A 72,089-nucleotide genomic window follows, 5' to 3' on the forward strand; every position below is an offset into this window, starting at 1 on the left:
TGAATTTGCAATTGCGCTCCCTTTAAAAGCTCCCGTTGTCAATGTGTCTTAATAACACTGGGTCAAAATGACTTTGTGTGATGTAAATGATATTGCCCGAACGGAAATTTGGAACCAGATACTATAATTTCTCTCAGATGTCAAGACTGATAGGAAAAGATCAGTTTGGGAAAAACATTATTGAGAAGGTGGGATGTGAACGTTGTGTTTATAGCTTGTTTCCACATTAAATATGTTATTATAAGGATTTAAAAATATATAATTGAACATTGTGGGCTTAATAAGCATTGTCAAAAATAGAAACAGAAAAGTTAACACCCAAGAAATCAGTTAATCTTCTTAATCCGGAGTGTATGGGTGTTTGTTGCTCAGATTTGATGGACAGTTACCACACAACCCACCAACTGTCAACTGCCACCTCAAACCAGGGAAACGAGCACAGAGGAAAAACAAGAAATACAAAAATCTTGGAGGTAAAAACAACCAAAGATGTTTCAAACTTGGTCGCAAATTGTGTATTCAAGGTAGGAAATCATCTCTTATCGTCCCAAAAAAACGTTTGAGATCACACAAGTGTTCCAGGCCTTCAATTATCCGAAAAATAAAACTGGCTCGGCTGAGACAGCTCATTTATCTGTATCTTTTTAATCTTTTAGTGCAAGGTTAGTAGGCTGCTACAAGAAAGTGCATCTCAACCAATAAAAGTCAAACAGGAAATTTCAGAACCACACAAGTGCCAAGCGCACTTTGTCAGTGATAATGATGTCTGTGATGGGGCTTGAAGCCGAGTCTTTGTAGTTGAAGGATGACCTCTCTACCATTCATAACACCACTCTATTGCCTCTTGTGCAGTTTCACGAGACGGGGTGAATTGCAATCTGTACTCGTCATAGGAATTGGCAGGACATGCTTTTTTTAATGTTCATTTTATGCTGCAGTGAAAATGATGATTGCTGATTAGCAACAGGCTCACTAACTCCACAAGCACAGACGCAAAGTCTGTTCTGCTTGTCTCTAATTTCAGGAATAAGTCACACTATACGGGCTGGTGCTTGCAAAATGTCTGCTTCCTAAATTAACACCGTGAGGAGTATTATATTTTAAAGCTGGTAATGGCTAACCTTAAGCGTATGTGGCATTGCGGTGTATTAAATTAAGCCTAACAAGGTCAGGGTAGTAATTCAAACAGTATTTGGATATTCACATTTAGTTTAGATCATCTGAGGGTCTTGGTGATAACTACAGACATAACTTCTAAATCGGATGGAAACTTGGAAAAGTTCTGTCAATTATAATTCGATTGTTCCGTCAAGTTCGGTCCTGTGGGAGGAGTCCGCCGGCAAAGAAACTTCATATCTCCACACTGCCCCCTGCTGGCCGGGAGGAAATACTCACAGTATATTATAAAGAAGCACTGATCATTATGGCTTACGTTACAATATTCCTACACAGTAATAACATTCACAGAAATAAAAAACAGAAACAACATCGTGCATCACGCAAAGCGATGCCAGATCAAACTTCCAGTTTCAAACCTAATCGCCAATTCTATAAAAAGTAAAACAGCCAAAATCGTAACTTTGCCAGAAACCCTCTCGTAAAATAGTCAAACCAATAAATGCGCAATCGAAAAGATCTCATAAGCATCCGGAACTTTATATCTGGATAAAAAACAAAGATAAAATGTTAGATAAACAGGCAACATATCCACCAATTGTAATGTCAATGACAATGATGTCAAGGTCATAGGTCAATCTGACAACTCTTGTCAATCATAAATGTCTCAAATGAGATGAGACAATAACGCAATGCTAGTCACCATTTTATCCCATGGTATGGGTTAGCTTAAAGCTAATTTAATGGATTGGTCCTGTCCAGTTACAATACACTGAAAAAGAAATTAGATTTGGCTGCTTCGTCGAATGTTTCCAGCTGATTCTTTTTGATACAAGAACCCTGTAAAATAAATATTGTACACGATAAAAGATTTAAGATTAAATGATGCATGTCCCAGGCTAAGAGTTAGCATCCTGATAGCAGATAGACATTTCTTCAACGTTTTATTTTCAACGGTTTCTTCGTCCAGATCCATCAGCCCAAAACAAAATTCAGCTTGAGCCCAAATAGTCTTACAATAATCGAGTTCCCTGAGGCATCATATGAAACGATCAACTGTCTTGTAAACGAGGCCGCGTATTACACCCCCCCCCCCCTCCCCTCCCCCACCCCCAAACAGCCACCAATTGGCCTCTGGTGAGCAGCAAAAACTAGTTTTTAGCACAGCATTATTAATTTATTTTCAAAGTGTGACAATCCCCACGTCTCGTCACATAGAGGAAAAGCAGCTCATTAATGGACCCGAGTGGCGAAGGCTCACAAGAAGCAACTTGCAGGAAATGTATTCTGTAAAATCCCCAAAATATTAAAGTTTGGATAATCTTTTAACACATTTGCTGTCGGATTTGACACCGGCGCACGTGGTGGTGTGAGAACAGCCTGGTGTGTACAGGCCCATGCTGGTGAATATTATAAGGGTGGTGAGTGTTGTTAAGTCTCATACGCAGTATTCACATGTACTCCTCCTCAACCAGTCATCTTATCTTCATCTTCCCAAGCATCTGTACGAGCAGGGATCAGATATAAGACACAGAGGCCTAATTTATGGACCGCTCTAATCCTCCCCCCCCTCGCTCGCATTGTTCAGGGTCATCATTAATTTAAAATGCTGGCAATATGGCCAATATATGTTATGTGAAGAAAAAAAATCAATATTATACATATTGGCCATTCAACTCATTGAGTTTTGTTGGATACAAATGATTAAAAGACAATAATAAAGTGTTGGGATGTTCAGAATAACGCCCTGTCTTTACCTTCATATTCTTTAATTACATTCACATTACCAAGTCGCCAATGAATGATCTGATCAGCCGAACCTCGAGGGCGCACATGTTGTTAATTATTTTAATTTTCTCTTTTTAAATCCTAAAATATGTCTCAAAATCCACTCAGGCGTCTTTTCAATCAGCTCGCTGTCTGTCGAGTGAGAGTCCCCCTCTCAAAAGACCCTCCGGTGAGCATTGTGCTGCTTTGCGATGAGTTTGGCACCGGGTTTGAAAAGAAGAGCTGAATCCATAACCTGTGGAGAGGACAGAGACAGTTGACGGAGCGAAATCCTTCACGTTGTTGTAATGGGTATAATTACACAAAGAAAGGAGCTGTTAGGTTAAATTACCCGTGATATTCACCATGGGTAATGACAGAAATCCAGAAGGTTAAATGACACCAGAAGCTGAATGACTTTTGACATTAAGGCACTTTTTGAAAAAGGGAATTATAACACAGCATTTTGTGGGCACAGCCAATACCCTCCGTGTCTGACTGTGAAGATTGGTTTGGACGGACTTTAAAAATACCTTTTCTTTGAGAGCACCTGCGTCTTTAGAAACCGGCGAGAGACAATGATTTCGTCTCAAAAGAAATGGCACAATAGATTCTTTCCAACAGCAGGAGCTGCTTCTTTTGTTTTGCCGGTGGGTTGCCAGTCTACGGTGGCTTAACCGATCCTGCGGGTTTTAGTGCATGAGTATCCACCACAAGTAACACCTGAAGACTCGGGGGGATCTTACTTAGTTGTGGTTAGGCAGCTGGAGGGACAAGACGGTAGCGATGGCTGTGATGGCTTCTGTGGAGACAATCTTGAGAACTCTGTAGGAGTTACTAGAGCTCTGGTTGTTCGTCAGGTTTGGATTGGATGCTGTTGGAAACTGGAAGCCTTTACTGTGCCTTGGTTCACTGATTTGTGTGTTTTCTGCTTTCCTGCATGTTTTGTATTCCGGTTCTTGTGTTCATGGTTATGTTTGAGATAATTCTGGACTCGGTAATAAGAGCATTGCACAGCCCGTTGGGTGTCTAGGTAGTTGGATAACGTTGAACCTGAAGACTCCAGTGTGCAGTAGGTCATTGTTTGTATTGGTTGGTAGTAAAAGGAGGGGTGTGGTGAACTGTTACTGTGACCGTAAGCACTGTACCTCATGCCTTGGTTGGTGTTGTAGTTGGGTTGCCTCTTTGTGCGTCTGTGGACGACTTGGTTGGCTAGTTAGCCGAGGAACCTTCTGGATGCTACTTTGGATTGGCGCTTATGGTAGTTCAGTTTGGTAATTATGGAAATTCCAGTTATGTGTGTTTACCACTCCTTCCTTTATCTGTATGCATGAACCCTCCCTCCTGAGAAACCTTTCTCTTCAATCTGATGCTATTCCATTTTCCATTGTAATCTCTCTGGCCTTCCTTGCTTCTCAGCTCTCACTCGTCGATGCTCCTCCACATGTTGGAGTTGCTGGTTTGCTGTGAAATCTGTAAATATGAAATCTATGTAGTGTGGATTAAAAAGTCAGTATTCCTGGTGGGAACAGTGTTTTTATGGAGGGTGATGTGATGACCCCTCCCTTCCACTAGGGGTCTGGGTCCTGTTTGCTTTGTGTTTTGTCTTTCAGGCTGTTCCTCAGCTGATGAGCCACACCTGAACCTGGACAATAAAAAGGCAACACCTGTAGACAGAGGTCGCTCCCTTGACTGGTTGGCTGCTCTCCTGTGGCGGACACTACAGCTCATTTGTTTTGTGTGTTTAAGCTGGTTGTGTTCTTAAAATAAATGTCTTTCTATCATTTTTTAACCCATCTCTAATCCATGTTGCAGTCTCTGAGCCGGGTTGTAACGTCTCTCTCTCTTTGAGTCTGGATATTGTCATCATACAAGTGGCAGGTAAGGAAGAGCGGACTAGATTCAAGCGATTAGTCGTTTCCTTCATATTGTCTCCCACCTCGAGGCTTTCCCACCACTTTCCAAATTGGTGTGTATAAATATATTTGTGTTTAGTTTTTCCGTCGGTGAGAACTGCATGCTCTCTCTGGTCTAAAGAGCCGACCTTTGCAGACGGCCCAATTAGTGGACTGGAAGGTGAAGGGGGGCTGGACCCGAGCTCCATGCAATTACCTCGAGTCAGCCGCCCACACAACAAATGCCATCGTGTTTGCCAATAATACTGTAAATGACCACGAGAAAAAATAGAAGAGAGGCCAGACGCTGTATACGTTATTTTCTTCACAGCTCTGCAGCTGTTGAGTTTCACTCTTTGAACATTTAAAATCAAGTCTTTTTCTCTTCTCTCGCTCTTATTTTTTGTGGTTTTATCACCCATGCTCTCTCTCTCTCTCTCTCGTCACTCAACGAAAAGCAGAAAGTCTTATCATGCAGCATTATGATGTTAAAGAGTTCATTTTTAATGAAAAGCCCTTCTGTGTGTCAACTCATCGGGGAAACAAAATTTCTTTTAAAAAAAAGGAAGATACGCGTTAATTTATATAATTTCAGAATGTAAAATACAAATACACAAACTGTACAGTACAAACTGTTCTCAGCAAAAATACCAAATATGAAACATGATAAAAAAAAGAAGTAAATATTACAAATAGTATCAGAATTGTGCATTTCACAGGTCAGCAATACTGTAGGTATTATACAATAAGTGTAATAGTTTCACACTGTAATAAATGTAATAACTAAAGCACGAGTCATATCGTTGCACTCTTTGTTTGTCAATGCCCTGAAGATCAACCCATGTGACAGATTAAAAACAATCCACCTTACGATTAAAGTTTGATTACATGAAGTGCTCGGTGAGGGCGGCTTTAATCAAGAATGGATCAGGCGAGGATGTGCAGTGTTAAGCCGCCTCTCGTCGAGATGAACCAACAACGACTCGTCACCGACGTCGCATTTCCTCTCATCTTGAGGAGTTCTTTGGCCTTTTTAAAATTCATTGTTTTGGTTTTCCAGCCAACAAAGACGGCTCTCCACAGAGTCGCTGTGTTCAGATGCAGATTCCAGCCGAGACGCCATGCAACTCTTCTCAGTCCAGAGCTCGAAGGAGAGCTCGTATTGGACTCTGACTTCAAAGTAATTCTTATATTCTTACATCATCTCACACATAACACAAACACTTACTTTTGGTTGAACTAACTGCATTTTCTGGAGTGTAACTCACATGTTTGTACCCTCAACATGATTTTAACCAACGGACACTATTTGCACAACCATAAAAGGTCACTTGTCGGGAAAAACACAATAAAAATAGAGCGAACAAAAAAAAACAGACCAAATACGTATGGCATCAGTGCAATTATTAATATTATGGATTTATTTAATCGTGAGAGAAATAGCGTAATAGAGTAATTTGAGAATGAGATGCCAATCTCATGTTTAATTTGATAAATACGGAGCTACAGCTAAACAGAAGAAAAGGAGAACATCCCAACGCCTCTTAAAGGAGGAGTTTATTTATGCTAAGCTAACAGGCTGCTATCACTTCATATTTAACGTCCCTACATAAGAGTGGTATCACTCATCTCGTCTCACTCTGGGCCAGAAAAGGGAGAAAAAAAACCGATCTTTCTAAAATTGTTGAAGCTTTCCTTCAAGTAGAACTTCATGTCACTCATGAAGCTCATTTTAATTGGTCCATCATCGAGTTGGGTCAATTGTTTCCGGACCGGTTTACAAGCTGGAACCGGTTTTGATTGTATTTACACAATCTGGACAATACAGCGTGTATGTCATTATCAATAAGCAATATGACAACTTGATCAATATAACATTATGTTTGCTTATAAAAGGACTGAAGGAGCCGAGGCTGGCAGTAACAAGTGTGAAGAATTTCTGTGGAAGTCGTGTTTGTTCACCAGAACGTTTCTATGTTTTTCGGGGGTGCTGAGACGAGACCTGGCAGAGTACGTCTCAAAGAAAGCTAAAAACGTGCCAATGTGCAACATTTTGGAATTAAAAACCAACAAAAGAACAAACAAGGCGAAATGGACTCGCTCGGTCTCCATTTGGTTCTTCTCGGGGAGCAAGTGCTGAGGGTCAAGTGCAGCGCCTAGAGGTCATATTATAGTCATACACAGGTAAGATTAGAGAAACAAGGAGAAGAAGAAGAAGAGCACCTCAGAAGATGGTGTCTTCCTCTCCTCCCCCGCACCACGGGGTGAGTTTAACCACGAAGGGTCTGGGACTACAAACGGGTTGCTCAGGTTCCAGCTCCAAAGCGAAGGACTCCAGTGAGCTCAGGGACCCCGTGGGGGACCCCGCCCCCTCGTAGGCGTACGTCCTCAGGCAGTCGAACGGAGGAGCGTGAGCGTCCTGATCCGCCTCAGCCAGCCGGTCCAGGATGAACTGCCGGAAGACGTCGTCGTCCGGCCCGATGAGGTGGGATTCTCTGAGGGACATGCGTATGCTCGCCCTGACGTCCTCCCGGCGCAGCCTCCGCTCCCGCCTCCTCGGGTGGCGGCGCAATGGGACGGCGGGGCGGCGGAAGTCCCGGTCGGCCCGCCGCCCGCCGCCCGCCGCCTCTCCGTAATACAGCACCTTCTGCGACACCGTCTCCGGCAGCTCCAGATCCTTCGCCTCCACCTGCGATCCCCCCCGCTGCTTCCGCCTGTGCCTCCTCACCGCCAGCATGAGAAGCGACAGCGCTGCAGACACGACACAGCGGGAGATCATTACCGTCAAACACCAGGGCCTGAGCTCGGTGGGATGAGGATAAAAAAATGTAAAAAAGGAAGAAGAAGCATCTCGGGTGCCCGATGGAGCGAGGCTTCTAAATGGCCGCCGGATTTGTTTTTCTGGAACGTGTTTAGCGGGAACAAATCCAAAATTAACGCAAATTAGACGATAACATGTTTTTATTCCGGCTCACTCATAAAGACTTTCTATATTTGCTCCACGTGGCACAGGATGCTAAAGGAGTGTTTATTTTATTCCGCCGTGTTTTTTCATCCGGCAGAATGTTAGCATGGCAGGTATCGTCATTAATCTTTCATGTGATGGGCACAGAGGGGACACAAAGCAGCCGAGGTCATAATGAAGCTCTTCGCTATGCAAACCCATCAGTGTCCCTGGGTGGCATTGCTCCTGATGTATTGCAACCAGTACGCTCATTACCTGACATCATGGCGCTGCAAGCTTTCGGCATTTTTAAAAGTCGGTGTTAAAGCCACGCTTGGTGAGTAAAAACAGGGAATCGGATGGAAGAGCAAATATGTTAATGAAAAGTCCTGCTGTTGAACACACGCTTATGTACTTGCCGACATTACGTGAGGCGGAGCTGCTCTAGCTCAACAGATCCGCTGAAAAAGAATGACTTTTAATTACAACAATATATCGGTGGGATCGACATCCATCCACCTACCCATCAATCAATATATCAAAATATACAGATTTATTAAGAGATTGGTTACCTGAATCTCTGAGGATTATAAGGGAATTCATTATAAAATGTCTGGCAATATTCAAGATTGTCAATGTTTTTGGTGAAATCTTTGGTGAGGCCACGGCGCAGAACAGAAAACAATCGGCTCGTACTCTTCACTTCATTTGAGTAAACAAAACAAACTTGCAAAATGCCTCTCACGTCTCTCGGAGGTTTGGAGTAAAAGTCTCGCCCCCAAAAGAATTGGCAGAATATAATCTTTGCTGATTCTGCAGCTGCATTTTTTAAAATTGGCTGTTCGACAAAGATGTACGAAGATGCCAAACTCCAGAAACGACACCTCTGGATGACTATGTGAAAACACTTTTGAATTCTTTAGCCTTGTGTAATCGTATTGGCTTCTACTGGATATAATCCTCCTGCTGTGTGTCTCTTGCACTCAAATTGCTCCAGACGTCAGCTGTAGCGATGCAGAATTACATGAAGAGAGATATTTATCAATAGTAACCTTTAAATCTATTTCAAAATTCAGTATTTTAACCCAGACCTTTCAGAATAAGAGCTTAAACAGAAAAACAGGCACGATCTCAAGAGAAACGCACCTCTCCCATAATAAAAGCATCTCATTCATACCATCAACATCCTATAGTTATGATAACAATAAAACATCATAAAATCAACCTTACAGTTACAAATATAATACAGTGATCATACTTTTCTCTGCTTTTATAATACATTCATCAGAATATTCCTCCCAAATAATCCCTATGTAAATTATCTTTCTATATGCATTATTTAAAACATAAGACTTCCTTATTTACATGTGCATGTGTACAGAAAGTCGACTACAATCTAACACCCAACCCAAAAAACGAATAATCTGGTTTATATATGTTAAATGGATTGGAAGTTAAAGGAAAATCTAATATTCCCAATGTAAATTATCTTTCTATATGCATTATTTAAAACATGAGACTTCCTTATTTACATATACAAGTATACATAAAATTGACTACAACCTAACACCCACCCCAAAAAACTAATAATCTGTTTTTTACAGTGGGTACGGAAAGTATTCAGACTCCTTTAAATGTGTCACTCTTTGTTTCATTGCAGCCATTTGCTAAAATCAAAAAAGTTCATTTTATTTCTCATTAATGTTCACTCAGCACCCCATCTTGACAGAAAAAAACAGAAATGGAGAAATCTTTGCAAATTTATTAAAAAAGAAAAACAGAAATGTCTCCATTCTGTTTTTCAGGTTTTTTTCTGTCAAGATGGGGTGCTGAGTACATTAATGAGAATTAAAATGAACTCTTTTTGATTTTAGCAAATGGCTGCAATGAAACAAAGAGTGAAACATGTAAAGGGGTCTGAATACTTTCCGTACCCACTGTATATGTTAAATGAAACAGATTGGAAGTTAAAGAAAAACCATGAAGCTGGATTTCATTGGTTTTGGGGCTTTATATTTCAACGTCTTTTATTAAGATTAATTAATGTTACGCCTTAAATGTGATTTTTTTCTTGTCTTTGTGTTTCTCATGTGGGGGTAACCCCAGCCAGCTCCTCCTCCTGTCTGTCAAAGTGTCCTAGAGTGAAGTACTAAACCCCAAGGTGGTCCCTGGGTGCTTCCCAGCAGCCCACTCACCCAAAAAAAAAAAAGATCCTTATTACATCACAGATGGATATTCTGGACCTAAATAAACCTGTGCCTCCTCACCTGCGAGTGTGACGAGGCAGACCAGGAGCCCCAACAAGGTCCGCATGCTGACCCCCATGGACAGGGCGAGGGCCTCCACCCCCCCTGTGGGACAGTGTCCAGCGGGCTGGCAGCTGCACACACTGATGGTCAGCGTGCTGGTGCTGGAGAGCGGCGGCGAGCCGCTGTCCGTCACCACGACGGGCAGGAGGTAGTGGGTCCGATCCCTGCGTGTGAAGGAACTCCTGCGTGCCACGATGCCGGCCGTGTTGTCTGAAGATGAAGCCGACAGAGGTTTTATATTTCTTTACCGTGCCGTTTTCAGAGCGTGTAAAATGTACATTTTTGGAAAATCTGTTTCTGATAATAACAATAACAATTCCTCTGTCAATAACTTTTTGGAAGTTGAATAATCGTTATTTAATGGGGGATTCATTATTATTTTCCTGGTCGCACGGCTCCCCACCAGCTCGACTTCCCTGCTGCATTTCATTCCAACGTATTCGGAACAATCAAATATCTGCTTCCCATTTCCATTATAAACTTTGAGGAAAGGTTGACCACCCACAAGGCAAACACTCTTCTAATTTACATACTCAAGGGGCTGTCACACACACACACACACACACACGAAACACAACCTACCTCTAAAAAAACAAAAAAACACTTGCGGGTACAAAGTGTTCATTTAAATTCAAATTTCTTGCAATCATAACACTACTCCTTCATTTTGCCTTTGTCAGACAGTAGTGCCACTGTGTTTTGCTCACGCAGGTTGCGGTTAAGCCGCAGCTCAGTCCTCCAAATGGGACTTTAAGTATAAGCTTCGTCTGGTTTCACGTCTTCGCGTGTGTCCCGCAGCCTAAAAGCCTCCGAAACACAAAACGTATGAATTTGCAAGATGAAACGTGCTGAGGAAACACGTTTAGTTCATGCTGAGCGCCGTTAGCTTAGCACACAGACCGACACTAGGCGTAGCATCAATGATGCTAGCATCGGAATGCATTAATTAATAGGAACACAATCATATGCTGAAAGTGGGTTTGATTTATGGTACTTAAAGTATATTTTGGTGCCAATACTTTTCTACTTTTACTTTGATTTAATTTACATTCAGGACTTTCATTCAGTGTTTCTTTTTTTTGCTCCTTTTTTAAAACTCAAATCAGACATCCAAAACACATTCTCGTGCAACTTAGCAATTTTTAGCACCTCAATGCAACAGTCAGATCATTTTGTACCAATATAAGAACCACTGTAGTCAAGCTTGCATGAAGTTATCCTTATACAGTTTACACAGTGTCTGCTATGATGTCATTAACCATGGAGGAAGTGAATGGGGGAAATAGAAGTTAATAGTTGGCCAACGGTGCATGTTTTAGTTTTTTATACATGGGTTATTATGTAAGGCCTCCTGCAGGCTTGCAGTTCTCGTGTTAGTGTGGTTACATTGCTAAGTGAAGATAACCTTGATTGTCTCTGATGGTGAAGTTTGGATTGATGTGCTCCTCAGAGACCATGGAGAAGTAGAAGTGGTGTCCTCCGACGGGGTCGTCGGGGTCGACGACACCGAGCAGCTGAATGAGCTGAGAGACACACAAAGGACACATTTCTGAGAAAACACAAACCGGATTCCGTTTGTGTTTCTCAGAAAGACACTCAGGTTATCATTCATCGACCGACGGCACATTGTGGCGTCGAGCTGTCGTCTCCTCGGGAGAGCATTGACGCAACACGACATGTTGCAGGATGAAAACGTTAGCCGTGAAAACGTTGGCCGTGAAAACGTTAGCCGTGAATTCTCAAAGCTCCTGTACAGTAAATCATGAACGTCGGTGCGTCGTAATATACATACTTCTCCCGCCTGTGTTCCCTCGCAGATAAACGGCCGGTAATCTCTCGCCAGCTGCGGCACATTGTCGTTTATGTCCAGCACTTTGACGAACACCACCGCGGAGGAGGATAAATGGTTGAGCGCTGCAGGAGTGAAGATAGACATTAGCTGGAGTCCAATGGGTACATGTCTCATAAAAAGGCTTTCTCAAAGCTCGGTCAACATCATACTTAACACTGATGAATGCTTCTACTTTCAGACGTTTTTTATGGCTTCTTGCAAACGAAGAAAGTGGAAATTAAATTTATTTAGAAGAAGATTTGTTTTTTGGCGTCCCTCTGGATCAGTGACCCCCGACCCTTTTGAAGAGATCCCTCTTCTTGATACGTCCTCTTGTTACAATTATTTAAAACTGGATGTTATTTCACACTTTTGCTTTTGAGATTTGACATTTTTTAGCACACAACAAATTTGCATTAGTCGCATCACTAGTAATTTACTTAATTGACTCTTATTTAATTTAATTGACTCTTATTACTTATCAAACACTTATACATAACTATTTAAATTGTTTACTCATTACTTTTAGCTAATAATTCAGGCTGTTCTCATTCACTTGTTCCGTAAATTGCATTGTTATTTTTACTAGTCTTTTAGTCTTTCAGTCTTTTTGTTTTGTATATTATATAGAACAATATTGTATTGTATTCCAATGATTGACTTAATAAAATACACAACAAATACAATTAGGATATGTTCCTAAACCTAACCCAGTGGTTTTGATTAAGCTTGCACAGGCCCACTGATCGCTCGTGTTGCGGCACATTTGAAGGACGTTGAACTATTTGGACCATTTATTAATGACTTTACCTTTTTATCTGTTAAGACCTCTCTGCACACTTGTTAACTATAGTTTTCACGCACTCTCAACCTCTACATGTATTGTTTGGGTGTTACGGCCAACTACATGTTCTTCTTCTTCTCCAAACTAGTTCATTAGCTGCATAATCTTTCCACATTACATCAGACAACCGCTGTACCCCCCCGAGGTGCGTCTGGCTGGAGACAAAGATCAACACATTGCTGTTAATATATTCTGAACAGGTTCCACGGGGGAAGATAAATAAGCTCTCGGTTGGCTACATCAACAAGGAGCCGTGGACCTTCTCCTTACTCGTTTCCCGAGCTTCAACGGTCACATTGTGCCAGTCGTCCGTCTCCCGATCCAAAGCTTTAGCGACAGTTATAGTTCCATTGTTTGGGTCTATTCTGAAAGCTTTCGCGGCATCGCTCCTTTTGTCAATCGAATATCTGGAAGAAAAAAAAAACCAGAGAGAGAGACGCACATTTAGCAGTGGAGTTGCTTTTCTGGGCCAACAAAACATCGTGAGACCACGGGGAGATTAATTAGGCAAACTGCTCATTTAAAAAAGGAAAAAACGTGTTGACAGATATCCAACAAAGAGAGTACGCAACACAAGCGGGTGAGACAACAACACTGAGAAAACAAAGCATCTCACACAGATGGCATGGGCACAATCTGATGTATTTATTTCAGTCGTTCGAATTTGATATTGTTTCATAACCTGACCGCGGACCGTTTATATTCGTCTTCAGCGAGAAAATGGGATTAAAAAACCTTCTTATCTTGTAAAATATCTGAATTGTGGAATGAATAATAAGAGCATGTTACACAGATCACGGTGTGTAGTTTAGTGATAGTTATTCAAGGCCGGCGATTATTTCGTGTTATTTAAAAATAAACGTGAATAAAACGAAAACCGTACATTTATCATCCACACACCAAACAGATTTGTTCATGTGAGACACGCCTTACCTGTTTAGGCCTCATTAATATAAGTAATCGTAGCACCATGCTGAATTAGGCTAACAAGGAGTGAAACACACTGTAATGAATCACTTCTGCGAGACAACAACAACAACACGGAAAATGAGCCAATCTGACCGAAACAAAGACTTCATCATATTTAGCGGCGCGCTGTGGAAAAAAAGCCCTAAAATGTCAGGCCCGGTGTTATTAATCAACGAGACACTGTTTCCGAAGGGACGGTAATACACGGCGGGCTCGGGGGGGGGGGGGGGGGGGGGGATGATGTGCAGCACCTGCCACTCTTAAGCTCTGCTGAGATGGACTACAAGGCAGCGGCGCCGCTGATGTCTCCTCTGCAACGTGCCCCAGTTGCAAATGACTTCAAAAATCTCACGTTCCGCCGTTATTACATCCCCAATGTCCCAGTCACGTCGCTTTGTGATAATACCGCGGCGATAGATGGAAAGAAAGAAAAGCCTGTGAGGTATGAGAAAAAAAAAGAATAAAAAAGAAACGCCGTGAGTTATTCAGCGGGGGGGCGGAGGGAGGGGGCGGAGGGAGCATTCTCCTACTAACGTAATGTGAGATAAATATGACCATGTAGAGGGTATCCAGAGATCAAGGGTAAAAATGGGTGCACCCAGTAGCTTTAAAAAAAAAAAAATCTTAATGGAATAATTTTTTTTTTGACGCCCCCGCCAGCTCGGGCCTCCACCTCGTTGTTATCAGTGCTCGCGGGGGGTCGGGAGGTGCCATTCTCCCTGCTTTAGAGGGTTCACGTCTACCGTGTACCTGACAGGGTTGTCGACGGCGTCGGTGTCTCTGGCGTCGACGCTGCCGACCACGGTTCCCACGGCGGCGTTTTCGTGGATTTTCCACTCGTGGGGCGCCGACAGGAAGACGGGCGGCTCGTCCACGTCCTCCACCATGATCTTGAGCGTCGTCCTGTCCCTGAACTCGTCCAGAGGCAGGAAACGAGTGTCCACGTGGTCGTTGACCGCCTCGGCGGCCATGACGAATCGCCTTTTGGTTTCGTAGTCCAAAGGCTGTGACGAAAAAAAGAGTTTATTTTTACGATTCATATTAATACGGTGGCTCTTATAAGCGGGGGAACACCCGGTCCGTCACCGTTAAGCAGACTTAAAGAGGAACAGCTTTCCAAAGATGCTTCGCCGACTTGAATTGAAGACGGATGATTATTCCCGAGGGAGCAGGACACGACTCCTAACTCGATGTTATGGAATTGTTTCGTCAATGTCAATAAGTTACCAGCTGCGAGTCTGCGCTTAAATAATGCCGTTTAATAGATTTCTTTTTTTTCGAACATTGCGATCCCAGTAATAAGAAAACAGCACGCAAACCATTATTGCATTTCCAAAAATGATTCAGAGACAGAGTCAATAATGTTTTTATTTCATTATCACGGCATCTAAATTGAATTCTCCTGCGCTATGAAGAAGAATACCGTACGTGGGAAGCACAAGTAATATATTTACGAGTGTCGGGTGATAGAATGTAACATTAACTCAAGCACTTGTACTTCAGTAATAAATATATATATATACACAAGAATAAACGCATTTGTAGGGATTAAGTTACCCAGCAGAATATAAAGTACACTACATTTAGCCCCATCTTTATCTGCTGCAGCATTCAAATGGTGAAAATGTGTTGGTTGAAAAGTGGCCCTCCAACAGTGGCTCGACATTGTAGAGGAAATATACTCTATGGAAAAAATGTATTCTCTTCCTAGGGATCAAAGCAGGATCCCATGAACAACACTGGGGAAAATGGACTGTATACAAGGAAAAGATGAGTAATGTTCTCAGCTGACCTGAAGAGAATTGATAAAAAATTAAGCGAATGATGACCCCCATATTAATTTAATTTACTATATATTTTCTTCTGGTGCTTTGTCTTTAATTTATTTAATTTTATTTATTCATTTTATTTTATTCATTTATTCTTTTCTATTTTATTTAATTAGTTATTTTTTATCATTTACAACGTTTTTTTGCGTTTCTTTTTTGTTAAGAAATCAAAAGTTAGCAACAAGATATTCTTGAAAATGAGCATTTTTTTCAAAAATTGTCTAATCTTGCTTTATTGTGAAGGTTTCGAAAAAGAGCAATACTTCAGCCCTCTCCCACAGACCCACTCCATGAAACAAGTGCACCAGTAAGTGAACTCATGTGGCTGCTTGTCGTGGACGTCTCTCACAGGCCGATGTCCATTTGGATACAAACTGGCTCATTTCAGCGGATGTGCAATGATCAAATAGAGATGAAGCCTAGCTTTCAGTTTTCAGGTGAAAACAGCAGCATCACGATGATGCTGCTGTTCGCTCGTGACCTGAAGAGGAGTCCACCACTCTGCCAGGTGTGTGTGAGTGTGTGTGACTGCCGGGTCCTCGTGCCAAGGCTCGTCTACACTGCGTCTGGTCGGCTTTGTTGTGTCTGCCAGCTGTCTGTATGTGTGTGTGTGTGTGTGTGTGTGTGTGTGTGTGTGAACAAAGTGCAAGGATGTGCCGCCTGCCCCTCCTCCATCAGCCGTAATGATTCATTTTTATTTTGTTCTCGTCGATGTCTGTAATGTTAATTAAAATCCCCGACGCCTAATTAGAAAGGAGTTTTCTTTGTGAGAAATAATGTCTCGGAACCCAACGGCCCACGTTGAGCTACACTGCCGCCCTTGAGACATCAGATTAAAATGAGACCAAATCAAACGGATGAATTAGAGCGAGGCGATGTGGCAGCGCGTGTGCATTCTCACCTTGGCGAGCAGAACCAGTCCCTCCTGCGTCACCGGGTCCGTTTCGATGATAAAGGTGGAGCTCTCCTCCAGGTCCTCCAGACTGTAGGTCATCCTGGCATTGATCCCGGTGTCTCCATCCCGAGCCATGATCCGGCCCACCGCGGTGCCCACCGGCGCATTTTCGGGGACGGAAAAGGTGTAGAGGTCTGAAGAAACAAGGACGCTTAAAAATAATTACGATCGGAAAAGGGATTTCAAAAATCTCGATGATACCGAACGACAGTTTTGCAGCATGGAATGCGAGAAAGAAAAAAAAGTTTCTTTATGGAAAAAAAATGTTCTGCGCCTGCGGAGCGAGAAATAAAAGTTGCTAATTGCTCGTGTGTGACGTGATAAGACGGGAGAACATTGTGGCGGAGGGTCAAGAAGATGAGGAAATGAGATTGTGTCTTTGAGGGACTCTATTTGGATGGCTGCCCAAAGTGGGAGGAGCCTAACAGCAACCAAGCTGCTCCTGGGAGAGAAAAAATAATAATAATTACCAATTATGTTACAAAACAGAGGGCGCAGCTCAGAGTGAAGTGTGCTCATGCAATATTTATAAAGGCCTTTTGACTCAACCGTCGAATCCTAAGGATACAGTAGCGCCGGCAATGAATGTGAATGTGACATTAATAGTTAACGGTATCATCCTCGCTGTCTCATTACCACAGAATGGATTTCCTCCCGGGGCATTCATTTAGTGAGGTTCATCACTGAGAAGCCCAGGTTTGTTTCTAAAGGTCATGACAAATGTCCTTTCATGTGTGAATGATTAAATTCATCCAGTGGGCGACGCGAAGAGGAGCATCCCCCTCTCATTTCCCCCCCTCTCTCTTTCTCTTTCATTCCTCGACTGTCTCCTTTTTAATTCCAGCCTCGTGTGTGTGTGTGGCCCGGTGTGTGTGTGTGTGTGTGTGACTCGTGGGGAGTGACTCACGGTGCTGGAAGGTGGGCCCGTTGTCGTTGACGTCCGTCAGGCTGACGGTGACGGTGGTGGAGGCGGAGTAACCGCCGCCGAGACCGAGCATGTCCTCCACCTGCACCACCACCAGGTACTGCTCTCTGGCCTCGCGGTCCATGTTGGGCCACGACGTCACGATGGTCCCTGCGGGGGGGGGGGGGGGGGAGACGAGAGGTTCACGTGGGAGGCCGACGACGAAAAAAAAAGAAATGTGAGTGAACTTCGCCTCAAGTCGTCTTCCAGGATGTCACGATGCATTTAAAGTGTGCACAGTGGATTGATACGTGGTTTTATCAAGAGGGCTTTGAAGTGAGTCATGCTTCTTCTGGCTGGTTGTGGGCCAGAGCAAACAGAACTATTGGAATCCAGAAAATGTGACGCTTTATTTGCCCGAGAAGCCGCGACTCGTTCATCTCATCGTGAGTTTGAAGACGTTTTGCGGCAGCCTTTAAATATCTGTGATTAGTTGTATTGGGAACACGCCTCACTTCCCTTTTTTTAGCATACACATGTTTTTTTCTTACATTTTCTTTGTGGAAAGAGCAAAAACAAATATGTGTCTGTCCATCTTGCATATTTTAGGTTTTAAAGTTTCTTTTTTTATATATAGCTGGACACCTTTTGTAGAAAATGGGACATAAAGGATGAAATAGTGTGTTTGTTGGATAGTTTTAGCAGCGGATTATTAAAAATTGCTTTTTTAAGCATACAAATGTTTTATTCTCTTCCTGTAAAGAGCAGAAACAAATATGTATTTTTCCGTCTTGAATATTTTTTCAAGGTTTTAAAGTGAAAATGTGACACAAAAAGACTAAATAGTGAGTTTTATGGGGGATAGTTTAAATAGTGATTTTGTTAGGGGATAGTTTACATAGGGTGTTTGTTGGGGGGTAGTTTACATATGGTGTTTGTTGGGGGGTAATTTACATAGGGTGTTTGTTGGGGGGTAGTTTACATAGGGTGTTTGTTGGGAGATAGTTTTAGCAGCGGAATATTACACATTTGATAGATATTTAACATTATCAGGGCTGTGAAGTGCCAATGTGCTTTGCAATGGAAGAACAGCAGTGGGATGAAACCGTCTGCTCTGAAAAGTGAAGCCAAAGGGGGAGGAGCCTTCAACAAAAAGAGCTCTGGTTGTATAGAAATCCATCAGAAAATGACTTCTCACTTGATTAGTTACTCAGTAAACGTTTTGAATCTGAGTTTACGGTCTGAATCGACAGTTGTTCAACACAGCACGATGTTCATTTTTTAAATTATGGTCCCGTTGTGATCGACAGATCTCCCGGTGTGGGAGTCGTCCTACAACTGTAACCCTTTCTCTGTGTTTTCACTTCATAGATGTTGATTGAAACACTTTTTTGTCCCCTTATAAATCGTTTGCATATTTGAAAAAAATTCATATTTAGCATTCCGTCGTACTCGGCGGGGAAGACGGCGATGGCCGAAATGCTTCTCGTGTAAAGTCCACCGGAGGAACAATGCTCCTCATTGAGGGTTTGGCACATTCGGCCGAACAACGGAGCTCTATCACGCAGAGGAATAATATACATCCAACTTTGGAAAGACAGATTTGCTCCAAGGATCAATTTGTTCGCGGTTTTAGTATTTTTATAGAATCTGAATAATACAACACGTATCCTCCTCACAGGTTAACTGAAGCCATGAGCAGAACGGACTCACACTGACTGCTGCCCTCTCGGCAATGAACCGTCGAGTCCCCCCAAAAAGTTAGTTACCCTTCTTCACAGTGCGATCATTTCCATGTTAACATTTCTCCGACACTAATAATGCCCTTCCCCAACTCTTCACAGTTGAGGTCAACAATGTGTGTGGGAAGTGCTGCAGCTGACCTCTGTATCACACACACACACACACGCACACACACATACAAGTAGTGTAAATGTGCACGCATTGGCTTGACTGGAACCAGACTCCTCGTCGGGGTGTAAACACTCACACATTCCCCCGATGGCTTCAAAACAGCATAAAGCTCAATCTGTGAGTCGTTGTTTAAAGAAACAACGCTGCCGTGAGGGAATTTATACCATTTCAAAGTGATAGTGAGTGACCTGTCACTGTGATGAGGACCAGAGGGAGGAAGCGGACGACAAAAAAAAACGGATTTCAGTCTCCGGAGTCTGAGATTGGAAAAACATTTCTGCCCCTTCTGATTGTTTTTTACATTTTTTTTAAAGCCCACTCGGTATGAAGTTAAACATTATGTCTGCACCGCCACGATCTCCCTCGGAGGATTTTGTGCGGCGTCCGCCCCTGACGACGGGAAGTCAGCGGCAGTTCAAACAACAACAACAACAACAAAAAGTGGTACCCGTCTTCGGCTCCACGGAGAAGTAGGGCTCCCCCTGGAGGACGGAGTAGATGAGCTTGGCGTTGTTTCCGAACATGGGATCGTCGGCGTCTGTGGCCGTCACCTGGGCCACTGTGGTCCCTGTTGGGGGGTGGTGGTGGTGGTGGTGGGGGGAAGGAGGGGGTCACACAGTCAGAGTTAGATCGGGCGGAAGTCCCAGTCGACGGGGAAATCAAGTGATTACGCCTCAATCCTGCAGGGTCTGTCTGTCTGGGGGGGGGTTGAGGTAGGGTTCAGGGAGGGATGTTGACAATAGGAGGGAGAGGGGGGAGGCTGTGCAGGTGTGTGTGTGTGTGTGTGTGTGTGTGTGTGTGCCCTACGGCGACGTCTCTCTCGCCGTCCACCTGCTGCTCGTTTTCTCTCCATCGCATTCTCGTTCAGTTGGGCCTCTCAATCTTTCACACTTACTACCCTTTTCTCCACTGACCATATCCTCTCCCACAGTCCTCGTCCATCTTGTGCTCCCCCCCCCCCCCCCACCACCACCGCCACCACCAACACCTCCCCTGAAAGCACTCTCTTGTTCTTTTTCCTCCACCGGCGCGGCTGTACCGCGGCATTTCAGCCTGCACCCTCTCGCTTTCTTTCTCCGAGTCAAACGCGTGATGATTTATTGCGAGTGAGATATTACGCTGCAAAAGCAGATTACATATAAATTGAAATGGTAATGTTTGTGGTATGAACGGGCAGTGGTTTTAATAACATTATATAAGAAATGTATCCATAAAGGCATCCGAGCTACAAGTCAGAATGTAATACTTTTAACTTCCTGAATGGGGAAAGGTGACAGACATTCATATCACCTTTTGTTCATTGTCTTCAGTCTATATTTTAAATTAAGAAAATTAATTTTAAAAGCATAAGCTTCAAAAAACAATAAAGCCAATTGCAACTATTCTATCGGTTAAGTAGCAAATATTGAACTTTTTTTTACACGTAAAAAAATTAATCACTTGTTTGTGCAAATGATATTTTCAAATACAATGCAGGTCTTACCAAAACCAGGTTTTAATGAATAAGATGGATTTGCTCATTAGCACAAAACTAATTCCATGATTTTGTTTTTGTCACAAACCAAAGAAGAACACATTTAGATGTTGCTGCTCGGTGAAAAGTAAGGGGGTCAACTTGGAGTAATATCTGTACCAATGTTCCTCTGGCCTAATGAGCAAGATATTTCAGTCTGGACATCAAAAGTACTAAAAGCTGATCTCAGTAAGGGGGCTCTGTGGATTATCCCGAGTAATATGGACATTTAGAGAGACTCTAAGAAACAGATGTTGCTGTTGAATGTTCAGTTTTCTTTGAAACTCACATAAAACATGTTTTTTGTGGTTAAAAACACCCTTTAAATGTCATTTAACTTGCCTTTGCTTTTTACTGTTAAAACGTTCCTATCATTTGACAAAGACATACCAGTTGGACACATCTCAGGGATGCTGGACACATACGGTTCGTTCTGGAACTGCGGGGCATTGTCATTGATGTCCTGCACCTTGATGATGAACTCCGACTCGGGTTCCTCGGGTTCATTGGACCTCCTGTTGATAGCCTGGGCCCGGAGGACGTAGAAAGCCTTTTCCTCCCGGTCGAGCTTCTTCAGAGCCCAGATCTCCCCGGAATACTCGTCGATCTCAAACGCGTCTCCGGCCCCTTCACCCGACAGTATGTACTTGATGGAAAGCTCACCTCGGTCGTAGTCGGTTTTGAGCTGTGAGAAAAAGAAGAGCTGGATGTAAAAAAAATAGCCCCAAAAAAACAGCTTTTCCAAAGAGAACTAGAACAGGCACTCGGTAGAGCGCATACCTTCGCATATCACAATATTGGGCATTGAATTATGAACATTTTGGCATTAGTTGCATGCCAATTGGACAAAAATGTATCGTGCTATGGTAAAAAAAAAGGTTTTGACGTTTCCATGACCTTGACCTTTGACCCGATTGATCCCAAAATCTAATCAAATGGTCCCCGGATAATAACCAATCATCCCACCAAATTCCATGTGATTCAAGAAGATTTGACCTGTTCATGACCTTTGACCTTGACCTTTGACCCGATCGATCCCAAAATCTAATCAACTGGTCCCCGGATAATAAACAATCATCCCACCAAATTTCATGCGATTCGGTTCAATACTTTTTGAGTTTTGCGAATAACACGCATACAAATAAATAAATAAATAAATACACGGCGATCAAAACATAACCTTCCGGCATTTTCAATGCGAAGGTAACTATAGCGTGTCAAGGACATTGGAGAGGACAGTCCATCCGAAATAGTACCTGGCCAATAACACGAGGAGTGGGATCTTCCTCGGGGACAAACAGCTGTTTCCAGATCCAGCCTCTCTTCAGGCGACGGTGCAGATGAGTGGACCCTTGGGCCAATTGTTGGGCTTCCACACCCTGAGTGCCTCTCGTATCGCTCAGCACGCCGCCAGGAATCAGAGAAAAGACCGTGACCACGGCCAGAACACTCGCCATGCTCACTCTCACTGCCCTCTCCTCTGCGATCCCCATGGTGAGTGGACAGAGGACGGAGGGTTCACCGGTCCAGTACAACCAGCGGCCTCATTCAGCGGCGCGGTGATTCATGGTCCCGGCAGCGGCGTATCCCATCTCGTTAAGATGCGCTTTGTATGCACGCTCATAGTCTCTGAAATAAAAAAAAAGTTAGCGGTTTAATTAATGGCTGTAGTGAGGAATTTCCAGCAATGCAGTTTGTTAAATGAGGAAATTTAAATGTGTTGCGCTGTATAATCCAAAAATGGTGCCGTTTGATTTGACAACGCTGTGAATACTTATGTGTAATGTATTCTGTATTTCGTAAAAAGTCGCGCACATGGAAGTCAAATCGAACTTGAAAGAGTTTAAATGCAGAAAATGAATAAAAACTGTGCTGCGTACTCTTGTACCTCAGGGAGTATATCGGCAGTTTCTTGGGAGTTATGTGCAAATATTCTAGAGTTGTTCACTTGACTGATAAAAAGAATAAGATTTTTAATTGTCTTTAAATAATTGACGTTAGCTGGCATAACAGATGCTAGCTATACGTATTTGACAAAAGGTTCAAATGTTTAAAATGTCGTGGATACATGGTTGAAATCTTTTTTGTTGTATGTAAATGTGCAGCTTCATTTATTTGCACAAATACAAACATTACCTCCAAAACATTGACACCACCAGACAAACAACTCATTGTGCTGCTCACATTTGGTGGAGTTACGTGTGTCACCATAACAGACTGCAGACAATCATCGGCTGTGGAGACCTTATTACAATGTAATACAGGAGGAACAGTCCATATGCTGTTTCATTTGAGTCAATCTTCAGCTTGAATAATGCTAGTTGAACTGTGAAAACAATACTCCCTTCTTTAAGAAATTAATAGAGTCAAACACATTTTTTTTGTTGACACGATGACGTCGTCGTTGAAGGCCGTGGGGCTCGGCTGAACTCTACGATGACATCTAGATGGAGCTATGTCAAATGTGTTGCGCAACAGCAACTCGGATGCATAACAAATTCAAGCAAGAAAACCAGATCAGGGATCGCAGAAAGGGAAACCCTTTGTCCAAAACAACCCCCTTTTCTTTCGCTTCCTGCTGTTTCTCGGTTTTGGATCCAGACAAGGCCCTGCCTTGTGTTTCACTGGGGTGGAGGGGGGGGGGGGGCATCATTCCTAAAGCATGACACTGCACTCTGCAGCTGACTAATGAAGATTTCTAATTAGATCAGTGTCTCACCGGACACAGAAGGGAAAAAAACAGAGACACACACATGCCTCCGACAAACTACGAGTGGAATCGATGCAATTATAATGTCCACCGAGGGGAGGGGGGGGGGTCAAGAGTAAAAGGACAACGAAAGTCAGACCGGACAGCAAATTAGTCGCGACAACACAAATACGATATCTTGAGACCGCCCCCGTCAAAGTTAACGAAGTTGAACTTCAAACCAATTCATCAATTCAAACTTTTCGATAAAACGGATCAACTGCAGGCGTCTTTTCTTCAATTTTTCTTTCTTCTAGCGGCGATAAAGATCCGGGTGTCAAACGCATCACTATCAAACACACGGGAAATATCCCTGGTGTGATTTCTGGCGTCAATCTCACCTTTTTATTTTGTCTTCAGTCAATTAGCAATTCATTTGAGTATGATAATGTGTTTTGCCTGGAAGCTACAAGGCGACGCTCCGTTTCAGATGTTTCTCTTCCGCTTGTTGGCGAAGCGACACACACATCACTTGTCTGGACGCTAAAAACCCTGAGCCCGACTTTACTGCTCTCCAGTCGACCAGCAAACCATACATCACCCATCGGGGGGGATCAGACGTTATTAAGGGCGAGGGAGACACCACGGCCGTAATTCTTCGTCCTTCTAATAGAGCTTTTCCGACACTGTAATGTCATCGCGTAACATATCGAGTCACGAATATGTGGACGCTTTAATCCAGAGAGTGCCGCATCTCTAGCATGGCTGGTCCCGGTGGAGATTCAGAGTTTGTACTTCAGGACGTCGTGGCGGCGGTTAGGAGGAGTTGCGGCGTTAATGCCTAACAGCTCATAATGTTCATGTTTAATCTTGTAAACCTAAATGAGCTGCCAAGATCCATTTGTAATGGGGCCGGCGTAAAATCAATTACCGACGTCTGCTTTCTTTTTTTCTGAAATTAAATTTTCGAAGAGAAGACCCGTGAATGAGAGAGTTTGTGCTCGTGCGTTTATGTCTTCACAGAGGGCCAGATTCAAATCTGCCAGCGTTGCCGCGGAGTGACAGTCCAATTAGTGGCCAGTGAATCGTGAGCCGTGACGGTCTTTTCGTGGGCGCTGCCAAGCACACGCGCCCTGAGCCGACGCTCGACAACAGCCCTCCATGATGTTACTCTGAGCAACGGTTCGGCTGCCAAGGAGGCTGCTTTAAAAAAAAAACTACAAAAAAGTCCTTCCTGGAGGGTGTCAGCCTCTACTGATGATAGAATAGGGCACAGGTCTCCACTCCAGATGTTTGGGTGCCAATTTAACAAGATGGCCCTTTCTAGAAATAAGTGATGACATCCTGGGGGAAATAATGAGAAAACCCAACAAAAAAAACGTCCCGCTCCTGGTCTGTAAATAGCGACGGTACTATGTGTCCTTGTGTGACAGCTAACTTGATAGTACTTGATCATAATTGTGGCTCTGTCAAAGTCAGATACAAAAAACAAAAAAACGATAAATCTATACATAGTGGACAAGCCTTAAAAAACGGAAATCAATCAGGTGCCACGAGCTGGAGTATATGCCCGGAGGCGAGTCATGAGAAACTAATAATACCCCCGAGAAACACTTAACTCTACATGATCAATTCTCTCCTTTCCAAAGAAAAGCTTGTTTCTCCATGACGTGCAGGGTGCCCTGTGGTTGACAGCCATTCATTAGCTCCGATAGGCCTTCCTCCCATTCCCAGCAGCCCTACGTACGAGCTCAGTGTCGTCTCATCAAGATCAAGATCAAGATCAAGATGTTTTTATTTGTCACATACACACACAGGGTGTGCAGTGAAATGAAAGTGGCAATGCATTATTATTATTATTAGTTAATAAAGTGTCGCTCTGTTATAGAAATGGTTCGAGGATGCCGTTAAAAATGTTCTACAAGTGGCAATAAAAGGAAAAATCTGCTCTGACATTGTGAACGACACGTCAATATGCTAACTAATGCTAACTATTTGAGCATTCATTATGTTGTTTTTCCAGCATCTCAAGGAGAAATATATTTAAAAAAAAAGAAAAGTCCACGTTTCTTTGAATTTAGACTCTGTCGCTATCTGGAGCCTCGAAGGCAAATCCATCTGTTCAGCCTCGCTTCTTCAAGTTCACCCTTCCGAGACGACGTGTAGCTAATTAGTCATTTGGGAGCGTCTCGTGGGACCCTGCTGTTTACCGTTCGGCTCCGTGAGACAACAGTTCATGTTCCCTAATTCAGGAGCTCAAATGAGTCCGGAGACGGAGACGGAGCGACGGGGGAACGCCGAGCAGTCACGCAGACTCGCTGGGAAGTCGTTTGTTTGTTATTTTTTTATTACTTGTATTAACTGGAAATCATTATATATTTTTAAGCAAAGTGTTCTGAATTTCCTCTGATAATTATCAGCGTTAGGACTTCCTCGCATTATTATTATTTTGTCCTCCTTTTTCATCAAAAACAATTAAGCGATGCCGAAAGTGGTTATTTTTTAACGACAGGCAATTATCGACACAGGATTAACGTCATTGTTCGGCTACTTGCGCCTCGCTGTCTGCCGCCTTTGAATAAGTCGAGCAAATTATTAGACATCCTGAACGGAAAGGTCTCGGAAACTGTTACAATTATTATTTAAACGCTCCACTTGTTGAAGAAAAATCTGGAAAACATAAAAGTTATCACTCAATTTCCAAAAAAAGTGGAATGAGCTGAAGGATAGGAGCTTCATAATACTCCAGAGAGGTCAGTCACTCGATATGGGAAAGTCAAAATGTTAGCGTATCAATGCAGCATCCTCAAATTCACAACAAGACTCTGAATAATCACTTTGGGAAACGAAGATTACATTTTTTTGGTTACCTTCTTTCCTCCACAAAGTAAAAAAGTGACAGTCAGCGATTTCTGAAGGTCCGAAGACAACAAACAAAAAAGCAAGACGCCATCTCAAAAGATGCTTATTTCTCACTGTGACAAACACAAAGAACCCCCCCACACACACACACACACACGTTGGACTCTTCAAGGTATTATGTATATCTCATATTTCCCTTCTGCCGCTGCTTTTATATTCAAAATATATTTACCCTCTTTGTTTTCTCTATACATCCTTTCCTGGAAATAAAATATCATTAAATTGCATTTTCTCTGACGAAAAAAACACAAAATCTCTGACAGGATGTCCACCACCCACACCCACCTGTCTCCGCGTGCTTCTGCCGATCGCCACCCCCCCCCTCCCCCACGAGCCACTCGTCACCAACCGCCGCCGAGAGAGATCATCTCATGGGGTGTGAAGGAACACAATCTGCTTAACTAAGCGCCCTGGTACTGGAGAGCGATTCTGTCACCACAATAGCAGAAGCGAATGCGAGTGGTTTTTCCACAATGCCTTAATCCCCCTCCCCTTTTCTTCTTCTCCTCCTCCTCCTCTCCTCGGATCGGGCCTTCTCAAACTTCCCGGGGAAGAACAAACACTGGCTCTATTGTCTGGGACCCGTTGGAACACTCGGGGCCTTCATCGCCATGCAAATAGACACAGCCAGGCTTTACAAATGGATTTCTATTTTCTTCTTTTTTTTTTCCTCCCCTTTTTTTCTCCGCAAACAATCCGCCGCTTATTGGAGTGGAGACGGAGCAGGCGAGGGAGGGGATGGTGATGCCTCCGATGTATGACAACTATTTCTGCTGGTGACAGGAAGGCCGCAGTCTGTTTCCTGACATTCCAGCCGAGCGGCCGCGCTGTGGCTTAGCGTGTTCACGTTTTAATATTTGACGTTGTTTTCTTGCTCCGCAGTCTCACGGTTGTTGATGTGTATACTTGGAATGAGCGCCGTAGTGGGAAATAAAGGGCGGGGTCAAACCCCCTCAGCTACTCTGGATAGATCTAAAAAGGTATTTCAGAGTATCTTATGGACACACATCTGATCATAACTGACACAAAGATTTGACAGCACAACTAATTCAAGTGTAACTTGTTTTTTTGATGGGTTAAATTTAAATTATGCTTGAAGAATTAGGTTTGTATATCATCTTTTAAAAAAAAATCCTGAATCAGTTACCCGGTCTCCTCATTAAATATCCCTAAAAATAAAACGGCTTCTTTTGGCAAGTGTTAATTGCCTACAACAGTGGTTTAAAGTAATGTTGTGGGAGTTAAATTCATGATAATTTTTAACTATAGTAAGAAGTCATTAAGTTGATGCAATCAGCATTATTACAAGTGACAAAATAACTATTTTTCCAATATTTATTTCGGTAAAACGTGGGTTTATTGTTCAGTTTACTACCTCTTGGTTTTTTTCACTCGGGTTGACGAGCAAATCCCATCAATGATACAACATAACACTTTTCAGTTGGCTAATTGTTATTTTACATTTTAAAAAGTGAGTGATTGTGCATTAATTAATTGATTTCTCCTTTATCAACACAAATGAATTATAGTTGTGGGTGGAACGTCAAATTAACTAAAAGCCGCCCACACATCCACTTGGATAGAAAACACATTACTGAAGTATAGTACTATAATTATTGTTCATATGATATTAACAACATTTTCTTGTTATTTTTCATGCGTTCTCCTTTGAACGTCAAGCATAATGGCCAATCAGTGCACCTGTGTAGTCCCCTACTAGTGATAGACTACTTGGTTGGGGTCAGGAAAAGATTATATGATAAAGAATTATTAGATGTAACCAGTTTTAGAGAATGATCATCCTCTGTTGACATGTGGCTGCGGTTCAGAGAGGACACGCCCCCTTTCAGTCAGTTTCCTGTGTCAGTGTCACGCTGGTTTAGCCACTGGTCCGCTTTACTCCTCTGAGTCCATTCAGCCAATAGGAAACCTGAACCAGAACACAGAATATCACCGATTATTTGGCTCTATAGTCATCAAAATAAATATTGGACCCATTTTTTATTCAATACTCTGACACTGCAAGGGCTTTTTTCAAACACAAGAATCAGGAGGAATACAATTTCATTTGAGATATAGCAAAACAAATTATTATAATAATATATATATATATTTATTAGGGCTGTCAATCGATTAAAAAAAATTAACTAATTAATCGCACAGTTTGAAATTGCGATTAATTAATCGCGATTAATCGCAATTACAAGTTAAAAGTTAAAAGTTCATTCTTTTTAAAGACAAAACTTCACACAGAGCTGTGTTTTCAAAGGGGCTCCTACATATACAGTGCCAGCGAGGTATTTAATATCGTGGATGATAAATTGTTTCTTCAGTGAAACATCAGATTAGTAAAAAAAAAAAAGTATATTGAGACCCCATTGGTCCTGTCATCTTTAACATTGAACACAGCAGAACCAGTGGCCTTGATAACTGACTGACATTCAAATATGTCACGTTAACCCTCTGGAGGCTGGGCTCATTTTATACATTTACAAACAAACAAAATTCACCGTTTAACCCTTATATTTGCCTTGGTCATTTTGACCCGAATCAATTACACCTCCTGCCGCCTTGGGTTAATTTGACCCCATTCAATGTTTAATGTCGGTGTTCTTTCGGTAGTCAACAAACAAACATAAAGTGCCTCACACTTAAACTTGGAAAACAATATTAATTCTAATAATTTTCTGGAGGTTTTAATTGCTGGCGTCGAATTGAACCCAAAGGGTAAAATATGTTAGTAAATATAAAGGTAACAGGAGGGTGAAACATTGAATCGGGTCAAAATTACCCAAAGGCGGGGGGAGGGTTAAATATTTAATCGGGTCAAAATGACCCGAAGGCAACTAAGGGTTAAAAGTGTTTCCCTTCTTTTTAAACACAAAACTTCACACAGAGCTGTGTTTTCAAAGAAGCTCCGACATATAAAGTGCCAGCGAGGTATTTAATATCGTGGATGATAAATTGTTTCTTCAGTGAAACATCAGATTAGTAAAAAAAAAGAAGTATATTGAGACCCCATTGGTCCTGTCATCTTTAACACTGAACAGCAGCAGAACCAGTGGCCTTGGTAACTGACTGACATTCAAATATGTCACGTTAACCCTCTGGAGGCTGGGGGCATTTTATACATTTTACAAAATAAATTAAATTCACCGTTTAAAGTTTGTTGCATGTGACACACCCCCACGTGTTATACATCAAACATTCCAGAACAATCTCAGCTCTGAAATGAGCCTCATTGTCCTCGCGCCGTGTCCTCTGGTTCTCTGACTGACAGGCTGCTAAATGAGCCATACCTGTGAGGTGGGAGGTCCTTTGTGATTTACTGAGTGTTCATTGGTTTTTTTCCCCCCGAAATGTTGACAGACAAACGGATTGACCAATCACGGTGAAGGTTTCGTGTGACGAGTTCTTTCCGCGCCGCGTGTCCCGACACGTCGCCCTCCGTTCCTCTGTGTATCAGAGGGGGAGACGGGAGGAGGAGCAGGAGGAAACCCGACTGATTCATCCACGAGTTTAAACTGATTTCTGCTCCTTATTTTCGCGGAGAAATGATTGTTTTAAAAACGGAAACAGTGTCAAACCGTACTGCTGCGGTAAAAATAAAAAAAAATAACTTGCGTTAATTGCGTTAAAATATTTTAGTGCGTTAACGCGGCCAAATTAATCGCATAGATTAACGCGTTAACGCTGACAGCCCTAATATTTATGTATCGTAAAAATGTTTGCAAAGGAAAATATTTAAACGCTATGTCAATACAACCCAATCTACTTTCATCCATCCACACAACCCTCACAAACAAGGTGGAGGGATGGAAGAGGCCACGCCCCCGATTTCCCGAGCTTGCAATTCACGTTCTTTGTCATCGAGCATCTTTTGTTCAACGCTTTCAGGCGAGCGATGCTTGAACGCCGTTGACCCTTCAATTCCGCCTCGCTCACGGTGGTCACTTAAATTCCCCCCCGAGTTAAAAGTTTGGCATTTACCGAGTCTTTTTTCTCCTGTTTTTTTTTCTTTTCTTCTTCTGACAACCACATAACCTTTTGCTTAAAATAGAGACAGCATTCATTACATGCTTCTCGTACACATGCTAACCTCCGAGGGCTAATTACAAACCCGAACAATGCTAATAGATTCAATCATTAGGATGCTCTAACAGGAGCGTGCTCGCTCCGCCGCGGTGTAAATGTCTCCTAAGTGGACGCACCGTCCTTCCCTTTGTGACAGGGTGGAATTTGTTATTCCGGTAGTTGAGATTAGTTCTCCCCGTGAACTCCTCCGCCTCCCATTCTGATTCCATATCAAACAGAGAAATGTCAGGACCTGCACTGTGACATTTAAAACCCCCATTGTAGACCTTGTCTAATTGAACCTCCCCTCATTATAGTGATGGAGCGTGGACCGACCACTGCGCGAAAAAAGAAAAAAAAACGAACGTCAGAGATGAAAGCTGGCGGTTCGGTGCCAGTGACGATTATTTACATTCCCGCTGTCTTCTTCTCACCGCACTATCTCTCAGTCTGCGGTGACATTTCGGGGTGCCGGCACGGAGTTATGGTCAGCAGATTGGCAATGAGATAAAAAAAAAAAAAAAAGTGAGTCCGGTCAAATCAGCATTCACAGGGGACGACGCTGTGTTTAAATAATGAAAACCGTAATGCTGATAAACTGCATGTTTATATTATGTATATTTTTCACTCTCAGCAAAGACATCCTTCTCCTCACGCAGAGAAGATATCGAGACTGCGGCATCAAATATTTTACACAGGCGCGCGTTGTTGTTTTTCACTTTTTTGTATTCTCCAGTTGTGTGTGTGCTCCTCTGATTGATGATTTCGGAATATTTTTTTTGGTGGGGGGGAAACAAGTTAATGCCTAATCCGAGACGACAGAAACATCAATACGAAGTTCACGAGTTCAGACTCGCGGGAGACGAAGTGCTGAGCGGTTCGGGGCTCCGTCGTGTCGCGCCCTTCACGGCTCACATTTCATATCGTGGCACCCACCGCCTCGCCGTAATTGGAAAGAAGAATAAAGCGTCATTGGCATTCTGCTGCGTCCACTGTGGAGGATTTGATGAGAGCGTCACATTAAAAATGCATGTTCCTCATACGTTCTCTGGCCTTTAGTCTTCAGCCATGGGAAACAGCGGACACTTATGACAAATCAGGACGGATCTCTCTCTCTCTCTCTCTCCATCTGTTCGACAGGAAACACCGGCATCTCCTCCCGGTGTCTTGCCTCCTCCACACGAGACCCTCGCATTTGTCAGCCGCCTGGGCTGACGGCGGGGGAAAGGAAATTGGGTCACAATTGAAAAGTTGCAAAGACTTCTAAACATCAGTCTGAGAGAAAAAAATACAATCATTCATCTGATATATGAAATAGAAATCCTGGTTTCACTTTCTCTGCAAGCGCTCAACTGAAGCTGAGATGCACACATCGCTGTTTATCTCTATAAACACGGTTGTGGTTTCAAGTAATGTTTGAACCGGCTCATATAGCCGACTAATGGCCGGCGGCTAACTCTCGACCAGCTGCTCGCAGACTACTGGTGAGGCATCTCAGGTCTCCTAAATCCTCCAGGAATCTGCCACGAATTAGCACTAACTGGGCAGCGAGGGAAATCTCCTGGAACCAGACCGCGATGTTTTGTTTTCATAAAATGGTTTGTCTGTAAAATACGTAGCTCAAGGCAGGAAGTAACAAGGTGAAGTAGTGCATTAAAAACAGTGTTGAGGTATACCTGAGCATTTTTAGCTTGTTACAAGTGAAGGTCCTGCATGGTTTACAGTCTTGAATTGTTGTTGTGTATTTTTATTTAAGCATTAATTGCAATACAATATTATTCTATATAATATACAAAATAAAAAGACTGAAAAGGTATAGGTAGCAAAAATGCTTATATATTCCTATCCTAAATTATTATTATCAAATAAATCAGATAATTTATATGAAGTTAAAACAATGACAAATATTAACTAACAGCAGTGCAGGAATACACAAAAGTAATCCACAAGAAGTATAAAGTAGCATTTAATAGAATACCCAAGCAAAGTATTTTGAATTTGCTCTGATTTGTGCGTCTTCCCCATAGCAACGGAGACCGTAATTATGGGTTTACTAGTATTTAGAGTAAACATATTGGTTATTATTCTCATCATCAACTGGGAAAAATATTTCTCAGGGTGTCCGCGGGGCATTAAAAAGTCTTAAAAAGTCTTAAATTGCTTTTCCTAAAAATAAGGCCTTAAAAAGTCTTAAATTGTCTTAAATTCAGATTGGATTGGTCTTAAATTTTTTGGGTGTCATGTCATTACGAATATGAGGCAATCTGTTCCGCCACGTCCGTATTTTGCTCCGGTTACTCTGCGGCGTCTCTGGTGTCACCGGGGCCACGCCCCTTCTCTTAAAGGGGCCCCGCGTATTCGGTCCCATCCCCTACAACGTGAAGCATCGGCTACTTTAGAAAACATGGGGGATGCAAGTTCAACAACGGCTTGAAAAGAACGAGTGTTTCTGGTCACGGTCGGTGAAATGCTTCTGAAGCTGCGTTATGTGTCGCGAGACTTTCCAGCGGTGGAATCTCACGTGCAGAGCAAGAAGCACAGAGACTAGCGAAGGCCGCCAGCAGCCCGCGGGGCTAGCTGCTGCTCCGCCGCTAGCTCCTGCTCCGCCGCCGGCAACAACGTCAACGCTACAACGATGGAGGTCACCGGAGGAAATCCAGCGCCGTGCAACAAAGAGCTCATCACCGAAGTCCAATGCTGCGGTGCGTTCTTCATTCTGTTCCACGAGACTCTGGACCAGACCACCGCGAGCAGACAGCTGGACTTCATGTGCGCTATTGGTGACATGACCAGGTCCCGTCAGGATCCTGTGGAGCTCATGGGCCATGACACCAGGACCTACTTCAGCACCTCAAAGTAAGTCTAACATAAATATATATGTTAATAACAGCTATGCATAGGCGCACTACACATTAATTAGACTAATTAAAAATAGTTTTAGAATGGTAGTAGAGTGGTGTTTACCTGTCAATATGTCTACATAGTGTTCACGTTGCTTAATTTGTAAAAATAGTATTCATTCCTATTTATCCAGTCTGACATTAATCTGAAGTGGTGATGTCATAAGAGATGTGGTGACTTGTTTGGCTAATGTCTGCCTTTTTTCTTTCTTTTTTCCAGGAGAATGGACCAAATGTCAACTGGAGGTTTTTGTATTCATACAGTTTGAAAAGGATTGTTTTCCTAGTATATTCACAAAAGCTCAGGAGTAGACATGAACCTGTGCACAAACATCCATCACATAGAGACATGAGAACTCACACACACACACATACATTCTATTATGTAAATGTATTTGCATATTAAAAGCAGCTGGAAATGTTATTTATGTTATTTTATAGATTTTTTTGTTCAAAAGGAACTATGTTGCACGTATTTTAAAAATATATTTACTTTATTTTATAGACATTTGTTCATGGGACCTAAATGTTCTGAAAATGTTGTATTAATAAATATAATTTACAACAGCAATGACATTTGTTTTATCCTTTTGCATTACACCATACTGTTAATTTTGAACAGTGTGTTTACTTTGAATTAATTAATTTAGATTAATGTATATTTCCTTCGTACGTTAGGTCTTAAATTTTATTTAGACGTGGTCTTAAAAAGTCTTAAAAAGTCTTAAATTTCACTGGTTTATTCCTGTAGACACCCTGTTTCTATGTTGAGTAATTTTTTTAAAGGTACATTCAGAGTGGTACTTCCTGTCAGCCACGTCAATTTCACAGCTAAATCAAGATGAAAGATAACCATGACAACAACTCTAATGCCATATGCTGCCATGCGGTGACCTGAAACCATAAGCATTGGTTGAAAAAACATCATAGCGCTTAAAAGGGATAAACAGGACATGTCCGTTTGAAGTTTGTTAACACACAACGTTCAAAGTTGTCTCAACGACACTAACGATCTTCCGCCGGGCAGAGCTCCGGGGCGAGGAGGAAGAGCAGATCAGACATTTTTTAGGAAAATCCTACTGTGCTTTTGAAGACATTTGTTTCAAATCGTTTCCCCCATGGTGTATGTGCAAGGAGAGACTGGGGGCCGACAACACTGGATTGTTATTAACCACTAATGACACAAAAAGTACGCCACGTCCACACCACCAAATCAAAAGGATTCGGTTTGTTGTTTTGAACTCGATAATAATAATAACTTGTAAGTTTGCTACCCAGTTTTTAGTCGTAATATACCATTATAAACTGCCAATATTAAAGATTAGACATGGTGGACCAAAGCCACTAGAGGGCTGAGGAGTGAGGTGGAACGAAGTTTGACTGAACCTCCACGCATATCTCAATACAAGAGTCTTAAAAGTCAGTGTCTAAGTGCCCTCTGCAGTCCATTTACTTACATAGATGCAACTATTTAAGCAATAAGGTACGAGAGGCAGTACTGTCTTGTCAATAATGTCCACTTCAAGGGTGTTGTTAGGCAAACCCTTGATTGAACAGGATATTATTGACAATACAGTCCTGCTTCGAGTACCTTATTGCTTTTATAAAATGGTTGTGTGCAACATTATAAATAGTAAGTAAATAGTAAGCTGCCTTTCAGCACCAAACGTTTTGTATCGCATTTCAGTCACTGAGAGAAATGCGTCTGTTTGTCTGTTGCTACGCCGGGAAGTCTGAATCTGTGAACATGTTTCCAACTCGTTTCCCTGACGTCGACGGGTTTTTTCAGGGCCAACATTTTTTTCATTCATATCGTGTCTGGTTCTGGTCTTCAAGTCTACAGTATTTCATACACCTTCTCTGGTTCTGGTCTTTAAGTCTACAGTATTTCATTCTTATCATCTCTGTTTCTGGTCTTCAGGTCTTCCGTATTTCATTCATATTGTCTCTGTTTCTGGTCTTCAGGTCTACAGTATTTCATTCTTATCGTCTTTGGTCTTCAGGTCTACCGTATTTCATTCATATTGTCTGTTTCTGGTCTTCAGGTCTACCGTATTTCATTCATATTGTCTCTGGTTCTGGTCTTCAGGTCTACCGTATTTCATTCATATTGTCTGTTTCTGGTCTTCAGGTCTACAGTATTTCATTCATATCGTCTCTGGTTCTGGTCTTCAGGTCTACCGTATTTCATTCATATCATCTCTGGTTCTGGTCTTCAGGTCTACCGTATTTTATTCATATTGTCTCTGGTTCTGGTTTTCAGGTCTACCGTATTTCATTCATATTGTCTGGTTCTGGTCTTCAGGTCTACAGTATTTCATTCATACCTTCTCTGGTCTTCAGGTCTACAGTATTTCATTCATATCGTCTCTGGTTCTGGTCTTCAGGTCTACCGTATTTTATTCATATTGTCTCTGGTTCTGGTTTTCAGGTCTACCGTATTTCATTCATATTGTCTGGTTCTGGTCTTCAGGTCTACAGTATTTCATTCATACCTTCTCTGGTCTTCAGGTCTACAGTATTTCATTCATATCGTCTCTGGTTCTGGTCTTCAGGTCTACCGTATTTCATTCATACCTTCAGAATGCTTAATTTCATCTACCCGCATTATAAAATGCAATATTCTGAAGACTTGTCCACACGGTGTGAAGTAAAGAAGTAAAACTCATTAAATGTTCCACTGTGGTAAGAAAGTCATCAGTGATGCTGTTTTTTTAAAATGTATTTTTATTGTTAGTGTAGTTTCATCTTCTGAGAGTGAAAACTGACAGGATTTCTCGAAGGACTCACTCGAAGGAGCGAGCCGACTCCTCTCTGTTCTCGGGGAAAATATAGTTTGGAGTTTAACGTGCGGTATCCATCATGCTCATGAAATGCATAATTAATTCTCATCATTCCTGTAATCCTTCCGCGGTCTTGACCGCAAAGATGGAAATTACGAGTCGGGGCCCCTGTCAGCCGGCTGGCTTTGATATCTATTGTAGTTTTCTCACACAAGCGGCGAAGAAATGAAGATGATGAATCGGCAAGGTTACAAAGTATTTACACAAATAAGTTGAAAACAATCGATCCAGTGCGGCGCCCTGTCATACCCTTAGGGATGTGGTTCCCCTGGAAGAATGCACAATCCCCCTGGCCTGGGTTCATTTGAGACGCAGAGTGTGTCTGATTGATCAATGAGAACCACTGCCGAGCCATCAATCTAACAGGAGCGGAATAGGGAAAAGGGGACATTAACATGTACAAGCTGCCTTGTCCCGACACTACCTATGATGCCTCAGAGTTATCCAAAAACTGGTGGCTGCCTCAGAGGTATCCTTATTCCAAAGCAGCCTAGAAGTCAACCAGTCTCAACGTCAAGTGCCTCACAGGCATCATTTGAAAGATAACCACTAACCATTAACAATCACTCAAATACAGTGATTAATCTGCAGTAATTAATCTTACTTTGTTACCTAATGTTTTAACCAGATTTAGCTCGCTAGCAGGTAGAAATGACATTACCACAGCTAAGATTAGCATCATCTATCTGCTAGCTAGCAGGTTGAAATAACATTACCACAACATTAGCCGGCCCAAAAATAGCTACGTACCTTTGAAATTGTTGAACCAAGTGGGTTAAATGCGCTCCAAATGCGCTCCAAGTGGGTTTGGCTCCAAATGCGCGGGTTTGAATATGCAATGCGCTCCAAAAAGTGGATTTGAATATGCGCTCCGCTCCAAGTGGGGGTAGCGCATTGATTGGATCAGAGTTTTGGGGGGCGGGACCACCTTCCGGCGCCTTCCAGGCAGCGGCTGCCTGGAAGGTGCCGGTGAGGGCTCAAAACACCATCGAGCCCGAATGACACATGGAGAGGGTTGGACAGATTGAAGCACTATGGAGTATTATTATTATTATGGATTTGACGGTTCATAGGGATGCATGATGACCAGTACACCGCGGCTAGCTGCGTTAACTCCCAATTCGGCAGATACTGTGTGCTCTCGTTTTTACACGGTGTTATGAGAGGAGTGTGTTGTAACAAGTTGTTCAGCAATGAATTTCCAGCATTTATAATGTTTTTTTAAACAAATCTCAGATTTCACTCACCCCGGATTTCAAAAATCAGCATGTTTTTCATATTTCCGTGAAAATAAATATAAATAAAACAAGATGCTTTTTTCACGATAGAATAACAAAACAAAAAAGGTAAAAGGCACAAAGGGATATGACGTCTCGAGGGATAAAAGTGGGAAGCACGGTGGCTCAGTGTCTGTGTGTGTTTTCCGATTGATAGACAACCTGTCCAAGGTGCCTCTCGACTCTCGCAATGCATGCTGGGACACCAGCTCCCTGCAACCCTGAAAAGGATTAGCAATAATAATAAAAAAGACTTGTTGGGGCCATACTCATTTAATTATTTGTCATGAATGCACTTTGGGAAAACAGATTTTGTAATGTACAGTAACTAGATTATAAAAAATAACATTAAAGCATTACTCACACGTTATTGCAGCACTTTGACAATGTGTCCACGTGAAGAGCACAACTTTGTTTAGAGTGATTTTTTTCCACCTGACCATGACAAAGCTGCCAGTCCGAACCTTGAATGTCAGTCTGGACAATTGATACGATAGACCCGATTGAAACTTTCAATCTCCTTCTCGCTGATAAGAACAGAAGGATTCCGCGAGGGGGGAAGGAGGGGGGGGAATGTCTCCTGTTGACGGCCCGGTGTCAGTAACACAAAATCTCCATTAGACTGGCGAGGAAAACAACATTCGGCTCAATACGTTCTCCGGAGCAATATGGTTTAAAGAGAGGAAGTTAAAGACTGCATGATGTTATGTTTGCAGTTGATAAGATGCTTAGAAATTACTGTGGGTTCTTAGGATAAGGATAGGCTATAAGGATGCTATGCGAATTAAAAGGGCACTTACTGCTAATGTAGTAATAAATCCCAGGGAGTATTACAGTAGTTAGCTTGTTAAAGAGTTGTATAATCCCTCGGCTAGCGTAGCTTAGGTTTGGAGACGACACATTTATATCATGACTCGGGGTCTGTATGCCATTGAGTTGCATTATGGGTGGTGTAGGATCAAGTGTATTTATGAGCTTCGCCAATTCGAAGGACGGATATCTTGTCCACCACCTGTGTGAATCTGTAGCAATACGATGTTAAAATACATTAATACAGCCACGAGTCCTGCATTCAAACTGTTAACTATGGACAGATTATCAGTCAAACGTATTGACATATTGGTAATTAAAGAACTACATTTTGATGAACGGACCCTTTCATAAAGATGGGGAAAAGTATCCGGGCACCAGAACATTAGAACCCGGTGAGATTACAACATCTCCCTCAAAAGCCAAGGGCATTATATCAGCTCCTATAACAGCCTCCACTCCCCGAGGAAAACTTTCCGCAAGATTTTGGAAGCCGGCCACGGGGATTTTCTCGCATTCAGAGCATTAGTGAGGTCCAAAGCTGATGTTAGCGATAAGGCCCGGCTTGCCGCCGGCGTTCCACGTTCACACTGAAGGGGTCAAGGTAAGGGCTCCGTGCAGGCCAAGCAAGTTCTTACTCACCGGACTGAGGAAATGTCTTCGTGGACCTGGGGTACATTTGAAAAATACCTCAAAATTGTACTTAGGTTAAATATTACCTAATTACTGTGCAGCACAGTGGAATTCTAAGAAATACTCCAGGAAGACGTTCAAGGGTCACTCAAGGTCACTCAACGACACAACATATGAAACGATGCCCGGTGGTCTGGAGTACAAAACCAGTGTCCATCAGCGTATCGATCCCGTGGAAAGGTTGACTTTGCAAATATCCGCCTCTCCCAACTTTCTTTTTTGATCTGAGCATCGGCGTCTTTGATTCGCATCTCAACATCAGCGGGGGTTGAACTCGCCTCGACGCGTTGAGACCGGAGCTGAGCCCGGTCACTTCGGGGGGTTGCCGAGCGGCAGCTCAAATATCGTTCACCTAATTATGTCAGTCTGACGATGTATCCGAGTTGCGAAAAGGGAGCGTCTTTAGTAAATTTGTCAAACTATTTAAATAAAAGTTCAATCAAGCCATCGCCATATTCATATGTCACGCGGCTTGTTTGTGTAATGTTTCATTGATGCCCCTTGTGTAACCATTGCATCATAGATTAAAAGAATACAAGTGCGGGAACATCAGTATCATCAGAATGAATTGAATAATTGCAATAGTTGCACTGCCTCTGGTAATTTCACGATGACAAGAGACAGAAGCATACGGCATGTCTCACTTCCTCACAGCCACCCGGAGATGTCACGCAGCGAAAACAAATCCCGGCACATCCCATAACATCCTTCAAGTTGAGGACTATTCTGAGCCAAAATTAAATGTTGATGCGATAACTGCGTGTGCAGAGAGCAGCTGTAGGATTTAAGCAACAAAGTATTTTGCAAAACAACTTTGAGGGAAAACTTTACCCCCCAAAAAATAAACATTTTCATCTGATTGCTTGAAGAAAACATTTTCTTGGTGAACTAAGAATCCCCAACAAAGGATGTATTCTTTGGAGTCTTTAGTTGGGGTTTACAAAATATATGAATTGAAGTCAATGATAGCCAAGTTTCCATTTATACAGTCATATGGTCGGTTTTCTCAAACATGTATCTTCCCTAAAACCTTAATATTTAAAAACACTTTCACAAATGGCTGGGTTAGGGTTAGGGTTAGCAGTCGTCATATTAGCGTACGGTTGGTTTTCTCAAACATATGCATCTTCGCTAAATCCTCACTATTTAAAAACACTACTCAACTCTGTCTGCCTCAGCTTATGCTAAGCTAGCTGCAGCTGGCAAAAGACTCCCAGCCGGGCAGTTGTCGTATTAGCGTACTAAAATGTTGTGAGCAAGAAATGAGAAGCTATATTTAGCTTTTAGTGCTAGAACGAATAGCAACTTGGGGGTCGGTGCTTAGCGAACCAGTCAATTGAAAACCCAAATAGTCAGAATGGTGTTCACACAAGGCCATCATTGTTTACAGCGGTAGCATATGGATTAATACACACACGTTTGGAGCAAAGAAGCATTGACAGATTGAAATACCTTTCAAGTAAAACATGTACATGCGTCACGAATAGCAATCTGTTGAGCCAGAGACTGAACGTTTACGTTGACGGAACCGTTCCCGTTTGCACTCGAGGTATTAACCGTCATCGCCTGAGTCATGCTGTTGCTGTTGAATGCACCAGAAAGGAAATGATGATGCCAATGTTCGCTGCGTAACCCTCTTGGCACCCAGACAAAACACACAGGTTCCAATAGGGGCGACTTTTTCTTCTAAAACTAGAAAGCACGTTGATCGCTGGCTCGAGGGTTTTTGTCGCCTTTTATGTATTTAGCTTCGGTGGGGGGGAAGGTGAATGTAACTCAATATTCGGGCCGAGCGCTGCACACGGTTGTCTCTTCCTAGAGACGCTGGCTTTAAGCTGTGAATCGCTACAGTATGCATATTGCATTAGACGGGTATTAAGAGCTTTGTAACCAGGAGAAAACACGGATTTAGATTAGTTGTTCACTTATTATTTATTTGTCAGTTTGAAAATGAACAAGAATTCAATTTGCACAGGATCAAATATCGGATCAAATAGATCTAATGAATGTTAATATCTGGGGATATATAAAGCCAAACATGTCGCTGCTGTCATTTGATGCTACAATTTGGCCTCAGGTCCAATGCCAGTAGGACACGCCCATGCATTTTGGTAGCTTTGTATGCTCTCAGCTGTTGCAGGACTACAGGAATGTAAGGCATATTTGTCGAAGGAATAAAAGTAGAATGAGGGAGAAAAAGAAGAAATGCAAGCGTGATTCAATTCAATTCAATTCAGTTTATTTGTATAGCCCAATTTCACAAATTACAAATTTGTCTCGGAGTGCTTTACAATCTGTACACATAGACATCCCTGCCCCAAAACCTCACATCGGACCAGGAAAAACTCCCAAATAACCCTTCAGGGGGAAAAAAAGGGAAGAAACCTGGAGGAGAGCAACAGAGGAGGATCCCTCTCCTAGGATGGACAGATGCAATAGATGTAATGTGTACAGAAGGACAGATTTAGAGTTAAAATACATTCAATGAATATGACAGAGTGTATGAATAGTTCATAGTAGGCATATTCCACGATGGAGACCTCCACGATCCATCAGGCAGATGGCGGTGGGGAGGAGGAGTGGGCGGAGTCTCAACAGGACAGTGGCGTAGTCATGAGCAGGAATTCCACGACCCAGACGATCCATCAGGCAGATAGGATCTATGCCGTCTCATAGGGTCCGATGACCCCATGAGACGTAAAGTCAAAAGGACTTCGGGAGAAAGCAGAGTTAGTAACGTGTGATTGAGAGATGAAAATTCATCCTTAAGGAGAGAAAAAGAGGAGATAGGTACTCAGTGCATCCTAAAACGTCCCCTGGCAGCTATAAGCCTATAGCAGCATATCAAGGGGCTGGACCAGGGCAAACCTGATTCAGCCCTAACTATAAACTCTGTCAAAGAGGAAGGTCTTAAGTCTACTCTTAAACGAGGTGACTGTGTCTGCCTCCCGGACTGAAATTGGAAGCTGGTTCCATAAAGAGGAGCTTGATAACTAAAGGCTCTGGCTCCCATTCTACTTTTTAAGACTCTAGGAACTACAAGTAGTCCCGCATTTAGTGAGCGTAGCTCTCTAGTGGGGCAATATGGTACGACAAGCTCCTTAAGATATGATGGAGCATCACCAATCAAGGCTTTGTAGGTTAAGAGAAGAATTTTAAAAGTGATTCTTGATTTTACTGGGAGCCAGTGCAGAGCAGCTAGTGCAGGAGTGATGTGATCTCTTTTCTTAGTTTTAGTGAGAACACGAGCTGCAGCATTCTGGATCAACTGGAGGGACCTAAGAGATTTATTAGAGCAGCCTGCTAATAAGGAGTTGCAGTAATCCAGTCTCGAAGTAACGAACGCGTGAACCAATTTTTCTGCATCTTTTGAGACAAGATGTGCCTGATTTTTGAAATATTACGTAGATGAAAGAATGCAGTCCTTGAGATTTGCTTTACGTGGGAGTTAAAGGACAAGTCCCGATCAAAGATAACGCCAAGATTCTTTACAGTGGTGTTGGATGCCAGGGCAATGCCGTCTACAGAATCCACATCACCAGATAATTGATCTCTGAGGTGCTCAGGGCCGATTAAAATTACTTCGGTTTTGTCTGAGTTTAACATCAAGAAGTTGCAGGTCATCCATGTTTTTATGTCTTTAAGACATGCTTGAATTTTACAGAGTTGGTTGCTCTCCTCTGGTTTTATCGATAAATATAGTTGAGTGTCATCTGCATAACAATGAAAGTTTATGGAGTGTTTCCTGATAATATTGCCCAAAGGAAGCATGTATAAGGTAATGCATGTTTTGCAGAATGATAATAAATAGCATATTATGGATTGTTGCACTAAGTAGCGACGACAACGAGGCCGTCACCAGAGTAAGCGTGTTTCTCTGCAACGTCAAGACCAAATAGGAAATTCATTATGCACATAATTATTATTTATATGAACTCCAGGGAGTCTAAAACCACATTAGCGAAAAGCGACTTTGCTATTTTAAAATATGTCTTACCAATGAGGTAAAGATTCATAATACACAAGTATCGTGAATGTCGGTACATTCCACCACTGATGATGATTCAGATGAAGGTTTTCCGATCCTCCACAATTATAGTTGAAGTCTTAGGTCGTACTTTATTATATATGTAGCGGCGTTCCGTCAGCATGGTTCTTAGTTAAACAGCTGGAGACACACTTAGTTCCTTTTCCTCACGCGAACAACATGAGATCGTATCCTTCTTTTCCTTTTTTCTTTATTTAACGTAGTAAAAAAAATGTTAACATACACAAAATAAATAAACTATCTTACGATCATAGCATATGATATGATACGCTAGAAAAACGATGTGCTCGAGTGCCTAATGCAGCTCGTTGCTTTCCACCTGCTGCTGTCATGACGTCATTAAATCTCTGTCCAGGGAGCGTCTGTCATTAACATAAATTATTCCGTAATTAAAAAAGTAAATTATAAACTTTCCTGATATTCTGATTCATCAAATAATACACTTGTGGCTCTTACAATATATATATATATATGTGTGTATGTATATATATATTTCTTTTTAAATATATATATCTATGTATATATATATATATATACATATATCTACATATGTATATAATATATATATGTATTTATGTATATATATGTGTATATATATACTGTGTGTAGTATAGTATATATGATACACATAGAAAATATTTGCATACAAGCCACTTTGAGCATAGGCAACAGATACCATTGCCAGACCGTTGTCGTGGTTACCATGTTAACATTCTGACGTTGCGTCTAATATATATGAAATGTATACATTTTGACGCACGGTGACATTTGGCTCCGGCCGAGTCGTTCTCTATCTCCTTCCCTTTAGCCTCTGCTCTCTTTCACACAGTTCTTGAACGCTCTTTTTTTTCTCCTCACTTAATCTAACCTGCCTCCACTTCTTTCGCTCTCTCTCTCTCGTTCTCTCACCACTGCCTCCTCATGACAGTGTCATCATCCCTCCGGGCACGGCGCTCTCTCTCTCTCTCTCTCTCTCTCTGCTCTGATTGCCGCCATTGTTAAAATGTGTGAATTGAAATCACCGCCAGTTTTTTTCGACTCTAATACATTCTGTAAGCATCTCCTTAATCACATTATAAAAGCTATGATTATGTGTCTGTGAAGGCTAACCGGTGATGAGGACCGCTGACAAGAATTCATGGAAAAGTATGTCGCGAATGGCGACAACCTTTTCATGCAGACACCCATTTTTGTTTCATTTGCCATACCATGTGAGAACATCTTTATGTTTTAAATATGAAAGAAAATCAAGCGAGAAGAGCGAGATGTTGTTTTCTGTATATTTTGAAATTATAATCAACTGCGTTATATACATTTCCCAAATGTGCATCTATTGGTGTCACGACCTGGCTCTTAGGCCGTGGCAAAGAATGGGAGACACAACGGGTTGTTCACGGGAGTAAGATTATTTATTAGCCACGACCATTGCACGGAGGTTCCAACCACCCTGAGGACGGCAGTCGACCGATCTTCGATACTTCCGGGGACCGCGTCAGACGATCCCTGTTTCCATGATGCTCCACCTCCCCGGCACCTGTAAGACACATCCTGGCAACCCCGCCTCCAGCCAGAGGGGCGTCACAGTGTTAAAGTTTGTACTTTTGGGCTTCGGTTTCTTTCTCCCAAAGTGTTGGTCAAAGTCCGGTCACTGAGCCCAGGGACGAGGATTATTTGGAGTATTTGTGAGAAAAAAACATGTATTTTTTACCGTATTTGCAAATACTTCCGGACATCCGAATCATGGATGCAGAGTAACAGACGGATCAAAGCACGGAGGTATTGGGCTCAGTGTGTGTACACAGGTTGAGACAGATGAAATCCTTTGAACCGTTTACAGCGCCGCAGAGAAAATAAACCAAAGCATATAGACAACAGCGGTTGGGTTATGTTATTAAATATCGCAAACACGAGAAACGCTAAAAGTCAGAGACGTCAAAAGACCACGCGGGCTCGACTTCTACAGCTCCGTCTGAATCTATTCCACCAGCAGATCTTTATACTGCCGAGTATGCAGAATTAGACTCCGCCCGTAGTAGCATTGGCATACGCCACGATGCCACATTGTCCCAGTCCAGTGTGTGTCTTCATAGATTATCGATCATTTGCATGAAAATAAACATGATTCCAAATGCAAAGCCTGCGCGAGGGATCATCCCGGAGCCGTGACAAATCCAGAGCTTCGTTCGTTTTGACCCCTGCGGGGTCAATTTTCGTCGGCTGCGAGGAGACGCCCGGCAGCGCCTCGGGTTCACGAGGCGTTGGCACTTTGATCGATGGCGGCGATGCTTATCAGCCGCGGTGTGTTACGGACACCTAATTGCAATCGATCCCCTTTTTGCTGTACCATTAATTGTGGATCCTCTCTCAATCACAAAGTCCACACTGCACAACATGTTGTGCTCTAAAAGCACCAAAAGTTAATTCATCAGCGGGGCATCGGTTTTCAATACGGGAGTTGCTGTGCGAGACAGAACCGGAGCCGAGGGACTGGAGAGAGTCGAGCTTCACTCTCATCGAGGTGTCGAAACAATAAGAAGAACAATCAAATGTCGTGAAGGGGAAATAAATTTATGCTTTTGTTCTTTGTAGTCACACCGGCAACACGGCTTGATGGGGACGCCACTCAGACGACTACTGATCAGCCTTTTAGTAATAACCAATATTTAAAAGGATTTTACAGTGGGTACGGAAAGTATTCAGACCCCTTTACATTTGTCACTCTGTTTCATTGCAGCCATTTACTAAAATCAAAAAAGTTCATTTTATTTTTCATTAATGGTCACTCAGCACCCCATCTTGACTGAAAAAAACAGACATGTAGAAATTTTTGCAAATTTATTAAAAAAGAAAAACTGAAATATATAATAATAGGAGTATTCAGACCCTTTGCTGTGACGCTCATATTTAACTCAAATGCTTTATCATCGGGTTAAAATGATATATTTGACCAATTTTCTTCATTGGCCATCGCCTGCAACTGTTCCAGTGTTTAGGGATGCTTCAGACTCCATTGAGGAGTCTTTAGTGTGTTTCCTCCGCGCTCATAAACACCCACGATCCTCTGCACACACACTTTCTGTCCCTTGATTTGGAAAAACAAATGTTTTGCATGAACAGGCATAATATTAGTCTTACGTATGGCCCACAGTTTAAATAAATCATTAATCACACGACTCATTTTCTCGCTTTCAAAAGACAAATGAAATGCCACATTATGCACAAAAAAAATCTTTCGACACTTCTTTTTTTCCTTTCACCCTCAGCTCCATGTGCTGTATTCTTAGCAGTTCAAATAAGCCCCTCCCCCTCCTCCCCCCAGAGCTTTATTGGAACAACCATAATATTAGACAGCGTGACAGACATTGCGCAACTCATCCCGTAAGGCTAACAGCTCTGAACCCCCCCCCCCCCTTCTAGAAAAACAGTGCACATAACTAAACAGCAGATTCTCAGCCCAAAGGATGAAGTCCTCCAGGAAAAAGCCTGGAAAGAAATTGGTTATTAAATAAGGTAGAGCGCGGAGGAAGATGTCAGCAGTAATAATGCTTTTCATTTTGACTTGGATCTCATTTGTTCTGCTGGGAGGAGGAGCCGAGTTGACACGAGGGCTTCCCCCCCCCCGCCGGGAGACTGATCTGTCAGCAGATACACGGCGATGGCGACGGCGGCGTCAATGTCGCCCTGCGCTGGCGAGGACCAAACTAATAGAGAGGAAGTGCAGCGGTGGCGTTTTTTTTGTTTCGAAAGGAAACACACTTCTTTACGTGCACACACACACACCGACGGGGGAACCGAGCGGCGCCGTCCCAGCAGGGTACTGAGATGCAAACGCACACCGGGGAGCGGGCTCGGACCACGTGGTCGACCTTCTGTACGCAACCACGGGAGCCGCCATTGTTCTTCCTGTCAAGTTCATTTCGGTTGGGCGCGGGCGGAAAAAAGAAAAACTGACATAAATACAGTAAAGTGATATCGCTTTTTTCCCCCTTTTTTAAAAAAACAAATCAACTCCTCTCACATCGTGTTAATACCGCCGGTTAGATAAACAAACAATAAACGTGGAAATCACCTGGAGGCACAATTACTCAAAAGAAGAAACTAATTTTAAAAAGTTCAGATATAATTAAGGACATTTGCATAATTGTTGTGGACGTTCTTTGGGAGGAACACACTGGTGTCAGTAGGATGTAGTTTAACCGGAGAAGGTTGTATTGATCATTACAAACCACGCTCCTGCTCCCTGGTCAGTGCTTTAAACGTGACAGTCGGCACTCTTCGTCATATCTCAGGTCAATACGGCCGTACCATTAAAAATCTTATTAAAACTCACACAGGTGCACTATGACATTGGGCTGAATGCACGTAGCTTATCCTATTAGCTACACCTAGCGGACAATAATGCAATATAATAAAACAGTCCTGCAATAAATCCGATGTAATGTTCAGATTCCAGAGAAGAGAGGGGTTTGGTTCAACTTCTCGGTCATTTAACCCTTGTGTTGCCTTCGGGTCAATTTGACCCGATTCAATGTTTCACCCTCCTGTCGCCTTCGGGTCAATATGACCCGATTCAATGTTTAACCCTCCTGTTACCTTTATATTTACTAACATATTTTACCCTTGAGGTCAATATGACCCCAGCTATTAAAATCTCCAGAAAATTATTAGAATTAATATTGTTTTCCAAGTTTAAGTGTGAGGTACTTTATGTTTGTTTGTTGACTCCTGAAAGAACACCGACAGGGTTAAATATTGAATCGGGTCAAAATGACCCGAAGGCAACACAAGGGTTATAAAAAAAATTTTTTAAAAGTCTGCACGGGTGCTGTGTTGCTGCTGCATTGCATTGTGGGTAAACTAGATGTTTTTTCAACACCGCGAAACCAACTGCGCCAGGCTCCACTTGGACGTGGGACCCGAGAGTTCACCTCTTCAAGCGCTCTCGCGTCACGTTGTGTGTCCCCCGGGTCGGAGTGACACCCTGAGAATAAAGCTTCTGTGTCGACGGCGCGAGGCTGGAGTCGGTTACCGGGGCGATGATGCAAAACGCGAGGGGGCCCCGTGGAGTTTTTATTGTAAAGGAACCGAAAGCTGTCAGTGTTACACGCCGGCCGCCTTGTTCTGTTACTTATTGCTGTTTGCTTGACTTGAAATTGCTTTTTTGGAAGGGGGCGGGACTTCGATTCACAGGTACGAAAACGGAGGATGAAAACAGGTATGTTCAGACGTAGAGTTGTACAAATAAGGACATGTGACATTGAAGGAAATGAAGATTGATTTAATCTGTTTTAAAGGCACTGGTTCCAAAAATGTGTTCTCGTTGAAATTATTGTTGAAATATGAATAAAGATTAACTTGATTAATGTGAATTGATCAGCTGACGAGAAGACGTTTGACTCCGTTGTGGATTTATTACGGCCGTAATGAATCAAGTCGGGTCAGAATTGCCCTCAGCTGACCAGCCAGAAAGAATACAAATTACAAACACTTTATTATTTACATTTATTTCCACTTTATTTAGACCTGCTGGTGGCGCAGATTTACATTTTAAGCTGTGATAGTAGGAGTTAGTGGCAGCTGAAAAATAAAATTAGTCAGCGTTGATGGTAATAGATCGTATAGCTTAGCCAATCAGTGCACTCTGTGTCTGAGTCAGACAATCTTCAGAGGAAATCAGCACCGCAGGACCAGCAGGCGCAAGATGGACCAATCACAGCAGAGTTCAGTAAAAATAGTAATGGCATTTGATTCTATTAAAATCACAATATCCAGCCATTTATTCATTTTTATTGCGTTGCTTTGAAAGTGTCGTCACATTTTGTGATATTCAGGACTGGAACCAGGGTTCCCAGCATGATTTCAGGGCGCCCGGTACCAGGAACTAGTCCATGGATATCTTTCTGTAAGGACAGCGTCTATTAAAGCAAATTGACATGACCCACAGAATGATAAGAGGAGCAGTCGCTGCTGTCACCCCGACGAGAAGCCGGCTATTAAGTCACAATAACATCCTCTTTAGTGAGATTGGGCTGAAAGCTGAATTTAGGCTTGATTGTTTTTATTTGAGGAGTTGTTCTAAAGAAAACAGAAAAAAACAGGCTGTGGGTCAAATTTGGGGAAAATAAGAAACAGGAAGTATCAACATTTAATAGCGTTGGCTTGTTCGTATTTTAATTTGTTTACCCTTCCTGCTGTTTGGTTCTTCAACCACGAGGCTTGTTTTCTGAAATGTTTGTTCTCAATTGTCCAATCAGACCTGAGTGGTCCTTATATCTGTCGGATGTTTGCCTTCTAATAAGAAACTAATGAAATATGTATCAGTATTCAGGATGAAAAGGGGAACAGACAATATACTATGTGTGTGTGTGTGTGTGTGACACTGGTTGAAAAACAATCTATAAAACCTCAGACCCACACAAAGTAAAGAAGTAACTCCACAATCAGCTTCAGGGTGGAGTGTCGTCAGCACCATCCACATCCGAGCAGCTTCAATAACCTCCACATGTGTATGATTTCATCAAGAATCCTGCAAAAAAAACCTTTTATTATTTTATCAAGTGGCTTGTGAAAAATGAGGTTTATGGAGCTGTTATTTCAAGATGTTCAAGGAATATAATGATACTAATAGTAATATGTAGTATTAACCAAGTCTAATATCTAAGTATCAGGAAGATATTTGTGTGGAAATATTTAATACATCGCATCAAACTGCTCAATTTAATAATGTTGAATGAAAAGTTTTACCAAACTAAACTGTCTGAAATTGGAAATATTTCTTTATTACCTTCGCATTGAAAATGCGGAAGGTTATGTTTTGATCGCCGTGTATTTATTTATTTATTTGTATGCGTGTTCCTCGCATAACACAAAAAGTTTTAAACCGAATCGCATGACATTTTGTGGGATGATTGGTTATTATCCGGGGACCATTTGATTAGATTTTGGGATCGATCGGGTCAAAGGTCAAGCACAAGGTCATGGAAAGGTAAAATTCTTCTTTTTAACATAGCACGGTACATTTTTATCCAATTGGCATGCAACTAATGCCAAAATGTTCACAATTCAATGCCAAATCTTGTGATATGCGAAGGTATGCACTCTACCGAGTGCCCGTTCTAGTTTAAAATATAATAGTATGATAACACCTCATCCCAACTCATTTACCAACATGTATGTGATGCTGGTACACGGCAAACTGCATATTTTAATGAAATAGTATAACATATGTCATATTCAAGTAGCACACGGCCTTTAAAAGGAACATCAAGAAGAAACTGAGCCTAACAGAGACAAACGTCGGTCATTTAGCTCTGCCAGGTTTAACTAAAGTAATCAGATTACTCTGAGAAATGCTCCAACGACTAAAACTCCAATTTGCTAAATGCAAATAAAGCGCTGCGCGTCGTCTCTTCAGGCCTCAGCTCGGTGCCTCCCCACCACACAGGATGCATCGCCCTGCTCTTCTGTCCCTTGATCATGCAAATCAATACTTGAGACGACGTCAACAACCACACGTTGGTCATATCCACAATGTACGGCTCGAAGATCGCAAACACATTTATTTTAAAGTGTTGCTCATATGTTGCGGGATACCGCTGCCACGCCCTTATTTTGACAGTCAAGAATTATCACTATCGCTCAATTTAAATCCCGCCGACAGTATTTATAAGAGTGTTATTTGTATGGCGCGTTACAAAGTACTGGAGGCACTACATATGGTAATGTGGATTGTTTAACTTAAAGCTGTTATAATGATATTTATCTTCTGTTAGCGTCGTATCCAACAGCTTGGCGTGCGTGAGAAGCTGTCGACGAACTCACAGGTGGGAATCGCTAAAGTCTGTAGTTCTCATGTTTTGCGTGATATTTGCTCGTCCTCCACCTCGCAGCTCGTTATCGAGTCACAACAGACTCTCGACAACGCATGATGTTTTTCCATCGGCTGTCCTATTTACAGGTTGTCAGAGACAATAGAGCTTAATTAAAAAGAACACGGTAATCAACCTCATTAAGTTAGACAAGTCGACTTGGGCGTGTCATTTAATTAACTAGTCTTTGCAAAGCAAAATCAGCTCTGCCACAAAGACACACGTGACCATAACACCCCTTTTTCTGGTTCTTAGCCGCATAAGATGAGGCCGTCTTAACTTTAGGCCTTATGCAATCAGCGATACGAGGAACTTGTACGTATCCAATCACAAGGCTGAGAGTCCTCAGCCGCCCTCGAAGACTCTGAGGCTGAACTATGTAGGCAGCGCGGGAGGAAATGGAAACCTCCCTGTTGATCTGAATGTGTCTGCTTTATGGTCCCATAATTTAAAGGGACTGCAAAATGAGCACAAAGAGAAATAAAACCAACACAAAGAGATAAAAAACCAACACAAAGAGATGCAAAATGACCACAAAGAGATTTAAATCCAACACAAAGAGATGCAAAATCAGCACAAAGAGAAATAAATCCAACACAAAGAGATCCAAATGACCACAAAGAGATTTAAATCCAACAGAAAGAGATCCAAATGACCACAAAGAGAAATAAATCCAACACAAAGAGATCAAAATGACCACAAAGTGATTTAAATCCAACACAAAGAGATGCAAAATGACCACAAAGTGATTTAAATCCAACACAAAGAGATCCAAATAACAACAAAGAGAAATAAAACCAACACAAAGAGATGCAAAATGACCACAGAGACATAAAACCAACACAAAGAGATGCAAAATGACCACAAAGAGAGACAAAACCAACACAACGAGATGCGAAATGACCACAAAGAGACTTAAAACCAACACAAAGAGATGCAAAATGACCACAAAGAGACTTAAAACCAACACAAAGAGATCCAAATGACCACAAAGAGATTTAAATCCAACACAAAGAGATGCAAAATGACCACAAAGAGATTTAAATCCAACACAAAGAGATGCAAAATGACCACAAAGAGACATAAAACCAACACAAAGAGATGCAAAATAACCACAAAGAGACATACAACCAACACAAAGAGATGCAAAATGACCACAAAGAGACATACAACCAACACAAAGAGATGCAAAATGACCACAAAGACACAAAACCAACACAAAGAGATGCAAAATGACCACAAAGAGATTTAAATCCAACACAAAGAGATGCAAAATGACCACAAAGAGACATAAAACCAACACAAAGAGATGCAAAATAACCACAAAGAGACATACAACCAACACAAAGAGATGCAAAATGACCACAAAGACACAAAACCAACACAAAGAGATGCAAAATGACCACAAAGAGATTTAAAACCAACACAAAGAGATGCTAAATGACCACAAAGAGATTTAAAACCAACACAAAGAGCTGTGTGATGTTTTCTGTGTGGTCTCTTCTGGAGTGAAACCAGATCCAACAAACAGTGCACAGCCGCTTCAGCTTAATCATTTGTATTAGTATCATATTGGATTTTATTTTTCTGCAACTGCCAGCAACACGAGGCGTGATTGGTCACAGGTTTGTTGACACGTCTGCGGCTCGTGTCCCTTATGAGGGCCGGAGATATTGACGCTGTCAAAAATTCCCTCGGTTGCTCATAATCGTGTCTGAATGCTCCGAGGTGAGCGTGTGACACGCGGAGCTACGTGCTAACGTCGGAACAGGACGTCAGCGCGTCATCGGAAGGCAATGCTAACGAGCTGATAATCACCGCAATGCTAATAATATTCACAATTAGCGCATTAGCATTGCAAATATCTGCCAATTAGAAATTAACGCAAAATGCATCCGAGGCTGAAGGGAAAGTCGGTCGTCGTGCCGACGGACGCGTCCACTGACCTGACGACGACCTCCATTCCTCTCATGTACGTCACAAATCCCGTGCAATCGTAATTGAGATATTTCACTTAAAAATCATGAATGTCAACCTCACGGTGGAATCGTCAGGGGATCACCAAAGTCATTCGGATTCATCCTCTGGGAACCATGAATGTACTGACCATCTGTGTATTAATGTTTAGGTGAACTGGGAACGCGGCTGATGAACTGGTTCCATTGCTCACGAGACACAGGAGCTGAGCCCGTTAAGACTTGAACTGTCAATAAAACCCACAAACACCTTGAGCGCTGACGCTCGTGACCTTTCCAGAAGTCTGCACGCTTCTGCATGACATTTCATTTACATCTACACACACACACACACACACACACACACACACACTGTATTGGTTTTGATCTGCTCCCGCATGGCTAATTCTTCTCGCACATTAAAGCCCATTGGATGAACCGTCGACACTGATTAAAGGGTGTTTTTTTTAAAACACGGTTGCTCTCCGAGTTCCTTTTCCCTCCTTGGAATAAATCAATGCTCTCTCGGGGCCTCCGCGGGACACCGAGGTGCCATTGGTAATACAACCCAGTCAATGCCCCCCCCCCCCCCCCCTCGCTCGCCACCATCCACCTCATCGAAGCTGCCACTAGCGCTCAAGACGTGGAGTTTGAAACAAAGACGCAAGACCGGGAGTACATTTCAACCCGGGCGCTTTTAATTACGCATCCCCAAATAATAATCCTCGGATCCCAGAACCCATTGAGCTTTTTTTCCTTCTCCGCCGCCGGTCGTGTCCGTGCCTAACCTTGAGTCGCTGTGATTACACATTACGTTCCGCCGAAATGAGTGTCGTGAGTGTTTTTTGTGTTCTTTTCTTGAATCTAAAATATATCTCAGGGAGTCAGGGGCCAGACAGGACACAGCTCTACATCACCCAGCGGGGTGCCTGTCAGCTCGAGCCACAGGGTCCGGTTGGGTGATTTATACCACAATAGCAATGGCTATGATGGTAATACACTACAGGTAATTGAAAAGGAAATTGAATTAGGTCAACAGAGGCAGTGACAGTCATTGGATGACACACCGAGGCTTTACAACCGGAACATCTTGCGGCCGCACCGGCCCCATTAAGCATCTCGCTGCCGATTGTAATATCAGGCCACCGGATAATTGTCGCCATATTTCATTTAGACTTAACACCCATTGGAAATGTGGCTCAGCCTATTGTGATACATCCTCCGCAGCACTGATACGGTTTCCTACAAGTTGTCTCGTGGTATGAAACGAGATAAGACCGTATCGCTCCGGTCTCCCTCTCCTGCTGCGTGGGGGTATTTCAGTGTGTGTGTGGGGGGGGGGGGGGGGGGGGGGGGTAATGTGGATAGTCAGTGAACTGTCACGGCGTATACTGACATCATGACAGGGGCCAGAGGGGTGGCTAGGTGGAATCTGATTGGCCAGCCAAGGTCCTCCCCCTCGACGAGTTAGAAGGTGAGAGAGAGCTTGTTAGTATCATGGATGGATTATTGATCCAGTCTACCGATTCCAGGCCTGGAGAATTAAAACCAACACAAAAAGATGCAAAATGACCACAAAGAGACTTAAAACAAGCACAAAGATGTAAAATAACCAGAAAGAGACGTGAAAATCAACAGAAAAATATGCAAAATGACCACAAAGAGACTTAAAACCAGCACAAAGATGCAAAATGACCACAAAGAAACGTAAAAATCAACAGAAAAAGATGCAAAATGACCACAAAGAGACATAAAACCAAGACATGGATGCAAAATGACCACAAAGAGACTTAAAACCAGCACAAAGAGATGCAAAATAACCAGAAAGAGACTTAAAACCAGCACAAAGATGCAAAATGACCACAAAGAGATGTGAAAATCAACAGAAAAAGATGCAAAATGACCACAAAGAGACTTAAAACCAGCACAAAGATGCAAAATGACCACAAAGAGACGTAAAAATCAACAGAAAAAAATGCAAAATGACCACAAAGAGACTTAAAACCAATACATGGATGTAAAATGACCACAAAGAGACATAAAACCAGCAGAAAAAGATGCAAAATGACCACAAAGAGACACAAAATAAGACAATAAACAGATAAAGATGCAAATAAAGACAATAAGGGTTGTCGATCAGCCACAGTGACACAAAATTACTGGAAAAACTTCCAAAACAAAAACTAAGAGACACAAATTACGGAAAAGACACAAATGGGAAACAACGACAAAGAAGACGCAAAAGAATCACAAAGTAAAAAACTGCGAAACACTCAGTCTGGGTGTCTCGTTTCTTCTCTTTTTACCGTGTCCTCGTTGTTATTTTCTCCCAACGCTCTACAGTCGGTTTGTTTGCAAAGGGAAGCTGTGTTCTTATATTATTTCACATTAGAGTGTTTAAATTGGTTTATGTGGAATTCATTTACTGTGCAGCATAAGTAATGTAATTGTTCCAGAAAGCAGGACTGTAAATGCATAAAGTTTGTTAAATCTGCTCATCAGTGGCGCGGATAATAAACAATACATCTCCCACCCGAGCTGCAGTGGCGCTAAATGAGTTCAAATCCTAAATATTAATCCAACACGTCACAGGAATATAATGCCACCTAGAATGTTCTCGAGCGAACGGCTTACAGTGACGCCTTCATTCGCTCTTAACCATCTCTGATGACGCGCGATGGAATCACCAGGTAACGGAATTAATTCATTTGGATTCACAGCGACGCCTTTCGAAGTCGCTTGTTGACTCAGATTGCGCCGCGTTGCTGATGCACAGCCACGGGAACTTTTAAAGTGCGACGGACACGTCCGCGAGGCGGGTCTGAACTGAGGCGGAGAACGCCGTCCGGGCCGCGGCGCCCTGAGGGGGACGCGAGGGGTCTGGCATGGCTCCGGGTGTTTTACCTTTTACTCGCAGCCTCGTCCCAACTTGTTTACAGCATTCTGCACACTTTACTGTAATCACCGTGTGAGGCTCACGGTATGGATATAAGCACTTTTAAAAAAAATACACTACCGTTCAAAAGTTTGGGGTCACTTAGAAATGTCTTTATTTTTCAAAGAAAAGCACTGTTTTTTCAATGATGATAACATTAATCAAAAATACACACTATACATTGTTAATGTGGTAAATGACTATTCTAGGTGGAAACGTCTGGTTTCTAATGAAATATCTCCAGAGGTGTATAGAGGCCCATTTCCATCAACTATCACTCCAGTGTTCTAATGGTACATTGTGTTTGCTAATCGCCTTAGAAGACTAATATCTGATTAGAAAACCCGTGTAATTATGTTAGCACAGCTGAAAACAGTTATGCTGGTGATATAAGCTATACAACTGGCCTTCCTTTGAGCTTGAAGTTTGAAGAACAAAATTAATACTTCAAATATTAATCATTATTTCTAACCTTGTCAATGTCGTGACTATATTTCCTATTCAATTTTAAATTCATTTGATAAATAAAAGTGAGTTTTCATGGAAGACACGAAATTGTCTGGATGACCCCAAACTTTTGAACGGTAGTGTATATTTATATTTATATTTTACAAATTAACAAGACAGGACTTTAAGGATACAATACAAAGGGAAAGGAGGAATAAAAATGTAAAGAACAACAAAAAATAGATTAAAATAATTTGAAAAACCACAGCAAATAACACATTGGCACCTCACCAGTCTGACATAAGTACATCTTTAAGGTTGCATCATCAAATCAAGTCAGCATCGGTACCAGTGTTTTTAATCTGGCACGGCAAAATCCACCCCGGAGGGGTCCACCATGTCGAAGACCGGTTTCCATATTTTGATGAATCGAGGGTGTGGGTCAACTCTTCCAGAGGGAGAACTTCCCAAATCCCCCTGAACCAACCATCCGTAGAAGGGGTATAAGCACTTTCATGTTATTTTGTTTTTTTAATGGAGCTTTGAATTGCCAGTTGTCGCCCAACAGCTTGGTTTAGCACCGCGCGGCGTACACGAAAACGTTTATTTCCCCCCGTACCAAAACGATCTCCGCACAATCATCCCCACATTACGATAACACGACCCCGACTGCATAACTAAAACATTCATGCAGTTTCCACGACTTCAAGACTTTCTCTGGGATTCGGTGCAGCGAGCGTCTCAGCTGTGAAATAATACTGGAATGAGTTTCTATTTTTTTCTTCCTGTAACACACACCTGCTACTCAGTTATTGTAAAACCATAACAACGGTCGTGGGAGAATATCGACAGCGCTCCGCACCGGATGAGAACATTGCCTCCATGCAGCAAAAAAACGTTGGATTATTACAGCGGCCCTTTTTTTCTCCCCATTTTCTTTTCTTTAGCTCAGTCAAATAAAAGTCCGCAGCTGCCTGCGTAGAAAGGGAGAAAGGGAAATGAAAATATAATATGCATTGCTTTCATTCACACAATTATTGCCTCACACGATGGTAATATGAAATATCCCTACAACAGCTGGGTCGCAGTCTTTTTTTTTATTCTTCTTTTTTTTTTCGCAGTGCGTTGAATATATTCATGATCCGGACACAAGATGCTAAGCTCTCCCGATTCCTTCTATTCTCTCTCGTCTTGCGGCGGTGAGGCTGATCAGCGTGGACGTTTTTTTTGGCTGAGGGGGAAACGAAGGGGAAGAGGAGACGGGAGTGACACAACCGAGGCCTCCCGCTGAGAGAAAAGAGAAGGCGAGGAGCAGGAGGAGGATAAATAGACTAATCTAATTTGTTACCACGGCCAAATGTATTCCAAAAAAACCTCCTCTGAGGAGCCCTTTCCCGGCTCACGGGCGGTTGATGTTAAGGTGTTCGGGCAGGAAGGGACACAACTGGGAGAGCGCTCGGCCCACAGGAAGTTCAACGCGGTCCCACGGTGGTGCTCTTGCGCAATCTGTGTGCTGCATTAAAAAAAAATTACAAAATTCGCCCATCCCAGCGCTGCAGGGAAATGCAAATACCTATGCAAATCCAGAGTTCAGAGAATAAAGCCCGTGATATGAATCTGGTAATGTATGGATGGTAATATATCGCCCGGTGGAAATAGAAAATGAGAGATTTTGTCTCACAGGACCGTAGAAACCAAAAGAAATGTACGGATCCATTTAAAAAAGGCAAATGAGTGAGCTTCCTGAGCCCGTCTCTAAGAGGTGAGTAATAGATGTCTGATCAGAGGCTGTTACAGGTCGGTCAGAGGCTGCCTCGTGGAATCCAGAGAGCCCTCCTCGACTTTTTTTTTTATATCAAAAAGATTCTTTTCATCTTCCCCTCTCGCCTTTATTGATGGCGGCAGGGTTCTAATTCAGAGAGCATGTGATGCTGATCACGCTCGCCTGCTTTCGGAGAGAGAGAATCTAAGAAGGCGGGAGAAGCGAATCTCGCTTTCCATTATCACTGAGAGAACGTTTGATATCCGGAGTCGTCGATTTGGTGGCGTTCCCCTTCAACCCGACGGCTTTGTCCACCTCCCCGTCGGTCGGGTTCATCCTCATTTTTTAAACAAATTTTCCGAAAATAAAAGTTTTCTAAATGTGTATTAGTGAATGTTCGTACTGTCCTCTCAAAACAATGCATCGGTGTGTCTTTTAACCCTCCTGTTACCTTAGGGTCAATTTGACCCCATTCAATGTTTAACCCTCCTGTTACCTTTATATTTACTGACATATTTTACCCTCGGTGTCAATTTGACCCCAGCAATTAAAACCTCCAGAAAATTATTAGAATTAATATTGTTTTCCAAGTTTAAGTGTGAGGTACTTTATGTTTGTTTGTTGACTACCTAAATAGCCCTTTAAATATATAAAAAAGTTGATATTTCTTATATGTTTGACACAGTGAAAAACAGCCTGGGGTCAAATTGACCCGAAAGAACACTGACATTAAACATTGAATGGGGTCAAATTGACCCTAAAGGTAACAGGAGGGTTAAGGAAAAGTTATGTCATCAGGCAGCGCTGATTTACATCGGAGAGAGAGAAGACAGGAAAAAGGACCACGGGGCAACTAATGAGTTCATTATTGAGTTCTGCAGGAGCAAATAAATGCTGGAAACCGTCTCTTGAGTTGTGACTTTGCATGCCCTACGCATTTATGTTACACATCTATTACTGTCGAGGCAAATATTAGGACAGTTGGACGGATTTGAATAACATGTTACCAGTCAAACGGATGAAATGATGTGGAAACTTGATGGAAATATGCATGTTAATGTGTTAGTTAGAGGAGCGTCACAGTCTCCCCATCATTCTCCTCAGATCTGATGTCCTTCGTCATGCTTCAATTATGAATTATATAATATAAATATATTTTTATCGATACAAATTGACCATAAGACTATATCAGGAGGGTGTAATTGCACTTATTGTTCGTGGCCTCACTGACTGCAATACTTATTGCATAATGTCTAGTTAATATGTTGAAGATTGCACATTTGATAATAATAATAATAATAACTTTATTTATATAGCAGCTTTAAAAACAAAGTTTACAAGTGCTCTACAGAGAGTCAAGGCAAAAACAAATAGAATGGTAAAATACAAATATAAAAAATTAAATTAAAATTAAAAACAGACAAACTAAATTAAGGGAAGCAAAGATCTGCATAAAGGACAACATCACTTAAAAGCTGTTCTATAAAAATGGGTTTTAACAAGTGATTTAAAAGAATGATGAAAGTAACCAAAGACTGAAGGTTGCATACAGCATTGTTATTACACTAAATGAGGAGATATTTCTGACTTCATATGGTCTACGGGAACAAAAGTACCGTATATATCTTGTGTTTGACAAAAAACCAAAAATACAGTATTTTATCGTATAGTAACGTTATGTTTGGCTTCAATTAGCCCCCAGAGAGCTTTGACTCCCTGTCAGACTGCTCAGGCCTGTGCTGGTGTAAAAACTCAAAATAGATTCACAGAGATTACACTGTCAACAGCAAAGACATAAAGCAGATGAAAAACACATTTTATTTAACCAGTTTTTACAGCTCAGACACAAAACAGGTATTGAGTCATTTTCTGTAGCCGGGTGGAAACACGTCATCAGTTTAAAAAAAACTGGCCATGAACAGACTCGTAAAAAGAGGAGAAAAAACAGAACATGAATGTGAATTACACGCAAGCTTTGGAGTAAGAATCCATGCAATGCCTCTCAGTAAAAAAAAAAAGTCATTATTCAACCGTCTCGCAGACAATGAAAACGCGAGAGAGGTTGAGATGAAAACTCCCACGAGCCGATGCAAATGAAAACCTTTTTGATCTCCGCGGTGAAACCTGACGGGCCGGTCCTCAGATCACTACACCCCCGTGTGATGAGAGATGAGAGGGAAGCAATTAGAATTTCAAATGATCCGTCTTATTGCGCCGCCGACAGCGGACGTGAGAGTGGAAGTGGATGATGTGCGAGTTTTTGTTGTTGTTTTTTTAAAAGCCTCCCGGAAAAAAAAAAACCCTCAGAGAACATCATTGCGCAATAACGCCACGACTCCAAGCCTCTCCTTCTCCATATTTCCATCTCGATAAGCAATAATCCCGCCGTGCGACACTCCCCGGGTCAACCTGAGAGATTCCTTGAGGCCTCGAGGGCTGCAATATGTTCCACGGGTAACGTCTCATTTGCAGCGTTCCCCGAGTTCAACGGGAGCGTGTTTATACACCGAACGCCTTCTAGTGCGTTCTTATTGATCAAAGTCGACAGCTACACATGTTGGATAAAGAGAAACATCACCATGATGTATTTTTGTTGCATTATTTATCATGGCTGGCGTGGCAGGGCGACAGTCCCCGAGGTAATACGTCTCCTGATACATTATGTCAGACAAATCTCTGGCTCACTCCCGGGACTGTTGTTTTTGCCTCAGAGTTTTATAATGCATTCATTTGACGTTACGTAACGTTTATATTTTGGGTCGGAAAAAAATCTGTGTCCATGTACGTGTGATATTAATTCATTAATTTCATGTTTTATTCATTATTTGGACTTATATTGTGTTTGTGAGACAGTTTTGATATATTTGTGGAGCTGGCTTGATGTATTTACTATTAAAAAAAAGGTCTCTAGATGTACCAGTGAGGCATATAAACTACATTTTTGGTGACTAGAATAACCATAACCAGGGTCAGATGATTTTAGGCCTTTGCTGTGCATCCTTCCAGGAGATATTCATCCTGAAAGTGCTTTAAAAATAGAAGTTTCATCTTTATTTACTCTTAACCAGTAACATTTATATACTAATATGTAAATATCTGAATAAAAGCTCACATGTGTTGCCTTTATTATAACACCAAGATTAATTAAATAGCTTTTGTGGTTGGAGAGCGACACACACTTTTTACTTTGGGGATGTCATTTCGAGCAGAAACCTCAAAGAGTTCAAAAGGTTAAAGGGGTATTCCTCTAATTCAATATTGCACGGCATTAACACTGAGGGGAATTGTTAGAGATTTTAAAAAGTGAAGAAGAAATAACATAGTCATAATGGACTTAGAGGCTGAGGAATCCTGGTTATCTTAAAACAAAGCGCAGCTAAAAGTGAGATTTATCCAACGGAGGCCACCCGATAAATAAATCAACATTGACATCAGTGTCCTGGCTCAAAGATCCGTGTTTCTTCATCACCTCCCACAGTAAGAGGTGTGGCAGTGGTTATACTTCCTCATTCATCATGATGTGGATGATACAGAGAATCATTGTCAGGGATATCTACAAATTATGGCCCATTATTTGTGTTCGGTAAAGCTCCAAAAGCTGCATGAAACCAGTTCTTTTTCTTAGACTTTAGAGAGAAACAAAAGACATCTACATTTAAAGAATTGCTGAGTATGTTTTTTCCATTTTTTAAAGGGCCAGTTCACCCACATTCTAATAAAAAATACCTTTTGACTGTCTTCACTGGGACTATTTAGAAAGCTGACCGAGGTCTTAGTTGAAGTGCATTAAACAGATTCTCATTTGTAGAAAAACCCGTTGAGTTGTTCAAATTATTACAGTTTTAAAAGATTTTGCACCTTTTTATTTGAAGGCAGGAAGCGGAGGAATAAAGTAGTAAAGATGGACCCACACACACACACACACACAGATCATTTGGTGTATATATTTTCCCTACAATATTTTTGTGCTTTACAGCCGGATGAGAGTGAGTTACTCACATTGTAATGGAAAGAGATCTCTTCACGACTCCACGGGCCCCGTTGCAACCGGACTGCACGTCTCTGTATATTTCTGCCTCTGGCAAGAAGTAGAGAGAGGTGACAGGAAGAGACGCGAAACACAAAGGTGCCACCGGGGACATTAAACGTACATATATGTACATATTAATGCTATTTTGCTCATTTTGAGCACCGCAAGCAGCATTTCTGCCACATTGATTGTAATAAATTGGCTGAAAGTAAGCTTGAGGGGGGAGCGGGGAGGGGGGATCTCTATATACTTCAGGAGATAAAACCCAAATATTCTGAAATGGTTTATTATTGGATAAATATTGTGAACTTTTTTGGGTGATTTTTAGCCTTTAGCGTTCCTCGTAATATGTAGAAGCTGCAATCAGGAGGACTGGAGGTATAAGAACAAAAAGGGAGATGACTGGCACCACTTGTGTTCTGCAGCACAAAGGCAATTACTGCATTTAATCAATTTCTAGATGCCAGATTGGATAAAGATGGAATTATGAACGGGCTCCTCTCTCCACACAGCGCTTGTAAACAACATAATAGGTGTATGTACATAATCAGGGTGAGGACAATGATGAGATTATTGCATGTAAACACAGATCGAGCGCTAATGACACGCTCGGCGTCGGTCGTCTGATGCTGCTCTGATTAGCTGCTGCGGAGGCTTCAGGATTAGATGAGTGAAAATGATGAGTGAAAGATTTGGATACCTGGAGTTCATAATGCGTGTGTGTGGGGGGGGGGGGGTGGGTGGGAGGTTAAGAGATGTAGTGAGAGACAGAGAAGAGTGATGAAAGGTGATGGAGATGTGTTTCACGGTTTGGGGTTGCGCTCTGAGGGTTGTTGTAAAGCCGCGTGGTTTCTGTCAGAGCGCCTGTTGAGCAGAGTTTCCACAGGAAGCAGGCGGACATCGAGTGTCGGGCTCAATATGTTCAGATCCGGTGAAACAGAATCAACACATCAGCAGGGGCAACACCTCGACGCTGTCTTTAAAAATAAAATGTTTTTCATGGATGCGATAGCAGTTAGTTTTGCCTCCTGATTGTTTTAAAAGTACCACCTACTGAAGAAAAAAAACATAAATACGACACGTCTTTTTTTTGATTTATATCTTTTTTTATGCGATAGAAGTTAGTTTTTTGCCTCCTGATTATTTTAATTGTACCACCTACTGAAGCCAAATAAATAAGAAACAAAAAAAAGATATATACATCGCACGTCTTTTTTTATATTTCTATATTTTTTATGCATTAAAAGTTATTTTTTGCCTCCTGATTATTTTAATTGTCCCACCTACTAAAACTAATTTTATTTTTAATAGAACTAAGATGTATACTTTGCACGTGTCTTTTTTAAATATTTATATATTTCTTTATGCGTAAGAAGTTAGTTTTGTGTCCTGATTATTTTAATAGTGCCACCTACTGAAACAAGAATCTATTTAATACAACTTTTTAAAAGATTTATACATTACATATGTCTTTTATAAATATTTATATCTTTTTTTATGCGATAGAAGTTAGTTTTTTGCCTCTTGATTGTTTTAATTGTACCACCTACTGAAGCCAAATAAATTATAAGAAACAAAAAGATGTATACATCGCACGTCTTTTTTTATATTTCTATATTTTTTATGCAATAAAAGTTATTTTTTGCCTCCTGATTATTTTAATTGTCCCACCTACTAAAACTAATTTTATTTTTAATAGAACTAAGATGTATACTTTGCACGTGTCTTTTTAAAATATTTATATATTTCTTTATGCGTTAGAAGTTAGTTTTGTGTCCTGATTATTTTAATAGCGCCACCTACTGAAACAAGAAACTATTTAATAAAACGTTTTAAAAGATTTATACATTACATATGTCTTTTATAAATATTTATATATTTTTTTATGTGATAGAAGTTAGTTTTGCCTTCTTTAATATTTTAATTGTACCGCCTACTGAATAAAAAAATATATTTATACGTCGCAAATGAATAAATAACATAGAACACATGAGAATATATTAAGTAGAAAACCAAATCACAGATATATACTGTATATCAAGTAAGTGACGATCTCATCACGTGACGAGCTACCGAGTCACTCGGCAGCAGAAGAGTTTACGGAGTTCATCACACTCGCATTCAGCCGTCAGCGCCAGCTAATTCTCTGCTTTCATATCGATTTGAAAAAATGACGACTTAATTATGTTATTCGGGGGTCTTTTTGTCTCCATGGACAATTGTAATTAATCCATTTCAGACAACACCTGTTATTCAATATGTTGATGAAGACACCTCTGAGATAAAAACATTAAAATGGTGGCGATAGCGGCGCCGCGCATCAATGCGTGTGACTCGTGCTCTTCAGAGGAGGCGATTAAGCCTAATTTCCCCCGATGAATCATAACAGCAGCGGTGGGTAAACTCCACCGCAGACTGGAGACCGAGACGCGCGGCGCACATGTTTCATCCCCGAGAAGACAAGCGAAGAGAGAAGCTCTCTGAATATTGTTGCTGTACACTAGTGGTTGTTGTTGTTGTTGTCATGCGACCTGTTGTTTTTCCTCTCAGAATTACCCAGAAGAGGACATTTCTTTCATAAAGTTGACACAGGATCAGGTTATCTGTGTTTTCTGTTTCCCGCCTATTTTATGCTCAGCTAACCTGACATCGTCAGCATCCTTTTCAAACTGATCATCATGACGCATTAAAGGGTCATTTAAACAATGTGAGGTTATCGCAGGACTTTAAAAAAAAAATGAATGCAGTCAGTCGCAGCTATAAAACGGCATTAGACATCCAGATGGTGTCCCGATGAACACCGTACACCTGCTCCAGCTATAATTAATAGACTTTGTGCATTAATAAAAACATTTCAACAACTACCGTCTGAACTTTTTTCCATGTGATTGAGTTTTATTCCCGAGCGGCGCCGCAAACTCGGAAGCCGTAAATGCATCCTGATCCTCCGGAAAATCATCCCGGATTACCGTCAAAGTCACATTTCCTATCGTGTACAATTCATTCTCAATGGATCTGCTCGGTGCAGAAGTCAGACTGACATTACACATTATAGGGGAGGACAACAATGTGTCTTTCGTGTTTCCGGGGTAAGAGGAGACAGACGTCGATGTTCACCGGGGGATTTGGAGCTAAATATAATATGAGGACGTCTGCGACACATTTGACGAGTCGAGACTCTTCCTCTCCAAAGATGCTGCTGTCGATGCACCGTCACCGTTTACGGGATTGTTCCCGTCCTTCACATTCACAGTGTACTCTGTCACTATTATATTATTATGATGAGTATTGTATTACAGCGGCACATCTGAAGCACAGGCAGCACATTGTTGGTCCCCGCCATATATTAAGGCCTTTGGAAATAATCCCTCAGGATGACACGTTCCTCTTTAGCCAGCCTTCTCAAACAGCTGCTGCCTTATTGTTCTGACATTTCCAGGGAATTAGTTATTATTCAGACGTGTTTATTGAGACTTATCGTCTGATCTTGCATTATTAAACTTCCTCTCTGCTGACTTGATACTCCACTTTTTCTAAAGCTTAGAGAGAGATGTACGGATAGCAAACAATCAACCTCGGTGATGAGATGACGCCTAATATAGTATGTGTACGTACGCATGTGATGTTTAAGCATTGGCAGGAAGTGATTAAAATGTGGAATAATTTGTAAAATCAATATATCACCATCGATTGGAATAATCTGCCCTTAAACACACACGGTGAGTATCACGGAGGGCGCCGACAAGTGTTCAACTGTGGCGAAAACTTACGGTCAAACCGCTTTTGAAACACCTTCAAAGTCTCTTCCAAGACTCTTCAAAGACTCTCCGAACACCAAAAGAAATGTTTTCTTTGAAATCTTAAAAAGAGAAAGTTGATATCCAGACACATTTAAAAAGGTGCAGTGTGTAGGATTTGGCTGCATCTAGCTGTGAGGTTGCAACCGACTGAAACTACGGTGGCCTGCACACAAAAAACATGAATAAAAAAGCGCGCTGCCCATCGAGAGTCTGTGTCTGGTTGTGCGAGTCGATATAAATGATTCACTCTAAGGTAACAAAAAAGCCAGCCATTGTTATTTTCATTACATTCCATTTCTGCCAATATGTCCCCATAATTGCTACACGTGGGCCCTTAAAACTGAGGAGATACCGGAGGATGCTCGGCGGTGTTAACAAGGTCCATCATGTGTGAGGAGAAACTTTCCGACTGTGTTCTCATTTGGAGGTGATTAACTGAAAACCAGAAGGGAGGCTTATTGTGCGACTGAGAAAAGGTCAGGAGTAATTTTTGACTAATGTTGTTTTTATCTTTGGCTCGCCGTCTCCCTGATTAATTATGTTCAAGATGAACATGCAGAGGACGGACCGAGGGTGCTCGATGTGACCTGTGTGTGGGTGTGAAAGGCACCGATACCCTCTGTTTGGGTTGAAAGAGAGAGAGAGTTACGTATAAGATGTATAAATTATTTATCAGTTATGACAGTTGCTGAACACTTTGGATGTTTGGAACTTTTTTAAATGCGTCTGCAGTAATAGGGCAAAGATGTTGCGATGGTGGAAGTTATATTTGAACAAAGATGACCCATTGTATATTATGCAAAATACAGTATGGTATGTGCAGTTTCAGATTTTTATTATATCATTGCAGCGAGAACAATCCTCCTACGATGTGCCAGCCCGTCACCTTTATCATCGTACTAATCTGAAAACAGATGTTAGCGTTCGAACATTTGCAAAGTGGCACTGAACACAAAGTAGTTTGGCAGATATTTTTGACTTAAATCCTCACTACCTAATAAAAAAAAACAATTGACTTGATGGAAGCCAACAAATCATAATTCAAATTATTTTTGTGGAGTTTGAGGAAAAGTCCGGAGCTCCATCTGAGCACCTGAGTGGCCTTGAAATGTTTAATGTAATTAAATTTCTTGAATCAAATCCATTAGCAATTCCCTGTTAAAACCCCTAATTCCCTGTATACATAACGACATTATATTCCATTAAAAAAAAATATATTCTCAAAATGTTAGGCTACAAGTGCCATCCTGTTACACCTCCAGCAGGAGGCGCCCCGCAGTCCAAACATATTAACATGGAGTAGCAGACTGTCATTGTGACTCATGTTGTACTGAATCTCTTCAGATAGACTTGACCCGGCGTTGGAACACCATCATTCTTCTGAAACTATAACTTAAATATGACTTTAGCGGGGTAAAGTATTGACTGTTAAATCAAGAGCTCAGTATTCTTCACCACTCTCTGAGATTACATTACGACTGCCACTGCTGCAGACAATCGCAGATGCAGTAAATCTCCCAGTTTTACCGTGAGAGGTGGAGAAGACCACGGGATACTTGCTCTTTTTCAACTTGCGGCAGCCGCTCACCCTCTATCCGAGTGGGCCGGCCCATGTTTTACAGGCAAAAAGGTGTATTTTCCGATCCTGACATCACATTCAGCAGGAATCCACATTGAGTGAGGCAAAAGAATGTCTCTCTCTGAAGATGCTCCCCTAGATATCAAGGCTCTCCAGATCTCTTGATATCCTGACACTTGGACGGACACTTTGCTAGAGACTATATCCATCTCGAATGGACAAGAACACAGACATGCTGTCACTCCAGGCGAGAGCTGTATTGTCTGTAAGAGTGAATGCACTCCCAGATGCACTTTTCCACTGGATGCCTTGAGAAACTTTGGCCGAAATATAAAAAATCCCTGAAGACATGATTAGCAATCTCTTCTCACTCGTTGTTTTTTTGTTTAAGAGTGAAAGGCTGGTCAACCTCTCAGTGAGCTGGATGTTTCCACACCCTTGGTCCTCATTCCCAGCTTTTTCCAAAATGGCTTTTGTGATCTTGCTGATTGGGTTGTTCGAGCGTAACCTCTGGGCCCTTCTTCAGAGATAAAGACCACCACCCGGCCCAACAGACCAACATCACCGTTCCAGAAATCTCAATGTCATTTGAGAGATTTATCACCCTTGACACCCTGATATCCAGAGCCCTCATTACTTCAGCACAGATCTTGTCCACCGCTGGCACCCTTCCACTGTGGAGACCTATGCAGTGACCTCTGCCAAAGAGATGAGCAAAGACTCTTTTACCAATACTTAGGAGGGGGTGTTACTGTCGAGTTTGGATCTGATCAAAGCCTTTCTTCCGCCTTCAGTATTCCGAGCGGTTATCAGTCATTTATCTACTCATTTCGAAAAACAACGTCTATCAAGGAATCTTTTTTTGACTGAACCTCGTGGAGTTGATCTCTGACTCATCCCAAGTGTTCCAACACTTTGCCGGATGTGCGGAGGTGGGAAAAGCCGCCTTGGTTAGAACCCCTCTCTCAAGCTCTTCTTTACTCGTTTCACACAACTACTACATCACCTTTGGATGAACATATAAGTGCATTACTGTCAGGGTCACGGAGGTCAAGAGGTCTTATCTATGCTCATTGAGACCAATGAATGATAAACTCCATCCCTGAAATATAGATTAGTTTATTTTCTGTGTATTTTTGTTAAACTGAAACCAATGATAACCCTTGTGGGCAGTTGTTGACACGAGAAGAGCAGCATGTTGAACTGCAACAACGCAATAGTTGAGCTGACTGGGCTTTCAGGTAAGGCCAACTTTCTTTTCTTTTTAATTGGCAATGCATTCAGCGTATGTTGTGGCCCGTTTGTGGCTGGCACAGACGTAGGGCATAGACATAGGAACGAACAACAAATAATTTTACCAGAACTTCTTCAAAAATACCATGAATGTCTTTGAGAAGAGACACTTTTGTGATGTGACATGGTCGAATGCCCGCCTGCTTACGAACTGGTTTGTAGCGGGTGTCCGCAAGCTTGTTTTTGCCTCCATGGTGATTAGAAAACATTTATTAATCCCCAGTGGGGAAACTCATTTGTCACCAACAAGTCATACGGACAAAAAATAGACGCAACAGACAAGAAACACACGACAAGGAACAAACAAAACCAGAAAATGACCCATAAAACGTGACCAACAGACAGATGCGAAATCAGAAAAAAACCTGGCTACCCACAAAAAATGTTCTAGCTCAGTCGCTAGCCCAAACAGCATTTGCCCCTTGACTCTCTAAAAGTTGACGCTTTAGTATTAACTGTGCAAAATCATCGAAAAACACACGAGAAATACGTCGCCTGCAGGATCCATAGCGTGGGATGCAACAGATCCGTGAGTCACTTTTCCCATTTCTCATTCACAGCCGTGACCGATTTCACTTCCTTTAATGTGGCGGCTCGGTGACGAGCTGGTGGCGCACAGCGTGGCGAGGGATGGAGACGGCTCGGCCAGAGTAATTGCTCATGCATCGTGGGATTGAGACCAAATTGGAGGTTGGAGCCACGTTGATTGAGAAGCTGCAGCGATGGCGAAAAGGGGCACACACTTCCTCCATGGGAGCACAGATAAGGACGACACAGACAAAAAGACTGGGGAGACCCAGGCATCTATTAAGAGGTGTGTGTGTGTGTGTGTGTGGCCTTACACAAGGTAGTCAGAAAAGTGTTAGTTTGCCCTGTAATGAGCTGGATGAGTGTAATAGTCTGTGGCTGTAAGTCTAGCTTGGCCTCGGCGTGGGAGTCTTCCTTTCCTCACCTTGGGCCCTGCCGTTGTTTCATCAGAGCTTAATGATCCTGCATGCACTGGCACAGGCACAGGAGTACTTCAGTGACACTGTGCATTCATTCGAGGGATCATTATAATGAATATGCTGCACAGGCCAAAGTATTAGAAAACATATCGACAGAGGTGTAAATCTCAGAGTGCTCCGTGTCAAGAAAAAGCGAAAGTTGGCCAACCTCAGTCCCAATCAGCACTCAAAGACTATTTTAATTGAGGGCTTCATTTAATTTGCATCAGTTTCATTTTGATGTTACATTATTCATAGCATGGACATTCAGGGGTATATTGCTTGCACCATTGTCAGAATTACCGTGGTACAACTGAAAATACTTCGTATTACCCATGTACTTTGTTGTAATTACGTAGCAGAACAATACATATTTTCTTCAATGTTGCCGGCGTTCGGAAACTCTGTTGTTTTTTGGGACTTTGTGAACCATAGAAGGTCGTCTAGCTAGCTTTCCAAGACTACGGTATTTATTTTTCTTTCGCAGATAAAGCTGAATAAGGGAGTTAGTTGCACGTAGCCCCATTTCCCCAAAGACCCCTAGATAATTAAAGAAAGATAGGGGCTTGGGGTGATCTTTGTATCCCGATGCACAGCCATGGAGCTCGGCATTGAAGTACCACTTGTGGTCTATCCGGGCCTCCATCGGGGCTCAGGAGAGGTCACGACACCGACCCGGCTTAACCCTCCTGTTACCTTAGGGTCAATTTGACCCCATTCAATGTTTAACCCTCCTGTTACCTTTATATTTACTGACATATTTTACCCTTGGTGTCAATTTGACCCCAGCAATTAAAACCTCCAGAAAATTATTAGAATTAATATTCTTTCCCAAGTTTAAGTGTGAGGTACTTTATGTTTGTTTGTTGACTACCTAAATAGCCCTTTAAATATATAAAAAAGTTGATATTTCTTATATGTTTGACACAGTGAAAAACAGCCTGGGGTCAAATTGACCCGAAAGAACACCGACGTTAAACATTGAATGGGGTCAAATTGACCCTTAGGTAACAGGAGGATCAAGGATTCCTGTGTTTAGATCCCTTCAGTTTTCCTCCATGTTGTGTATAGTGGCCTTTTAAAAAGGTGTTAGATCTGAGGGCATTTCGTTGGCCTCTCAACGGCCCTCAACATGTCGACGGCGGTCCGGCAGCTCATAGCTAACGACGCTAACAGCGCTAACGGATGTGCGGACAGAGCTAACAACCTTTTTTTTCTTGGTGGTTGAACCGGAGGATTGTCACGACGCTACCGCAACCGAGCGGTCGGTCAGGACGCCATCATTCTCTGCCACCACCGTATGAGAGCAGCGCAGATCAGAAACGGGCCGCTAGCTAGGTCACATGCGCTAAAAGCACGCCCAGCTAGCCAAGGCGTTTCTCCGCTCATGTAGACATTACTCCACGACATCTTCATCTAAGTAATAGTTGTTTTATCCTATATTAATGCTCAGAATGTTAAACCAGCTCCTTTAATGATACATTTAAATAATTGCAGGCCTTTTAATACACTGTCTGGGGAAATTGGCAATACATGTTAGTATGATAATGAGTATCCGCTGCATTTGTAATCACAGATCGTCTGCTTTGAACAAAATTCTGCTGGATTTCAACTCCACAAAGCCCACGTAGGGACTCACAGATGTCAGCGTCTCTGTGATGCATGGTCGCCAGCCGGTTTTCTTTATCAGTGCAGCGTACTGTACTCTTCGGCTCCCTCCCAGCGACACACCTCCCCTGACTCCGAGATAAAACATGGGGTCTGTCACACAGGCGTGCGCTGAGGCCCCGGCAGGGGAGCCCTAATGATGGCAATAAAAAACAAATGCAAATGATTACCTTGGGGTTCCCTCTTGTGTGGAATCCGTCGCTCAGCCTCTGGCTGGCAGGATGGATCACTGCCATCGTCTTGTGGACGTGGAGCGTGAGGAAAATAAACACCAACTGGTCCGTCGCAGGCAGAAACAATGCAATAACAATAACACTATTAGCGGTTGCATTGTTGGGTGTCAAGCTAAGACCGTTTTCGGTGAACAATGGTGGGTCACGGTCCAGCAGAATCACACCCGGCCAATCCTGGCGATGTCATTAACTCGTGTTCATTTATAAGTTATGACAATCCACCGTTTTTACACCCTTCAAAGCATTCGGAATATAATTGTAATAATTGTCTTCTTTGTTATGTCAAATGTTACCTTCTCAAAATGACTTTTCATGAACTGTGAAACTATCTCCATCTTCAGCTCAGTGAAAGTCAGATTTAAGGCACCTTTCTTCTATTTTAATTTGATCCGAGTTTATTCTTGTAATCCACTGCAGTAATTTACTAGATATAGTTGCTGGTTACTTTTCAGATGAAGATTTTACAAATAGAATAGTTTATACATAC

General features: G+C 42.1%; 1 protein-coding gene across 1 annotated transcript; it reads right to left on the reverse strand.

Annotated features, from left to right (window-relative positions):
* Nucleotides 1-5,343: 5,343 nt before the first annotated feature.
* On the reverse strand, nt 5,344-26,770 carry cdh19 (cadherin 19, type 2). The gene is made up of 12 exons (XM_056434585.1): nt 26,687-26,770; nt 22,047-22,419; nt 21,181-21,475; nt 19,726-19,845; nt 17,367-17,534; nt 16,406-16,593; nt 14,426-14,679; nt 12,977-13,113; nt 11,824-11,945; nt 11,437-11,554; nt 9,990-10,241; nt 5,344-7,529 (listed from the first exon to the last, which is right to left on the reverse strand). The coding sequence occupies exons 2-12, from the start codon at nt 22,281-22,283 to the stop codon at nt 7,003-7,005; spliced, it is 2,418 nt and encodes an 805-aa protein (XP_056290560.1). The 5' UTR covers nt 22,284-22,419; nt 26,687-26,770; the 3' UTR covers nt 5,344-7,002.
* Between the last annotated feature and the right edge of the window lie 45,319 nt (nt 26,771-72,089).

This window comes from Pseudoliparis swirei, chromosome 16 (assembly GCF_029220125.1).
Source record: "Pseudoliparis swirei isolate HS2019 ecotype Mariana Trench chromosome 16, NWPU_hadal_v1, whole genome shotgun sequence".
NCBI classification, from domain to species: domain Eukaryota; kingdom Metazoa; phylum Chordata; class Actinopteri; order Perciformes; family Liparidae; genus Pseudoliparis; species Pseudoliparis swirei.

Bases quoted from the DNA above. Each gene is read 5' to 3' on its own strand.
- cdh19 (XM_056434585.1), bottom strand. From the start codon at position 22,283: ATGGGGATCGCAGAGGAGAGGGCAGTGAGAGTGAGCATGGCGAGTGTT. The intron at 19,846-21,180 runs GTATGTCTTTGT...ACCCCCCAACAG, and splicing joins CCCTGAGATGTGTCCAACTG to GGACCACAGTGGCCCAGGTG. The intron at 11,946-12,976 runs GTAAGGAGAAGG...TCACTCCTGCAG, and splicing joins CGTTGAAGCTCGGGAAACGA to CGCTCAACCATTTATCCTCC.